Source organism: Protomyctophum bolini (genome assembly GCF_963924005.1).
Source record: "Protomyctophum bolini genome assembly, chromosome: 24".
NCBI classification, from domain to species: domain Eukaryota; kingdom Metazoa; phylum Chordata; class Actinopteri; order Myctophiformes; family Myctophidae; genus Protomyctophum; species Protomyctophum bolini.
The window spans coordinates 21,527,209-21,599,297 of record NC_137885.1 but is presented as its reverse complement, the minus strand read 5'-3'; the positions used below and the strand labels follow the sequence as shown (position 1 = coordinate 21,599,297).

Sequence of the window (72,089 nt, the reverse complement as noted above, 5' to 3'; positions counted from 1 at the left end):
TCGCTGAGGCAGTATTATAAGGGACAATATGATGTTTCACAAGGTGCATTCAGAGTTTTCAAGCCACATTATTCACAGATTAATATATTTATTTGTCTGACTCCCTCTGGATACTGTTGTTGCACTTCAGGGGGGTGGCACCAGTGTATCGATATCCTCACCGGACACTTTGGTGCATGTGGAGCGCACCCATCCCAACAAGGTGTTGGAGGGCCTCAACAGGGCCTTGTGTGATGTGGTTCTGTGCTGCGGGGGGCAGGAGTTCCCCTGCCATCGCTATGTGCTGGCCTCCTTCAGCCCTTATTTTGAGGTACACGATTCTGCCTTGGCTTTCACATGAATCGCTATATTATCCAGCCTGCTCACTGTAAATAAAAGCCTAACCCATGAACACCCCGAGCCAACCATTCACCTTTTCAAACCCGTACAGGCAATGTTTACGTCTGGCATGGTGGAGGCCACACAGGAAAAGGTGACCATCAGTGCTGTGGAACCTCCGCTGTTTGGAATGTTGGTGAACTACGCCTATACTTCAGAGGTGTCTATCTCCGCTGCAAATGTGCAGGTGAATTATTATTATCATTATAAATCTTATTCATAATGTCTACATGTTTGTCCTACTGCTGTACACAACATTGTTGATTCAAAAAGTGTATAAATGTTTACTTTTCTTTGGTCATCAAACCTGTTGGATGTCATGGCTATTGGAGAGACCTGCTGTGAATACTTGAAGCGTCACATGGATATACAGTAAGTAGCTGAGGCCCAATGCTGTGAAATGTTGGCAGAACACAGCATGGATTATATTCTGGAACACTTCAGTTACATACAGTATACCAGCAGGTCAGTGATTGAGGGATCATACATTATTTCAGTTACATATACCAGCAGGTCAGTGATTGAGGGATCATACATTATTTCCAAGTTGTTTGTTTGTATGTAGGCTTTTGTAAGTTTTATTTCTGTTACTCAACCTGTCTTCGCAAGATCATTGCTCAATGAATGGATTCATTTAATATATTAATAACTTAAGCTATAGTCATATTGTCCGTTTCAATAAACAAACCATCTACCAACAGTGAGACTTAAGTGGAGAAAAGGTTACTTCAGTAGTAAGTAAGGGAACAGGGTTTTATTTAATCCGTCAGCTTATCTACTGTATTTGTTTTGTTCTACCAACAGGAAGCGTTCCTGTCTCTCTCTGTGGAAGAACTGACAGAGATTCTTGCCAGTGACCATCTCAATGTGCCCAAAGGAGAAGAACTGACAGAGATTCTCTCCAGTGACCGTCTCAATGTGCCCAAGGAGGACATGGTGTTTGAAGAACTGACAGAGATTCTCTCCAGTGACCGTCTCAATGTGCCCAAGGAGGACATGGTGTTTGAAGCTGCCATGCTGTGGTTAGACAAATGTCCTACTCGCAGGCAGAACTTTGAGAAGGTCAGTCATTTTTTTGTTGTCACCTTGTTAGACACAACATTTGTTCATTCTGATGAGGGCCAGCGGTCCGAAACATCAATACATTGAAAGGAACTTCATATGGACTTTTTTGTTTTACTATGATAATGAACTTTATTTATATAGCACCTTTCAGAGCAAGGTTCCAAAGTGCTGTGCAGTACAAGGTTAAAAAACACAAATAACATATGGCAAATCATAATCAACGGCAGTTTAAAAACTAGAAACATAAAGAAAAGAAGACAACATAGCAGCAGTTAAAAAATGAGCAATCTCCTATATAAAGCAGAATATAAAACATTCTGTGTAAAGTTGTGTTTTCAAAAGTGACTTAAATACAGGCACAGCCGCACAGATGGTGCTAGTCTTACATGCACCGGTAGAGCATTCCATAGTCTGGGTGCCCGGGCGGAAAAGGCCCGACCACCTCTGGTGACTAGGTTCGTCCTAGGGATCTCTAGTAGGGCCTTATCTGAAGATCTGAGGGTGCGTTTTGATTTAGGTGGGGACAGCATTTCCAGGATGTAGGTAGGTAGTGAAGAGTAAAACTTTAAAGTCGCATCTGGCGCTCACTGGCTCAGCCAGTGCAGAGTCGCAAGTACGGGTGTAATATGGTCTCGTTTCTTTGTATTGGTGAGCAGAACGGGCAGCAGAATTTTGAATTAACTGTAGGCGGGATGTGGTTTTCTTGCTAAGGCCGGAGTAGAGGGAATTGCAGTAGTCGAGGCGTGATGAAATGAGGGCATGTATGACTATCTCCATGTCCGGGGGTGACAGGAAGGGCTTGATTTTAGCAATATTTCTTTCTTTTTTTTTTTCTTTTTTTTTAATACTGTTTTTATTAGGCAAAATGTGATAAACATGAAAAAACAAAAAACAGTTAAACAATGACAAGTGTGAACAGACAAACAAAATAGACAACAGGACAGACACTCTTGCTCTCAAACTTTTCCAACATGATGTTGTAAATTAAATGAATTACTTACAGACATTCTTTTTTAAATAAGAAAAAATAAAATTAAGAAAAAACACTCGGTTCCTTTTTTTCCTTTTCTTTCTTTCCAATTTTCTATTGTGCTATCTATTGTGTAGGAGGGGTTAGCGTGCACCTATTGAAATATTCAATGAAGGGTTGCCATGTCTGGTAGAATCTATCTTCACTCCCTCTCAATTCAAACTGAATCTTTTCCAATTGTAAGTAGTGCATAACATCTCTCATAAGTGAAGTGTGAGTCGGAACCTGTGCTTGTTTCCAATTCAACAGTATCAGTCTGCGAGCCAGTAGAGTCACATATTTTACCATGTTATATTGTAAAGTAGACAGTTTGACCCGCGGGCCCCCTGACTCCCAGAACCGCTGTCAGTGGATCCGGGTCAAAAGGTCTTCCAACAATGTCTGACAGTGATTTAAAAATACTTTGCCAATATGATCTTAGTTTAGTGCAATGCCAGAACATAATGAGCTAGAGTGGCCGGCGACTGGCCACATCTGTCGCAGGCTGGATTCACATTTAGATACATTCTGTTGAGTTTTTCCTTTGACAAATGTAACCTGTGTAATATTTTAAACTGTATAAGACCGTGCCTGGCACATACTGAAGAAGAGTGCACAAACTTTTGAGATGTAGACCATTGCTCGTCAGTGATAGATATTCCTAAGTCGTTTTCCCAAGCAGTTTTTAAATACTCCAAGGAGGCATTATTATCTAAACATGAGAGAGAATTATAAATAATAGAAACGCCTCCCTTGAGCAATGGGTCAGGTAGAAATATAGATTCCATTGATGAGTTGGGAGGTATGTTTGGAAATGAAGCAGTGTGTTGTGTTAAAACATGTATCTGTAGAAATCTAAAGAAATGTGACTGGGGTAAATTGAATTTGCGTCGTTTTTGTTCAAAGGTCGGAAATAACCCATCAATATAAAGATCTTTGAAGGAGTGAATACCATTTCTATGCCACACTTTAAATAATGAGTCAGAGAGGGACGGTAAAAAAGCATGGTTAGCGACCAGTGGTGCGCGCACAGAACCGAAATGCCTTCGTATTGAGAGCCAAATTTTGAGAGAATGCGAGACTATGGAATTCTTTGGCAACTTAGTATATCTTGAGGCCATTTTAGCAATATTTCTTAATTGGAAATGGCATGATTGCACAACTGTTGTTATCTGTTTATTGAAGGTCAGGTCAGAGTCAAAAATCACACCGAAATTACGGGCTGCAGGTGTGATATTTGAGGAAAGGGAACCAAGTTGTGAGTGTAATAAGAGAGTTGAAGTAGGGGGGGCCGAATAAAATTATCTCTGTTTTTGACTGGTTTAATTGAAGGAAATTCTGTGTCATCCAGACTTTGATGTCAGAGAGACGGGCCAACAGAGGTGACAAGTTGCCTGAGCCGGGTTTTTATGCATGCTTTATATATAATGTTGTATCCGTTCTGTGTTCTTTAAGGTGCTAGAGCAAATCCGTCTGCCTCTCATAAGCCCCTCCTACTACCGCCACACTGTGATTGAGTCTCTGGATGTGGTGAAAGAACACCGGGGCTGCCAGAGGTTCATCTCTGAGGCCAAAGACCAGCCCTTCTGTAACACGGCACGCCCACGCAGGACCACAGGTACCCGTCCTCACACATTGCAACTGGTGGAAAGAATACATCAGTGTTTTTCTAGTTTTTGACCAATTCCTCCAATACACACAAGTAAATTAGTAGATGTAAGAGTTCGTTCTGCTTAAAGATGGAGTGCCGTGATTTTTTTCCACCCTAAAACATGATCATCAGGTCTTATTGTTATAAAAGAAGGTGTAATCTTTTCAAAAAAGTGCACAGTATTTGTTAAAATGTTGTTTTTATGTGGACACGCCCACCAGTTCATTAGGTATGCCTGGTTGCCAGGATCATAGCATAATGGTCAACTGAAAATGTCTTAAATGGAACCCTGGCTAATGAGACAAATATGCCCTAATATATTATAATTGACCTCTATAACTAAAATCTAACATTTAAAACACCTTAAATATTTTATTTATTTCATAAATCGATAATGTTTCACTCAATAGGGGGAACTCCTGTCGCAATTTAATGATGTCATATGTCCTTGTGTGGTCTAGCCCAATGGAATGCACGTGTTAATAAAAACCACTTAATACGAGCATCAAAGCAGTATTTTAAATACTTTTTATTAGTACATGCATTCTATATAGTCCATAGGGCTAGACCACACATGGAAATCAGTATATCCATAAAGCTAGTCAACATACGGAAGTACACAGTGCTGTAAAATATCCTATTAGATGGTTCTGTGACAGTGATGATTTGAGGTTATTTTGATGTTATCTGCATGGTGTTGGTCCACAGAGCCAAAACTACTAATAATTGGTGTACTGACCACATGGTATTACTGTGCTTAACTGACCTGACCTGAACCCCACAGAGAATCTATCTTTTATTGTCACAAGGAAGGTGTGAGACACTAGATTCAACAATACAAATGGGTTTACAGCTGCTATCAAAGCAAATCTGGGCTTCCATAACACCAACAGTGGCACAGGCTGATCACCTCCATGCCACGCCCCATTGATGAAATGATGTGTTTAAAAGTAGCCCAGACCAGTATTGAGTGCATAAATTAACATACTTTTCAGATGGTTGACATTTCTGTATTGGATTTTTTTTTAATCTGTAGGTGGGATCGACGGCGATGACGTAAACTGGGGGTTAAACACGATGGAATGTTACGACCCTGAGACCAATCAATGGACCGTGTGCGCCCCCATGCAAGAGAGACGCTTCTCTGGGCACAGCGCGGTTGTGGTGGATGGAAAGATCTACGTACTAGGAGGGGTGAATGGGGAAAACGACGACGAAACGCTCGGCAGGTAAGACACTGCTGCTCCATGAATGCCTGGGAAAAGGTGGCTTCTTGTTCACAGCATACTGTATATTTAACCCATTCTGAACGGGAACCCATTTTGGTGTTAGCATCATGTTATGCTTTAGCTATTGAAAAATAGCAGATCTACAAGCTCATAGCGCGCCACCGAGTAAAAATAAGAAGATTGATGACATGTGTGTCATCAATCTGTTTGTCGTGCTGAGTGGGAACTGGTGGATTAGAAAATCCAACAATGTCTGTTTCTGTCTGTCTGTGTCCCATTTAAGGAGAGCTCTCTATCTTTATATCCATCTATGGAGATACTTGATGTCATCACTATGTCGTCATAGGAGGCTACTCATTTTATCAGCCTCTCCCCTGTCGTCCTATATAAACCTATTCCTATTGCACTTTGGACTTCTATTTTAGACAAATTAAAAGGGGGGAGGAGATGAGGGCGCGTGTCAGATTAAAATAAAAATCTAATATTCATACATTGAATAAAACACTGTCTGGCGTGCACACAAATGCGAGAATCGATGTCAAAAAGTGTTTTAATGTTAATTTGCCATAATTTTTATTGAGAGAACAAAATATTATTATGTAGAAGATTAGAACGGTTGCTATGACAAAACGAACATACATAGAAGTCCTAGTGATGTAACTGTTCCACACCGCATACTGTACATACAGTACATAGCTGGTGTCTCGGTGATGGTGCCCGTAACATTTTAAGGAGTTATTTGTTGAATGAAAGTGAAACCTTTGGACTTTGAAGAAAGAGTTGAACTGAACAGAGGAGGCAGCCCTGGCAACGTTCGAGGGGAAGACAAAGCACGTAATGGAAAGGATCAGGAAATGACCTTTCAGGGGAGTGTCTTTCAGACAGAAGAAGACGTCTACAGACAGACAGTCACGGATCAAATGAAATGATCATACAGTTCAAAGTATATACGTGTTCAAAGTTGTGCATAATGTACTTATTTACAATGTGTAATGTACATTTACGATGATTATTATGAGCCTAATTTATTATAAGACCAAAAGAAGCACAAAGCAAATGGTTTTGTCACTCACTCATAATATTAAAGGCTGCATTGCATGCCACACCACGTGTTAGCATGAGTGGCTTTGCTCCACAAACAGTCTAAAGAAAGAGAATAACATAGAACGCACATCCACTAACTATAAACGCCAGGTTCTGCAGCCCAGGTAAATAATAGAAGAGAGAATAAGGTCCGCTGGACACTGGACTTGAGCTCCAAACTCAATCATTTATTTTCTCCCCACAGTGGACGTGCACGTTTCTTCATCAGACAGACTGTAGCTGTCCCAGTTATGGGTATGCTGTAATATTTAATTTAGCTTATTTTTCTGAAAATGCATATTGTAAATTGTATTTTTTTTTGGGGGGCAACAAACTCCTATATTTCGGTATTTGTATGGTGTATGTATTGTATGGTGAGATAGTGCCATCTACTGTGCTCTGTATTTGTGCTCTGTCTGTTTCATGGGCAGGTTGAATTAGGCTCACCTACTGTAAGCAGCTAATCACCTCATTTCAATCACCTGTTGGGTTTGGGCACGTTTGGGCAGAACAAACAGAGCAGAGGTGAAGAGAGGAGCTCTTTCATGTTAGAGAGTCTCCACAAAAGATACGAAAGACAATAATATAAAAAAGAACAACAACTTAACTGAACTCCTAAAAGTCTGTGAAGGCAGAAGGCGCATACGGTATGTTCCCAGTTGTTTAGTTTTGTGTCTGTAAAAGTTATATTGTCATTCTATCTATTTGTTTGTGAGAATATGGACAATTCATGGACATTTAAAAAAAGACAGCATGGCTGACTGACGAGGGCATTCATCATAATTTCATGTGGTAATAATTCATTGTGGTTAAAACATATTATCTGATTTCTTTGCAGTTTTTCCACGTGGCTTGGTTCAAATAAAAAGCCCTCGTGATATCAGTTGGGACGTCGTCCTATTCCTGCACCAGATGAAGATGGTTTAGGAGCAGTTACACAGACGTCTGTCTGATGAAGAAACCTCATGTCCACTGAGGTGAGGAAATACATGATTGAGTCCAGTGGACCTTATTCTCTTTTCTTGCTCCAACATAGCTCATAATAGGTCGCTATGAAATGGTACATTTTTGTCCGTCAGGCAGTCGGTGTATCACTCAAATTCCCCATACCTGGGGAAAGCCCCATATATGGTGCCCTGCAGGACTCGTGACATCACATGACGTCACATCAGGGATGGAAATCCCTGATCTCTTAGTAAATGCATGACCTGCTGTCGCAATTAAGCCCATATATGGAGATCTCTGATGTCATCAATATTGGCCTTAGATCTCCATATATGGATATATGTGAGAACCTGTTCTGACATTCTACAACTCTAGACCAGGGGGGCAGTCAGACGGATATTTTGTGAAGCCACTAAGGAAATGAAAGTTCATATAATGGCCTGTTGTGGCGCTGTCACTGGACCCAGAAAAACCCATAGCCCCATAGAAGTCCATGTATTTGGGCCCAACTTCACCTAGACCAGGGATATTCAATTGGCGGCCCGCGGGCCACATGTGGCCCGCGGAGCGCCTCCTTGTGGCCCCTGGAAGAATTTTGAAAAAAAAAAAAAAAAACGTTCTTTTTTTTTTTTTTTTTTTGAGAATAATAATAGGGCTAATAAGAGTTACAGGTATGGTGTGTGCGATATTAAATGTGAGATTACCATAATGACAGTAATCATTAAAGGACCACTTTTCAACCTATCTTCATAATAGGTCCTCACTAATAATCATGATAAAATGACACGTTTTTTTCTACTCTGTCTGTGTCACATAGGAGGGCTGTGGGCAGTTCAGAAACCCACCCAACAGTGACATCAATGGAGAATCCAAGCTAATAGAAACTGCAGGCTTTCTAGTCCTGAAAAGTTGCGAAAATGGAAGCCATCATTCTCACAATAATAAACCCTGTTAGGGTCCATTTGGTTCCATTTGTACACTCTCAGAGTTACAGACCCATAAGGGTCCATTTGATTCCAAACCATTTCCCTGGGGACCCCCTGGAACTGCCTCAAGGACCCTGGGGGCCACTTTGGAATCACTGCTCTATGTAATGTTTGTGTGTGTGTGTGTGTGTGTGTGTGTGTGTGTGTGTGTGTGTGTGTGTGTGTGTGTGTGTGTGTGTGTGTCCAGCTGATGGTCGTTAATGTCAAAGCAATGTTAATGTTATGCACTGTCAAATAGGTCTAGGCCTACATCTATTCTAAGGTGGCATATACCTGTATAGACATATTACCCTGCTCATTACTGTGCGGAAATATACATAAATCTTCGTGTTTGAGCACAAAAAGCATTTTGAGAACCCACAAATTTCCGCGCTTCGCGCGCACACAGTGCGGCCCCCCACACACAATCATTCTACAGTTGTGGCCCCCGGCCTAATCTAATTGAATACCCCTGACCTAGACTGTATTACCTTAATAAACATGGTCATGAATACTTTTTGCTTCCAGTCACTAGTTTAAAGTCTCATTTCTAATGTCATAATATTCTTTTTGGAAAATTATGGTCCCATTTATTAAAAAAATGACCATAAAGTTGCGCATGTTCTGAGGGGCGTGACTACCGTTACAGTCTATGAACGGGATCCCCCACCCACTCGAGTCAAAATAAAAACCAACGAAGAAGAAGGGGGAAGTCCCGCCTCGTTGTCTGGGCCAGCCAATGGGCCAGCTGGCCTGAACTGGGCCAAAACGGATCTAGAAAGATGGCGACTTCCATTGCAAGGACTGACAGGCTTCATTTTACGTTCACGTTAGACCTGCGGAACGCTTTGTCCATATTTTTTTACAGTCTATGCTCTAGACGGGGCCTGTTGACTGATACCTGTCCATTTAAACTCTAGACGGGCCTGTTGACTGATACCTGTCCATTTAAACTCTAGACGGGCCTGTTGACTGATACCTGTCCATTTAAACTCTAGACGGGCCTGTTGACTGATACCTGTCCATTTAAACTCTAGACGGGCCTGTTGACTGATACCTGTCCATTTAAACTCTAGACGGGCCTGTTGACTGATACCTGTCCATTTAAACCAGGGATATTCAATTGGCGGCCCGCGGGCCACATGTGGCCCGCGGAGCGCCTCCTTGTGGCCCCTGGAAGAATTTTGAAAAAAAAAAAAAAAAAAACGTTCTTTTTTTTTTTTTTTTTTTGAGAATAATAATAGGGCTAATAAGAGTTACAGGTATGGTGTGTGCGATATTAAATGTGAGATTACCATAATGACAGTAATCATTAAAGGACCACTTTTCAACCTATCTTCATAATAGGTCCTCACTAATAATCATGATAAAATGACACGTTTTTTTCTACTCTGTCTGTGTCACATAGGAGGGCTGTGGGCAGTTCAGAAACCCACCCAACAGTGACATCAATGGAGAATCCAAGCTAATAGAAACTGCAGGCTTTCTAGTCCTGAAAAGTTGCGAAAATGGAAGCCATCATTCTCACAATAATAAACCCTGTTAGGGTCCATTTGGTTCCATTTGTACACTCTCAGAGTTACAGACCCATAAGGGTCCATTTGATTCCAAACCATTTCCCTGGGGACCCCCTGGAACTGCCTCAAGGACCCTGGGGGCCACTTTGGAATCACTGCTCTATGTAATGTTTGTGTGTGTGTGTGTGTGTGTGTGTGTGTGTGTGTGTGTGTGTGTGTGTGTGTGTGTGTGTGTGTGTCCAGCTGATGGTCGTTAATGTCAAAGCAATGTTAATGTTATGCACTGTCAAATAGGTCTAGGCCTACATCTATTCTAAGGTGGCATATACCTGTATAGACATATTACCCTGCTCATTACTGTGCGGAAATATACATAAATCTTCGTGTTTGAGCACAAAAAGCATTTTGAGAACCCACAAATTTCCGCGCTTCGCGCGCACACAGTGCGGCCCCCCACACACAATCATTCTACAGTTGTGGCCCCCGGCCTAATCTAATTGAATACCCCTGATTTAAACTCTAGACAGGCCTGCCGCAAACTAGAGTTCTCAACAGGCCTGAAAATGAATGCCCGGCCCTACCTGGGCCCTCATGAAACCCTGTACACTCAAAAGGCACTGCCCCCGCTGCCACCCTTAGATCTCCATATGTAACAGTATTATATAATTACACAAAATATGATACAAATTGTAATTGCCAGTGACAGTTGGTTCTGCAATAATTTCTTTAGTTTGAAGTCTGTTTATTCTTTATTTATTGTTTGTCTTATTTTGTTGTTTGTTTGGATACTTCCTGTAATTTGGCATACTTTTACTTTGACACCTCCTGTTACCTATCCATATATAGCTGAAGCCTGTTAGCTTCACTCACCTCAAACCAATACTCATTTCACACAGCCAGACTCCAGAGTGAGCAGAGGGAGAGAGCACCAGTGTGTGTGTGTTTGCACCAGACCACACGTGCCTGTCCTATATGTAAATGTGACCATCGGTGACTGTTGGTTCGGTGACTGTTGGTTCAAGTTGGTTATGCAGCCCTTTAGCACCCTCGATACGCGGAGTGAGTTTTCACGGTGTTGGAACAATAAACACACCCGTCGAGACCACCCAAACTTGTCATTCTTTCATCAATCGAGGGGCAGCTACACAAATAAATAAGTGCTTCGACCTGACTTAATTCTCCATGGTTCATGTGTATAGGAATACATAGTGCATTAGAGGTCACAGCCCCTTTAAGTCTCCCCCTTTTGCCCCCTGTATAAATGTCCTGCCACACCTCCACCTCTTCCTTCTGTACGAGGTGGGTGTCTTTGTTGACTTCTCTGTATAACATAATAAGAATTGTACTTGCAAATTGATTTATACAGTGTTTGTTTAACTCTGTTTAGAGAGGAGTCTATGCACTACTGAGAACTAACGTGGAGACGTGTCTGTCGTCGTTCTTTGTCAGGTATGTAACGTTTTATTATTTGTTGTGTTACTGTCGCGCTGGCTTCTGTACTTCCGTCTTGGAAGGAGAGAGGAGTCTATGCACTACTGAGAGCTAACGTGGAGACGTGTCTGTTGTTATTCTTTGTCAGAATAAAACGTGGTTTCCAAAGAGAGTTCTGGGTCCGTCTGTCCATTCAACACAACGCAGAGAGAGACAGATTACACCGGTTACACATATATGGAGCTGACCTGTTCTGACATTCCATATGTAGATCTGACCACATCAAACGCTGTACACTCAAGACACGCTCCATATATGGAGCCAGTACAGAATTCATTCCATAATGTTGATCTGACCCCATGCCAAAGCGCCAGCACTCGCCCAGCAGTCTAATTTGTCATTTGATGGGAGAGACACTGCATGCAAAATCACAGCCTTTCATACTTAGTGGCGGCGGTGGTGGTGTTTACTGACAATAACCGTTTGTAAGTCTTTAAAACCTGTACAGGTCCCTTTTGGTTGCATTCCCTCTTTAGCATGTCTGTCTGTCTGTCTGTCTGTCTGTCTGTCATGTTTGTCCTTCAGATTGTGAGCTTGTAGATCATTGTGAGCTTGTAGATCTATACTGTTTTCAAATTACTTTTTGTACATTTGAAAACTTGTGAAATGGGACGATGTGTATACTTTCTACTTTTGTCTCCTTTACTCGTAACGGAGTATTTCTGTATTACAGTATTGATACTTTTACTTAAGTGTGAGTACTTTTTCCACCACTGATCAGTATATTAAATCTGGTTCTTGGATCACACAACACAGACAGCCGACAGGCTTCTTTTGTTTAAAGTGGGATCATTTGGTATATAGTCTTATTTTTATTGGCCTAAAATATTGTCTATATACTGTACATACATTAATGAATCCACTTGCTGACCGGATGTCACTATTGGGACATTTTATAAGGGGTTTCCTGTGACCCCACCATTAACATCCTATGGCAGGCAAAGATGTCAAACTCTCCTAGTTTGTAGTAGCATGTGACATTTGGCACGAAAACCAGTCCTTGGGCTAACGGTCATAGACGTCAACACAAAATGACCTCAGCACATTCTGGGCACATTTGGGCACATTTGGGCAAGTGGCTATGGCTGTTTTTAGCCCAAGGAATGCTTTTTGTGCAAAACTAATCCCTGGAATGGATTCAGAATCATGAAAACCCCACATGCTACTTAAAGTTTGAAATGTTTGACATTATTTCCTGCCATAGGATGTTAATGTTATTGTTATATAGGGTCACAAGAAACCACTATAAAATAAAATTTCCCAATAGTGACAGCCGGTCAGCAAGTGGATTCATGAATGTATGTACAGTATGTATGCATATAGTAATGTATGCATATAGACAAATAGAACTTGTGTCTCCCACGTGGAAGTCCAACATGTTAACCCCTAGAAGACCAAAGGGACATTAGAATGAGGGCCTTTCTCGGCCCCGCCTCTCTCCCTGTGTTTTAGGATCCAAGATGGCCGCAGCACCAGGAGGGGGGTGGGGCATTACTGGGCTGCGTTCACAAATTCAAGACAAATGTCTTGCGTTTGTCTTGTGTCTGTGTTTAATGGCCACTCCATTAAATGCATTTTCAATGGAACCCCATATGGTTTGACCAAACATTTAGTTTGATGGGGGGAGGGAGGGGGGCAGAACACATCCATCAAAGCTGTGTCAGACACAAGTCAGGTGTCTTGAACGCAGCCCAGTAAAGGTCATATGTCGACCCCGCCCGCTCACCTCTGCCCCACCCCCTCCTGGTGCTGCGGCCATCTTGGATCCTAAAACACAGGCAGAGAGGTGGGCCGAGAAAGGCCCTCAGGCTGAGACTTTGAGCCACTCTGAGACACTCGCAAGGCCAGGTCTAGTGTGGAAATGTTCCATCAGGTTAGGTTACATGTTGATTTTGACAGCAAACGGTCTTTTGAGTACAATTCCATTTGGTTTTAGTCATATGTTAGTAATCTGAAATGTGGTTTTAGCCTATAGTTTTAGTTGACTTAATCTATTGTCTTATTATGACGTCATGAGACCTGGGCAGACCGGGTGCCCGACACACGGGAAATGCACCATTCCATAGTTGACTGCAACAAGAAACCAATTCCATTTCGCCTCTGGCAGCGGTTACATACGGGGGTGTGTGTGTGTGTGTGTGTGTGTGTGTGTGTGTGTGTGCATATAGACACATACAGAACACCTGGGGGTCTATTAGAGTAATGTTAACTCCATAGACACATACACAACACCTGGGGGTCTATTAGAGTAATGTCAACTCCATAGACTCATACAGAACACCTGTGGGTCTATTATAGTAATGTTAACTCCATAGACGCATACAGAACACCTGGGGGTCTATTAGAGTAATGTTAACTCCATAGACACATACAGAACACCTGGGGGTCTATTAGAGTAATGTTAACTCCATAGACACATACACAACACCTGGGGGTCTATTAGAGTAATGTCAACTCCATAGACTCATACAGAACACCTGTGGGTCTATTATAGTAATGTTAACTCCATAGACGCATACACAACACCTGGGGGTCTATTAGAGTAATGTTAACTCCATAGACACATACACAACACCTGGGTGTCTATTAGAGTAATGTTAACTCCATAGACATGCACATACACAACACCTGGGGGTCTATTAGAGTCATGTTAACTCCATAGACATACAAAACAAACTCCATCTTGCAAACTGATAGCCTAGCCGCTATAGCTTAGCAGGCTCTGCTGAGCTGGTAGCTGTCATGCTAATTTGAGCACAGCCAGAGAGCCTATTTCAACCAATCAGATTGTCTGGTCGGAACTATACCTGTTGTATGATTTGTTTAAATCATGTCAGATTATGTATTTATTGTGTATTTACAGACTTGTTGGATGTGGCCTCAGTGAGACACACTTTGGAGTTGTGGCTTCAGCTCTCAGCTCCAATCCTTCACATTTAAAACATCTGGACGTGAGTTACAACGACCTGAGCCAGGAATCTGGATCTGCTTCACTGGATCTGCTGTGTGCTGGACTGAAGAGCCCTCACTGTTGTCTGGAGATTCTCAGGTCAGATTAATTTACCAGAATGTAAATGTTATATGAATACAGTAGTGAGACCTTATTAGAAGAGTGTGAATATGATTGACAGCATGTTGAACTAGATAAAGTGCCCCTCCGGGCACAGGTCTCTACCAGGCCAGGTCAGGTTGTGGCCTCCTGGTGGCGCTATAATAGGCCAATGTGAAAAGGGTGACATTTCTTCTTATGCCTTTGATGGCAATTGGATGATTTGAGGCATTTTGTTCCAAAAATGTGTTTTGCTAAATTCCACCTGTTGGTGGTGCTATAACAGGCCAAGAGTGGGATATATTCCTCAGCCTATAGGAACGTATGTGAAAGATTTCACGTAAACTGCACTTTTCGTTGAAAACGGGCCAATCCTGCAATCTTTGAAAGTCAATGTTAGCCAATTAGGATGGAATATGAAATATCGGACAGATTCGTCTTGAACACATGACTATAGAGATAGTGTGTAACGATTTCCTGACATTTTGGGACAGAGGTTCATCGTTGGCATCCAGGGAGTGTGTGCGAAATGTGGCATCGACCGGGTTAACAGTGCCGGAGATTAGCTGTATACAGACGGACACGCACGCACCCACGCAATATTTGCATAATTTATGTTTCATACTTTCACCTAGAAACTTCAAATCTTTGTATTTTCCTTGTTTATTTAATGGTTTTTACTATGAAAGGGATAGGGTGCCCTGGCAGAACAGAAAACACTGCATTAATAGATGGCTATCTTCTCTATCCATAGGCATAATGTAATTATGATGCTTCTCTATCCAGGCATAATGATGCTTCTCTATCCAGGCATAATGTAATATATGATGCTTCTCTATCCAGGCATAATGTAATATCTGATGTTTGATTCTTTATCTAGACTGATGAACTGCTGGCTGTCGGAGAGATGCTGTGAAGTTCTGGCCTCAGCTCTACGTTCTCATCCATCCCTCCATCTCCAAGAACTGGACCTGCGTTTCAACAGCCTAAACGGTCCAGCACTGCAGCAGTTCTCTGGACTGAAGGCTCTCCAGTGAGTAGAATAGTTCTGTGTCCATGTTCACTGTTTCTATTGGAATGTTTCAATGGTTGGTAGGCAGGCTGGGGGTCAATATGAGTCAATGGTTGGTGTAAAGAGAGAGAGAGAGAGAGAGATTTTTATAGTTTCACAAGATATTATTACTCAAAATGTTAACACATCTGTTTACACCTTTATTTAATTCCTATTTATATTCAATATTTATTTCTACATACATTGTTTTGTCTTGAGTGTCTCGTTACACTTTTGCTTTGGCAATGTTTTCTCATGCCAGGCAATAAAGCTAATTTAAATTGAATTGTGAGAAAACCTTTAGCTGAGAGAGATGAAGCAGGAGCCAGGGACCCCATATAAAATGTAGTTGCAGATTAAACTTTTCACAACAGAAAAAAACCTGCAGATTCCGTTTGGCCTTAGTTATCACTACTGTTCATGTTAAATATTACAAGCAGTGTTGGGTAACGTTACAGGAGTACTACCATTTAGAAAGGTATTCTGTTAACCTTATATAAATATACCTTTGCGTTACTGAAGATTAAAACACATTTGTGAGGAATCACACAGCCTACGTAATCCCCTCATCAAGGTTTCTGCCTATCGGAGTGTTGTGGAGCAGTGCTGGGATTCACCAAACATATCGTCCTTCTCCAATAAATCCATATATGATGTGAATACTGAATATACTTCCACAACCTTACTAAAGGATGACCTCTCTGTCTTCTGTCGATCTCTGCCATGTTGCACAAGTGCAACAAAACCAAACCAGTGCCATCAAAAGCAGATTGCTGGATTTTGTTGGCATGCGGTCACCGATTTGTGTGTAACATCCGTACAGCTGCTGCTGTTGACGGAGACGAGCTCATTCATTTACCAGGAAACAGAGAAAATGTGTCGGATGGATTTATTTTCCTTTGTGGTAACAGAAGGAACAGGAAAATATAGGTCTGAATGTGATGTAACTAACAGCAGGAAAAGTAACTGAGCACTCTAATGCAAAACTAACCATCAATGCCATCAATCCAAAAAGTTATTTGATTACGTTGTTTCTTGTAACACGTTATTCTTAACACATTTTGGTGTTAGCACTATGTCATGCTTTAGCTATTGAAAAATAGCAAATCTACAAGCTCATAGCGCGCCACCGAGTGGCGCGTTACGAGCGTGTAGGTCTGCTATTTTTGAAGAATCGTGAAAAACAGCTTTTTCAAGAAAACAGTCAGGATTTAGAAGACATTTGCAGAATCGTTCCCAGGTCAAACTGGGTTAAACACTGATTATAAGTTCTATTAATATATTACTAAACAAAGTGATGTTCTCCTTCCTACAGAGTGATTCATGGAGGAGAACAATGGAATGATCCTCACCTCTGCACAAGATGTGAGTCTTTTGGCAAAATAATTTGCCAAAATAATTTGCCTGCCAAAATAATTTGCCTCCCAAAATAATTTGCCTCCCAAAATAATTTGCCTCCCAAAATAATTTGCCTCCCAAAATAATTTGCCAAAATAATTTGCCTCCCAAAATGATTTGCCAAAATAATTTGCCTCCCAAAATAATTTGCCAAAATAATTTGCCTCCCAAAATAATTTGCCAAAATAATTTGCCTCCCAAAATAATTTGCCTCCAAAATAATTTGCCTCCCAAAATAATTTGCCTCCCAAAATAATTTGCCTCCCCAAATAATTTGCCTCCCAAAATAATTTGCCAAAATAATTTGCCTCCCAAAATAATTTGCCTCCCAAAATAATTTGCCTCCCAAAATAATTTGCCAAAATAATTTGCCTCCCAAAATAATTTGCCTCCCAAAATGATTTGCCAAAATAATTTGCCTCCCAAAATAATTTGCCAAAATAATTTGCCTCCCAAAATAATTTGCCAAAATAATTTGCCTCGTATGCCGTACGATATGGGCTATAGCCCATGGTCCAAAATGATGAGAAACGAGGCTAACTTTTTTTTTCAAAATTTCAAAAAACATGGGCTATAACCCATCGTTTTTGTCATTTCGTCATTTTTTTCAAATCCTCAAAAATGATGAAAAACGGCACGCTATAGTATGCCGTACGATATGGGCTATAGCCCATGGTCCAAAATGATGAGAAACGAGCATAACTTTTTTTTTAAAAATTTCAAAAAACATGGGCTATAACCCATCGTTTTTGTCATTTCGTCATTTTTTTCAAATCCTCAAAAATGATGAAAAACGGCGCGCTATAGTATGCCGTACGATATGGGCTATAGCCCATGGTCCAAAATGATGAGAAATGAGGCTAACTTTTTTTTTCCAAAATTTCAAAAAACATGGGCTATAACCTATCGTTTTTGTCATTTCGTCATTTTTTTCAAATCCTCAAAAATGATGAAAAACGGCGCGCTATAGTATGCCGTACGATATGGGCTATAGCCCATGGTCCAAAATGATGAGAAACGAGGCTAACTTTTTTTTCCAAAATTTCAAAAAACATGGGCTATAACCCATCGTTTTTGTCATTTCGTCATTTTTTTCAAATCCTCAAAAATGATGAAAAACGGCGCGCTATAGTATGCCGTACGATATGGGCTATAGCCCATGGTCCAAAATTAGTCCTTGGGCCGGACGAGATATCGGTACCGAAAAGGCGGCAAAGTTTAGTTGTGATTTTTTTATTCCTATACATCCCTAGATTAGGTTTTGATATGATAGACCTTGCTGACTGGCAGCTTTTTAGTGGTTATCACCTCAAACCCCCCTTTTTGGTATATGGCTCTGGCGAAATTGTGTAAAGGCATACATTAATTCACTAAAATTACAAAAATCGACTTGGTAGTCTAAAATTTGTCATGTAGTATCTTGACACATAGGGGTAAGTATCAGAATAGGATTTTGGGGCTATCTACCATTGTATTCTTAAATATGACCTACATCATCCTCAGAAACACAAAAATATACACTGTCCGTTTAACAAATAACAACAAAGATGGTTATTTTCCAGCACATTAGGGTGAATATAACTGCCTCACTTGTATATAGAAAACTTCCCATGTCCTTAAGCTTCAATTTAAGCCCAAGATGACCTCTCTATCTTGAAGATTACTCTTTCTGTGGCCAAAATGCTGCACTATACCTCAAATCGGAGACATTTTCATTATCAGTCCTAGAATGTAACAATAGGTTCACATGTTCTGCAACTACTGCTGTCTGAAGTTAGAAACTTCATGAATACTACAGCAGGAACACAAATGCCTTTTATTATATTTATATTTATTTATTATATTATATGCACATAATAGCTTGTTTCAGTACATAGCCTATCAATAGTCACCCAAATCAATGTGCACCCAAATGTTAATAGAAAATAGAAAAATAAAATAGAAATGTTGAATGGGAGAAGAGGTAGAAACATGATTGTGTCCACCTTGATGCATTAATATAATTCAACCATCATCACTCCATGTCACCCTCAATAAATATATGTGAAACCACAAGCCGACTATGGTCCTGCATGGTTCTCTAATAGGCACACTGGTGTAAGGGTGATATAGCCTACAACCAGCAAACCCCTTCGTACAGTATACAATTCTTTCATGGTCCTTCGAGCACGGATCACCCTGCCATCAGAGATGGACCGGAGTCCCCCTCCCCAGCTCCACCATCGGCGCAGCAGCGACCATGGGCCCCAGCCCCCCAGCAGCCATGGCTGTACTGTACATTATGTGTTGCATATCGTTATAGGTGAGCCGTACTGTACTGTACATTATGTGTCGCATGACGTTATAGGTGAGCCGTACTGTACATTATGTGTCGCATGTCGTTATAGGTGAGCCGTACTGTACTGTACATTATGTGTCGCATGTCGTTATAGGTGAGCCGTACTGTACTGTCATTATGTGTCGCATGTCGTTATAGGTGAGCCGTACTGTACTGTACATTATGTGTCGCATGTCTTTAAGGTGAGCCGTACTGTACTGTACATTATGTGTCGCATGTCGTTATGTTGTCCAGCATTCACAGCATGTCAGGGCCCTCAGCTCCACAGCAGCAGCCATGCCCCCACTCCCCCAGCTCCCCAGCAGCAGCCATGGCCCCCACTCCCCAGCAGCCATGGCCCCCACTCCCCCAGCTCCCAGCAGCAGCCATGGCCCCCAGCTCCCCAGCAGCCATGGCCCCCACTCCCCCAGCAGTCATGGCCCCCACTCCCCCAGCTCCCAGCAGCAGCCATGGCCCCCAGCTCCCCAGCAGCCATGGCCCCCACTCCCCCAGCAGCCATGGACCCCACTCCCCCAGCTCCCAGCAGCAGCCATGGCCCCCACTCCCCCAGCTCCCAGCAGCAGCCATGGCCCTCAGCTCCCCAGCAGCCATGGCCCCCACTCCCCCAGCTCCCAGCAGCAGCCATGGCCCCCAGCTCCCCAGCAGCCATGGCCCCCACTCCCCCAGCTCCCAGCAGCAGCCATGGCCCCCAGCTCCCCAGCAGCAGCCATAGCCCCCAGTTCCCCAGCAGCCATGGCCCCCACTCCCCCAGCTCCCCAGCAGCAGCCATGGCCCCCAGCTCCCCAGCAGCCATTTCAGGGCTCTATAGGGTCCAGCATTCACAGCATGTCAGAGCTCTATAGGGCCCAGCATTCAATGCATTTCAGGGCTCTATGGGGTCCAGCATTCACAGCATGTCAGGGCTCTATAGGGTCCAGCAGTCACAGCATTTCAGGGTTTCTATAGGGTCCAGCATTCACTGCATGTCAGGGCTCTATAGGGCTCTGAAATAGGATTCAATTAAATAGGTATCAATTCAATCCTTACATTAGGAGCATGTCTGGGCTTTCTAGGGTCCAGCATTCACAGCATGTCAGGGCCCTCAGCTCCCCAACAGCAGCCATGGCCCCCAGCTCCCTAGCAGTCATGGCCCCCACTCCCCCAGCTCCCAGCAGCAGCCATGGTCCCCAGCTCCCCAGCAGCCATGGCCCCAGCTCCCCAGCAGCAGCCATGGCCCCCAGCTCCCCAGCAGCCATTTCAGGGCTCTATAGGGTCCAGCATTCACAGCATGTCAGAGCTCTATAGGGTCCAGCATTCAATGCATTTCAGGCCTCTATAGGGTCCAGCATTCACAGCATGTCAGGGCTCTATAGGGTCCAGCATTCACAGCATGTCAGGGCTCTATAGGGTCCAGCATTCACAGCATGTCAGGGCTCTATAGGGTCCAGCATTCACAGCATGTCAGGGCTCTATAGGGTCCAGCATTCACAGCATGTCAGGGCTCTATAGGGTCCAGCATTCACAGCATGTCAGGGCTCTATAGGGTCCAGCATTCACAGCATGTCAGGGCTCTATAGGGTCCAGCAGTCACAGCATTTCAGGGTTTCTATAGGGTCCAGCATTCACTGCATGTCAGGGCTCTATAGGGTCCAGCACTTTCGTCATGTAGGGCTCTGAAATAGCATTCAGGGCTCTATAGGATTCAATTAAATAGGTATCAATTAAATCCTTACATTAGGAGCATGTCTGGGCTCTATAGGGTCCAGCATTCACAGCATGTCAGGGTCCTCAGCTCCCCAACAGCAGCCATGGCCCCCAGCTCCCCATCAGCCATGGCCCCCACTCCCCCAGCTCCCAGCAGCAGCCAGCCCCCCCTAGCAGCCATGGCCCCCACTGGCAGGGTGATCCGTGCTCGAAGGACCATGAAAGAATTGTATACTGTACGAAGGGGTTTGCTGGTTGTAGGCTATATCACCCTTACACCAGCTGTGCCTATTAGAGAACCATGCAGGACCATAGTCGGCTTGTGGTTTCACATATATTTATTGAGGGTGACATGGAGTGATGATGGTTGAATTATATTAATGCATCAAGGTGGACACAATCATGTTTCTACCTCTTCTCCCATTCAACATTTCTATTTTATTTTTTTCTATTTTCTATTAACATTTGGGTGCACATTGATTTGGGTGACTATGTTGATAGGCTATGTACTGAAACAAGCTATTATGTGCATATAATATAATAAATAAATATAAATATAATAAAAGGCATTTGTGTTCCTGCTGTAGTATTCATGTTTCTAACTTCAGACAGCAGTAGTTGCAGAACATGTGAACCTATTGTTACATTCTAGGACTCTGGAAGGCTATAGTGACTGATAATGAAAATGTCTCTGATTTGAGGTATAGTGCAGCATTTTGGCCACAGAAAGAGTAATCTTCAAGATAGAGAGGTCATCTTGGGCTTAAATTGAAGCTTAAGGATATGGGAAGTTTTCTATATACAAGTGAGGCAGTTATATTCACCCTAATGTGCTGGAAAATAACCATCTTTGTTGTTATTTGTTAAACGGACAGTGTATATTTTTGTGTTTCTGAGGATGATGTAGGTCATATTTAAGAATACAATGGTAGATAGCCCCAAAATCCTATTCTGATACTTACCCTATATGTGTCAGGATACTCCATGCCAAATTTCACACTTCCATGTGTATTTATGTAATTTTAGTGAATTTTTATTTGCCTTTACACAATTTCGCCAGAGCCATATACCAAAAAGGGGGGTTTGAGGTGATAACCACTAAAAAGCTGCCAGTCAGCAAGGTCTATCATATCAAAACCTAATCTAGGGATGTATAGGAATAAAAAAATCACAACTAAACTTTGCCGCCTCACCGGTACCGACATGTCATATCTGGGCACTTGGCCCAAGGACTAAATGATGAGAAACGAGGCTAACTTTTTTTCCCAAAATTTCAAAAAACATGGGCTATAACCCATCGTTTTTGTCATTTCGTAATTTTTTTCAAATCCTCAAAAATGATGAAAAACGGCGTGCTATAGTATGCCGTACGGTAGGGGCTATAGCCCATGTTCAAAAATGATGAAAAATTAGGATAACATTTTTTTTTTAATTAAAAAAACTATGGGCTATAACCCATGTTTTTTAAAATTTTGAATTTTCTTCCAATCCTCAAAAATGATGAAAAACGGCGTGCTATAGTATGCCGTACGGTAGGGGCTATAGCCCATGTTCAAAAATAATGAAAAATGAGGATAACATTTCTTTCAAAAATTCAAAAAACGATGGGCTATAACCCATGTTTTTTGAAATTTTGAATTTCCTTCAAATCCTCAAAAATGATGATAAACGGCGTGCTATAGTATGCCGTACGGTATGGGCTATAGCCCATGTTCAAAAATGATGAAAAATGAGGATAACATTTTTTTCAAAAATTCAAAAAACGATGGGCTATAACCCATGTTTTTTAAATTTTTGAATTTTCGTCAAATCCTCAAAAATGATGAAAAACGGCGTGCTATAGTATGCCGTACGGTAGGGGCTATAGCCCATGTTCAAAAATGATGAAAAATGAGGATAACATTTTTTTCAAAAATTCAAAAAACGATGGGCTATAACCCATGTTTTTTGAAATTTTGAATTTTCTTCAAATCCTCAAAAATGAAGAAAAACGGCGTGCTATAGTATGCCGTACGGTAGGGGCTATAGCCCATGTTCAAAAATGATGAAAAATGAGGATAACGTTTTTTTCAAAAATTCAAAAAACGATGGGCTATAACCCATGTTTTTTTTTAATTTTGAATTTTCGTCAAATCCTCAAAAATGATGAAAAACGGCGTGCTATAGTATGCCGTACGGTAGGGGCTATAGCCCATGTTCAAAAATGATGAAAAATGAGGATAACATTTTTTTCAAAAATTCAAAAAACGATGGGCTATAACCCATGTTTTTTGAAATTTTGAATTTTCGTCAAATCCTCAAAAATGATGAAAAACGGCGTGCTATAGTATGCCGTACGGTAGGGGCTTTAGCCCATGTTCAAAAATGATGAAAAATGAGGATAACATTTTTTTCAAAAATTAAAAAAACGATGGGCTATAACCCATGTTTTTTGAAAATTTGAATTTTCTTCAGATCCTCAAAAATGATGAAAAACGGCGTGCTATAGTATGCCGTACGGTAGGGGCTATAGCCCATGTTCAAAAATGATGAAAAATGAGGACAACATTTTTTTCAAAAATTCAAAAAACGATGGGCTATAACCCATGTTTTTTGAAATTTTGAATTTTCTTCAAATCCTCAAAAATGAAGAAAAACGGCGTGCTATAGTATGCCGTACGGTAGGGGCTATAGCCCATGTTCAAAAATGATGAAAAATGAGGATAACATTTTTTTCAAAAATTCAAAAAACGATGGGCTATAACCCATGTTTTTTTTTATTTTGAATTTTCGTCAAATCCTCAAAAATGAAGAAAAATGGCGTGCTATAGTATGCCGTACGGTAGGGGCTATAGCCCATGTTCAAAAATGATGAAAAATGAGGATAACATTTTTTTGGACTGGTTGCGATTAGTACAAGCCAAGTGGACAGTGCTAAACAAGCAAGCTCGTTGAAGAAATTAGCACAAGGGTTCACTGCCTTTTAAGTTTCTATCGCACCAAAGTTGAGTCTGTGTATCTCCTTAAAGCAACAGTGCAGACATTTTCTTCTTGGCAATTTAAGCAGTGTTACTGCTGCCATGTCATGGTGGTTTTATTTCTGTATTTTGTCCTCTTGGGGGCGCTCTAAGTGTGTTCAATATGTTGTGGGTTTCCCATTATGTGTCTTGGTTGCATCTGTGTTTGGGTAATTAAGCTTGTTGGTTACACCCGTTTGTGAGTGAGAGCGGGCAGAAGTCTCATTACATCGAAGGAGAGTGCACTGTATAGCCCATATCGTACGGCATACTATAGCGCGCCAAATTTTTCATCATTTTTTAGGATTTGAAAAAATGACGAAATGACAAAAACGATGGGTTATAGCCCATGTTTTTGAAATTTTGAAAAAGAAAGTTAGCCTCGTTTCTCATCATTTTGGACCATGGGCTGTAGCCCATATCGTACGGCATACTATAGCGCGCCGTTTTTCATCATTTTTGAGGATTTGAAAAAAATGACAAAATGACAAAAACGATGGGTTATAGCCCATGTTTTTTGAAATTTTGAAAAAAAAAGTTAGCCTCGTTTCTCATCATTTTGGACCATGGGCTATAGCCCATATCGTACGGCATACTATAGCGCGCCGTTTTTCATCATTTTTGAGGATTTGAAAAAAATGACAAAATGACAAAAACGATGGGTTATAGCCCATGTTTTTTGAAATTTTGAAAAAAAAAGTTAGCCTCGTTTCTCATCATTTTGGACCATGGGCTATAGCCCGTATCGTACGGCATACTATAGCGCGCCGTTTTTCATCATTTTTGATGATTTGACAATATTGAAAAAATGAAAAACTTATACTTAAGTATAAGTATATATATATATATGCTTAACTTATACTATAAGACTTATAGTTATGTTATTTATAATAGTGTGTCGATTTGAAAATAGGTGTGATGATATTGTAATGTAGACATATGGTACTGTAACTTACTTAACTAGTTTAATATTATGTTGACATTAGAAAATGGGTGTGATATAATTGTAGACATATTGTTGTAACTCATGTCTCTCTTGTCTTGTCTTGTCTAGATGGTGACCCAGAGCCAGAGCCTCCCAAGAAGAAGTCAGCCTTGGACCTGATTCTTGGCGGTTTCCTCAGTCCGAGCGCACCAGAGAAGACCCTGTGGGAGCAGGCTAAGGAGGAAATTGCTAAATACAGGGGGAGGGAGGGGTCCGGTCTGAATGAGGATGTGCTGCAGTGGTGGAAAAAGCAAGTAGATCTTCCACTGCTGTCAAAATTAGCCAGGAGCTATTTATCCATCCCTGCTACAAGTGTCCCCTCTGAACGAGTGTTCAGCATAGCAGGGGACATTGTAACTGCAGAGCGCAGTCTGCTTCTCCCTGAACATGTGGACCAACTCATCTTCCTGAAAAAAAGCCTGAAAAAAAGCCATATGAAATAATTCACAAAGATGCACAGATCTTTCTGTAAATGCCACTCTCAGTACTGAGAGTGGCATTTACAGAAAGATCTGTGCATTTCTTTCTTTTTTCTTAAGACACAGAGTTGTCTGTTTTGTTTACACTGTGATCACTGATCTCACATTGCACTATTGAAAGTGTCACTTTAAGTTAGGTGTTGTGTTACTGTTTACAGCAGTAATTGTTTACATTTTATTTGACCCTTTTATTGTTTGTTAAATTCTTCTCATTCAGTTAGACTGAACTCTAGCACATCAGTCTGGCAGACAGTTAATCCTGGGCAGTGAATTATTTACTATAGTGTGTACTGTAATATTACACAAACTGTCAGACAGAGAAAACTACCGGTACTAGTAGCCTACTAGTAGTGTTCTCTCAGACAGAACACCTCAGACAGAGAACACTACTAGTGTTCTCTCTGTCTGACAGTTTGTGTAATATATGCTCTGTAGGCCCTACAGAGCACTTGTGAGTTGCAGGTCGGTGTACTCTGTGTAACTCTGAACAAATGGAACCCAATGGACACTTACGGGTTCATTTGGTTCCATTTGTACACTCTTTAAGATTACGATGAAATGTAAATGTTAGAGAACCACTGGTATTGTAATTGCATAGCAGATGTGAAATCCACATACAAAGTGTGAGGGAAGCTGGGAACAGTCCTGTTCCTCATTCCTGTTGAGTTCCTGTTCCTGTTGAATAGTAATATCTTGAAAACAAAAGGCCTGTTTTGGAAAAGTGCTGTTTAAGAGGCCAAAAAGAAGTTGCATAAAGTGATGCATACAGTAGTAAAAAAAAAAGACAAAGCACTTTTGTTACATTTACTGCCTAAACCAAATGCTTTCTGTAGTACCATACTGAATTGCATCTTATTTTTTATTGAAATGTTTTCTTTGCTTTTTCGCATCATGTTGAATCGCATCGCATTGATTTGAACTAAATGGTTATCGCATCGCATCCGGAAGAGGGAGAATCGTATCGCCAGGGGATTCCATGTATCTCTAATGTATCGTATCGCTGGCAGTGTATCGAGATGCGTATCGAATCGTGAGATGAGACGAGATTCACATGCCTAGCGCACATGCGTATGCACACCTGGACCTGTAAATTAACAACACAAAAACTAAGGCACTGGTGTCGGACTTCTGGTTTACCGGAACGGGGTTCAACTCCCTGCAGTGCCCTGCTCAATGTGTTGTATTTACATGGTTCATTGGTCCATGGTCTCAGGTCATTGAGCGGCGCGCTATATAGACAACGCTATATACTGTTATTTTTCATATTGGTGTTCTCTATATCTTTTCGTCCTGGGCATGACGTTAAACTGTTCCGTTCGAGAGGACCGGCGACCCTCGAATGTAAACAGCCACGAAAGGAATTGTTATTTAGGGCTGTGTCGACCAATTTGGTGTGACGTGATCGGCTCCAGCTTGAGCAGGCATACTCTGCTGTAGAGAAAGACAGGGCCATGGCAGTTGCACTGATTGTTTGTGGGTCTGCGTCCCACTTGGAGTTCACTAGTTTTCACAGGATGTTATTGTGGGTGTTGACTGTGGCTTTTGTGTTCTCCAGGTGTTTTTTTTTGGAGAGTTTGTGATGCTCAGTTATTTTTTTGCGTCTCGGTTCCTCAGGTGGAAGCTGCATAGTTGGGTTTTTGATGGGTTGGGTTTCAGGTGGTTGTATTGTAGTAGCTTGACATTTCTTGGAGGGCACTTTCAAGGACAGACTCAATCGTCTGCTTGTTGGGTCGTAATGATGAAACGCTGGCATTAGGCATTGGGTAGTGGCTGGTCGTTTGTGTAGATATTGAAAAGGAGGGGGGCGAGCACGCTACCTTGTGGGAGGCCATTCTTTTGGGCTTTCGATTTACTATGTCCTGTCCAGTGTAACTCCATGGTTTGGTTTGTGACCATCCCAAGTGACGCTCAGTTCTTTTTTCGCGTCTCGGTTCCTCAGGTGGAAGCTGCATAGTTGGGTTTGTGTGTGTATTTCTTTTTCTGTCGTTCTTTCTTAGGACGGAGATCAAGGTAGACGCCTTTGGAAGGCTCAACACAAGCCGATGCCCCTAGAGATCCATCCCAAAGCTTCCCTCAGGGAGCCCAGCAAGCCAGCTAGCCAGCAAGCCTGCCCAGTCAGCCAACGCAGCCAGTCAGCTCCGCCAGTCAGCCAGTGTAGAAAGTCAGGCTGCCAAGCCAGAGCATATCAGCCCTTGCAGTCAGCCATTGCAGCCATACCAGCCTTGCTCAGTCAGCTCAGCCAGGCCTCTTTCGGTCTGCCCTGCCATGCCTTGCAGCAACAGAACCAGCCTATCTGGCGAGCCAGCCAGCTCAGAATGCGAGCTTAGCAAGCCAGTGCAGCAACAAGCCCAGACTAGGTTACTGCAGCCTTACTGTGCAGCCACAGCCACTCAGCCCAGACCAGCAGGAGCAAGCCAGGCTCCAACCCTTGCAGCGCAGCCTTAGGCCGGATAGTGCCCCTGCCTGCACTTTGTTGCTTTCCTGTGTGATGAATTTTGTAGTGGTCTGCTATCTTGCACAGTTTCTTTTTGGTTTTTTTTGTGGGGGAAAAAAAATGAGTTCTGTAGTGGAGGAATTTATTCAGGCTCCATCTATTGGGGTGCTGGACAAATGCACAAAAGAGCAGCTGTTTAAGATAGCAGACCACTACAAAATTGAGATCCCTGCCAAACGGTCAAAGGATAGGGTAAAAATCTTTCTGATGGACGACTTGGTGGCAAAGCAAGTGTTACCGGAGGAGGAGGAGGTCCCATCGGAGGAGGACATCGAAACTGAAACAAATGCACAAGATGGTAAAACATTTTCATTTTCTTCTAGGCATTTAAGCTTTGAACAACAAAAGGAGTTGTTGGAAATTAAACTCAAACATGAGAAAGAGATGGAATTTATGAAACAAAAAACTGAACTGTTAAGGTTGGAATTGGAGCAAGAGAAATTTAATTTGAGTGTTAAAGATAAACAACAATTCAATGTTGGGGCTAACTTGCAGTTACTACCCAAGTTTTCAGAGAAAGATCCAGATTTATTTTTTTCCCTGTTTGAGCGTGTGGCAGACGCTGCTCCAATGTGTCCTCACAGGTAAGGCCCAGGAGGCCTATGCTGCTTTAACAGTTTCAGAATGTGGAAAATATGACGTTGTTAAAAGGGCAGTATTGCGCGCATTTGAATTGGTAGGAGAAGCATATCGACAACGTTTTAGGAAATTGAGTAAAAATGAAGATCAACCGTATGTTGAATTTGTGAGAGAGATGTTGGTCCAGTTTAACCGATGGTGTTTGGCATCAGAGGTTAAGACCTTTAAAGAGCTGTCTGACTTGATGACTCTGGAACAGTTTAAATACTGTGTTCCAGCTACTATTACTACCTACATAAATGAGAGAAAAGTTAAAACACCTCAGGAAGCAGCCGTGTTGGCTGATGAGTATTGTTTAACTCACAAATAATTTGGTGAGGACTGGGGTATGCACCAGACCAGTGGTCCAGGATGTAGGCTAACTGAAAAACCTGTTGTGGCTCAGAGAGTTTCAGATTGTGCTCAGGTTGAGCCTGGTTCATGGAAACAGGATGACCTTGACACTTGTCATTATTGCCACAGTAAAGGGCAGTGGAAAAAGCATTGCCCTGCTATTAAAACTAAAGAGAAGTGGTCAGGTGGTGCACAAATAAAACCTGTCGCTTTGGCTGCCCCTGTCATTCCTTCAAATGAGGCTGTTTATTCAGCATTTATTTCAGATGGTTATGTGTCTCTGCCTGGTGGAAAGGCAGTTGCGGTGAAGATCTTGAGAGATACAGGTGCACTACAAACATACATCCGTCAAGCCGTAATTCCATTCTCCTCAGTTTCAGACACGGGTGATTTCATGTTAATGCGAGGTATGGGGATGAAAATCAGCCCCGTCCCCTTACATAGACTGAGGTTAGTCTGTGGTTTTGTTTCTGGGGAGGTGGTGGTAGGAGTGCGTCATGAGTTGCCTGTGGAGGGGGTTGATATAATCCTTGGCAATGACCTTGCAGGTGATAAAGTGTGGGCTGAGGCTCAATCACCTGTGGGCACTAGGGCTGACCTTCGATTCCGTATTTGATGATCGATTCAAAATCGATTCCCGCGTTTCGAACGTCGACGCTTCGAAACGTCAACGGGGGGGGGGGGGGGGGTGCGCGCGCGAGCAGTGACTCTTTGGCTTAAACAACGATATAGCGGAGAGAAAGGCATGCTTGTATTGGTCTCATTTATTTTAAACAATAAGCAACAACTGTAGCAGGCTTGCAGCCTTCATGAAAGCAGTGACGCACAAATAATTTGGCTTAATAAAACATCCGACCGTAACAAGTCAACTGCCTGAAACAGGCATTACCTCTCCATCAAATAAAAAAATATATAATCCAAACTCCTCTGTCAATTGTAAACGAACGGTAACATGAATGAACTTTTCAAGCCTGACACTTGTCAGAAATAAAATCAACCACGGTTGATTTGATTGATCATAAAGTTAATGTGACTGTGAGTGTGCGTATGGGAAAAAATATATAAACTTCACAGATTATAGATCACTTGGAATTATAACAATCTGAGTATTGCCTGAATAATGCCACTAGTGAAATCCCATTTTTTTATCGACATGCGATGCCGATGGAGAAATCCCACATAGTTAAATTTACCTCATAGTCATGCTGCATGCGCTGTTGGTCGATGAAGAATTATAATCCAAGGTTTGTCAATCATATTATGGTTTATGGTTGAAAGTAAACCATAATATTAAAGTAAACTCTAAGAAGAGATCTGCAGACTGCAGTGCAGAATGCATGCAGCTCCACTTGCTAATTGAGTTGACATTTGCGCAACTGCATTACAGTAATTAGTTATTTGCCAGCACCTGCTCCAATATAGGCCTAAATCAAACTTTATTTATATAGCACATTTAAAACAATAAAAGCTGACCAAAGTGCTGTAGGCCTGCAGGCTGAAACAAGTGGAGCATCGCATCACCATCGGCGCAAAAAAAAAAAGCATAATTAAAAGACAAAACACAGGCAAATAGTATATGCTACATTATTACAATAATACGATCAGGTGCAATTAAATGCCAAAGAGAAAAGGTGTTTTGGTCTGGGTCTGTAGGAGCAAAAAATATCAATTCTTCGGTGCACTGAGCGCACTCACCATGTGAATCCAAGCAGCGTAATGGCTCATCGATAAAAGTTGAGATTTTATAGTGGCATTATTCAGGCAATACTCAACAGATTGTTATAATTCCAAGTGATCTATAATCTGTGAAGTTTATATTTTCATTTTCGTGTAAGTAATGTTTTTATATGACTTATCAAACAAGGTAGCCTATATTTAATGTCCACTGAGCTGTGGTGCATGCGCTTGCCTTCCTTGTTAACACGGGGAAAGAGGAGGCGTTGCGAGGTGCTGCGAGGCGCAAGCATGGCTCGCGGACCAAATGGGGCCGTCTCGCGGACCAAAAGCGGACGCTTTTTTTTAAATGACTATTCGATTCAAAATTTAAAAATCGATTCCCGTGCGTATCGATTGAACGTCGATTAATCGATTTTTTTGGGTCAGCCCTAGTGGGCACACAGAGGCCTGACTTTACGTTCAGAAAGGTTGAAAATAGGGGTGTCTGAGCCTTTAAAGTGCATGATGAGTCCTAGGAAAGCGTGTGGTCAACAGGAAAAAGCTGATGCCAAAACCTTTTCAATACCTGTGCCTCTTAAGTCCATTTCCAGGACTGACTTAATTCAAGAACAAAGGTCGGATCCCTCTTTGAAACCTCTGTTTGAATCGGTGTCTCCTGCGGAAGACATGGAAATTGCTACAAAGGGCTATTTTGTGAAAAATGAAGTTCTTGTCCGTAAGTGGGGTGTACAGGGCGAGAATGGGCTGGAGAAACCCATTTTGCAGATTGTGGTGCCAGCTAAGTTCAGGGACATGGTGTTGAAGGCCTCATATGATGAGGTAGCTGGGCATATGGGATGTAGGAACGTGTACAAGCACATCCGGCAAAATTACTTTTGGCCCCGGTTGAAAAGGGATGTTTGGTTTGTTTTCATTAAAACATGCAACGCTCGTTCAGTACAAATTGGTAAACCATCTCTGAGAGTTGGGCAACAAGAAAAAGGCCCTAGAAATGTAGTGGCTGAGGCCCTATTACATGGATTCTAGTCTGTCTGAAGTACCCTATGTTTGTGCCTGCATCAGTCTCACCTTGCTGTCTCTCACTCTCCCCTTAAATGTGCTCCTATACTACAGGTACCAAGGTTGCAGGGGGGGTGAGGTGGTGTTTGGTGGGATGGTTCAGGTATTGGTCATATGTAACTAACGCTAAGTTAATATTACGGAGTACCTGTTTGGTCTCCTCTCTTATGGGGGGGGGGGGGGGTGTGATGACCCATCCTGTGGGGTTGGTTTGGTTGGTTACTAATTGTTCTTCTCTGTCCCTGTGTAGGAGGAGAGTGCCAGCCTGCTGAGGTGTGTCTTGGGGATTGACACACCTGGTCCCAATTATCCCCTTGGGTATAACAGCAGGCTGGCTGAGGCCATTCTCTCTCTCTCTCCCCTGCACAGGTCACACTGCTTGTTTAGTTATGTTGGTTTGAAGTAGTTTCAGTTCAGTTGCTTTCTGCACTTGCACATACAGTCCATATTCACACAGCCATACACACTTTACACTACTGATGTCACTGACCACTCACACCTCATACATTTTGCACCGTTCAACCCTTATTTTAGTTATAAATAAAATAATGTTAAGTTTAATCCTGTGTGTCGTCTCCCTTTTTGTCATGATGTGAGCCAGTTCATGACACCTGGTCTGTCTGCCTGCCTAGGCGCCTCGGTCTGTCTGCCTTGGCCTGCCGGTCTGAAACTGGTTTAGACTAACTGTGTGCTTGCCAGCTGTGCTGGCTTGCCAGCAAGGCTGGTTCTATTGCTGCAAGGCAGGGCGGGGCAGACCGGGCCAGGCAGACAGAAAGGCCTCGAGAGAGAGAGAGAGAGCCTACACACGCACAGGCGTATGCACACCTGGACCTGTAAATGAACAACACAAAAACTAAGGCACTGGTGTCGGACTTCTGGTTTACCGGAACGGGGTTCAACTCCCTGCAGTGCCCTGCTCAATGTGTTGTATTTACCGGAAAGGATGGGAAACATTAGCAATTTGTGGAGTGTTAGAAAAAAAAGGATGGGTTATAGCCCATGTTTTTTCATAGCTATCTGCCTGCCTGTCCAATTCTCCATGAGTAGCTGTCTGTCTGCCTGTCTATGAGTAGCTGTCTGACTGCCTGCCTGTCCAATTCTCCATGAGTAGCTGTCTGTCTGTCTGTCTGCCTGTCTATGAGTAGCTGTCTGCCTGCCTGCCAGCCAGCAAGTTGGTTAACAGAAAATAAATTGTTATGGCTGAGTAAAATAAAGTACAATAAACACAATTTGCCTGAAAATAGATTACCCAGCTATGACCTTTTTCATGAAAAAAAATGAGTAGTGATATGGCTGACTGAGTAAAATAAAACAATCTACCTGAAAATAGATAGCTATAAGTGAAGAGCAATTTCCGCAATTTCCGCAATTACCAATTTTTGAAATTTTGAAAAAAAAAGTTATCCGGAAATTGCGGAAATTGCGGAAAATGAAAAAAAACATGGGCTATAAGCCATCCTTTTTTTTCTAACACTCCGCAATTTGCTAATGTTTCCCATCCTTTCCGGTAAATACAACACATTGAGCAGGGCACTGCAGGGAGTTGAACCCCGTTCCGGTAAACCAGAAGTCCGACACCAGTGCCTTAGTTTTTGTGTTGTTCATTTACAGGTCCAGGTGTGCATATACATGTGCGCCTGTGCGTGTGTAGGTGCACGCTTCAATATAACCCATCGTTTTTTTCATTTTTTCAATATTGTCCAATTCTCCATGAGTAGCTGTCTGTCTGTCTGCCTGTCTATGAGTAGCTGTCTGCCTGCCTGCCAGCCAGCAAGTTGGTTAACAGAAAATAAATTGTTATGGCTGAGTAAAATAAAATACAATATCCATTTCCACCATTTCCACCCATTTCCGTAATTACCATTTCCACAATTTCCGCAATTTCCGCAATTTCCGGATAACTTTTTTTTTCAAAATTTCAAAAATTGCGGAAATTGCGGAAATTGCGGAATTTTGAATTTTGAAAAAAAAAGTTATCCGGAAATTGCGGAAATTGCGGAAAATGAAAAAAACATGGGCTATAACCCATCCTTTTTTTTCTAACACTCCGCAATTTGCTAATGTTTCCCATCCTTTCCGGTAAATACAACACATTGAGCAGGGCACTGCAGGGAGTTGAACCCCGTTCCGGTAAACCAGAAGTCCGACACCAGTGCCTTAGTTTTTGTGTTGTTCATTTACAGGTCCAGGTGTGCATATACATGTGCGCCTGTGCGTGTGTAGGTGCACGCTTCAATATAACCCATCGTTTTTTTCATTTTTTCAATATTGTCCAATTCTCCATGAGTAGCTGTCTGTCTGTCTGCCTGTCTATGAGTAGCTGTCTGCCTGCCTGCCAGCCAGCAAGTTGGTTAACAGAAAATAAATTGTTATGGCTGAGTAAAATAAAATACAATATCCATTTCCACCATTTCCACCATTTCCGCAATTACCATTTCCACAATTTCCGCAATTTCCGGATAACTTTTTTTTTCAAAATTTCAAAAATTGCGGAAATTGCGGAATTTTGAATTTTGAAAAAAAAAGTTATCCGGAAATTGCGGAAATTGCGGAAAATGAAAAAAACATGGGCTATAACCCATCCTTTTTTTTCTAACACTCCGCAATTTGCTAATGTTTCCCATCCTTTCCGGTAAATACAACACATTGAGCAGGGCACTGCAGGGAGTTGAACCCCGTTCCGGTAAACCAGAAGTCCGACACCAGTGCCTTAGTTTTTGTGTTGTTCATTTACAGGTCCAGGTGTGCATATACATGTGCGCCTGTGCGTGTGTAGGTGCACGCTTCAATATAACCCATCGTTTTTTTCATTTTTTCAATATTGTCCAATTCTCCATGAGTAGCTGTCTGTCTGTCTGCCTGTCTATGAGTAGCTGTCTGCCTGCCTGCCAGCCAGCAAGTTGGTTAACAGAAAATAAATTGTTATGGCTGAGTAAAATAAAATACAATATCCATTTCCACCATTTCCACCATTTCCGCAATTACCATTTCCACAATTTCCGCAATTTCCGCAATTTCCGGATAACTTTTTTTTTCAAAATTTCAAAAATTGCGGAAATTGCGGAAATTGCGGAATTTTGAATTTTGAAAAAAAAAGTTATCCGGAAATTGCGGAAATTGCGGAAAATGAAAAAAACATGGGCTATAACCCATCCTTTTTTTTCTAACACTCCGCAATTTGCTAATGTTTCCCATCCTTTCCGGTAAATACAACACATTGAGCAGGGCACTGCAGGGAGTTGAACCCCGTTCCGGTAAACCAGAAGTCCGACACCAGTGCCTTAGTTTTTGTGTTGTTCATTTACAGGTCCAGGTGTGCATATACATGTGCGCCTGTGCGTGTGTAGGTGCACGCTTCAATATAACCCATCGTTTTTTTCATTTTTTCAATATTGTCCAATTCTCCATGAGTAGCTGTCTGTCTGTCTGCCTGTCTATGAGTAGCTGTCTGCCTGCCTGCCAGCCAGCAAGTTGGTTAACAGAAAATAAATTGTTATGGCTGAGTAAAATAAAATACAATATCCATTTCCACCATTTCCACCATTTCCGCAATTACCATTTCCACAATTTCCGCAATTTCCGCAATTTCCGGATAACTTTTTTTTTCAAAATTTCAAAAATTGCGGAAATTGCGGAAATTGCGGAATTTTGAATTTTGAAAAAAAAAGTTATCCGGAAATTGCGGAAATTGCGGAAAATGAAAAAAACATGGGCTATAACCCATCCTTTTTTTTCTAACACTCCGCAATTTGCTAATGTTTCCCATCCTTTCCGGTAAATACAACACATTGAGCAGGGCACTGCAGGGAGTTGAACCCCGTTCCGGTAAACCAGAAGTCCGACACCAGTGCCTTAGTTTTTGTGTTGTTCATTTACAGGTCCAGGTGTGCATATACATGTGCGCCTGTGCGTGTGTAGGTGCACGCTTCAATATAACCCATCGTTTTTTTCATTTTTTTATTTTTGTCAAATCATCAAAAATGATGAAAAACGGCGCGCTATAGTATGCCGTACGATATACGCTATAGCCCATGGTCCAAAATGATGAGAAACGAGGATAACTTTTTTTTCAAAATTTTGAAAAACATGGGCTATAACCCATCGTTTTATTTTATTTTTGTCAAATCATTAGTCATTAGTCTGGTGACGCGAGGTTAGCCTGCCCCCAAATGCCCGAACCAAAACAGGAAAAACACACGCCACTGGTCGGCTGCAGACAGACCAGACAGACAGCTTGCTCGCTTTGTCTCTGCCTGGCTGGCTGGCTGGCTGCTCTTTAATCAATGCCGTTGTGCATTTCATCCATTTGCCATTTCACAGGACTATTATTTATTATTTATTTGGACAATCCAGACTTGTCTAGTTAGAGTAGAGACAGTATAGACACAGCGAGACGAGAATAACACGGACAAAACAATGTGCAGCGTGCGATCAGCTGTTATTGATTATTATTGACAGATTATTGTGCATTATTATTGTTATTATTATGGCGTTGTTACATTGTAAAGTTATGTGTTTTTCTTCCCTTCGACCAGCTGGCAAAATAGCTGTAGTGGAGTGGGATGTATCGCGAGAGTTGAGGTGTGAGATGGGGAAGCAGGAAGTAGAGAGAGGAGGACCGGTAGAAAGCCGGGAGCTGTAAGATGGACTGAAACCAACCTGTTGATTTAATAAATCCAGGCAATGGATAAAACACCTTGTTAAAAAACCTTTAAAAAGTAATTGGAAGACGAAGGAATTCAGACCACACCGAATTATAAAGTTTAGGGGAATTTATATAAATTGATTCTCAGTGAAATGATGTTACAGATCCAGACTTGACATAGTGTTATTCCATGACTGAATCACATTATTCCACAGTTTTACAACTTAATATAGTAGGGACAGAGACCAGGGGGTTAATCTGGCAACATAAATATCGTAAGTGATAGGCCCAGGATGGGGACAACACAAAAGTGGACTCAGATAAAGAAGCCCTTCTTTATCTGAGTCCACTTTTGTGGCAGTTGAAGCAGAGAGAGGTACTCACCCATCTCTTCCAAAACAAGTCCACGAGATACTGCACTTTTTCTCCCTTCAGCAAAGTCTTTACAAGTCTTTTGTGAACAGTTCAAGTGGCATGACTGAGGTACTGATGCATTTCCATTGCTGACACACGGCAAAGGCCAGGTCTGGGTTGCTACCAGTGGGAGTGAGTGAATTCACATCATATATCTTCTGCAGATCAGCTTCCACCAATATGGAAGGAGGTGGTGTTAGGTGGTGTTAGGATGTGTTAGAAGGAGGTGGTGTTAGAAGTTGGTGGAAGCTGATCTGCTGATCTACTTGCACCTGCCATATATACAGGGGACTTCAATTCCCAACACAAGGTTTGGGGTTACAGTCAAACATCAAATGAAGATACACAGAGCTAATGGGCCTCTAACACACTACTGTTTGACCAAAAAGAGCCCCCAAGCTTCTTTCTCGTGGGTCAGCAATGGAAATATAATTATCAGCACCTCAGTCATGCCACTTGAGCTTGTTGACTTGTTTTGGAAGAGATGGGCGAGTACCTGCCTCTGCTTCAAGAGCCACAAAAATGCACTCGGATTAAGAAGAACCTGGCAATGGCAGACGTTATGATTATAGACGATTCAGTGCCAGAGAGCTTGTGGGTGTGTTCGGGAAGAGTCAAGCAGATGATACCTGATGCAAAGGGAAGAGTCGCATACCTAAGCCACTACAAGCAATAACATTCACCCACTTGTTCCCACATACATAATGCCTGCTACAAGCGACTGTCCTTTTATTTCGCCCTTTTTGACATGATTTCTGACATCATTGTTGCCACAATGATGTCAGATCATATGAAGTATTACTTTTAAGATAAAATGCAGCGTTGTGATGTACTATGATATGGTAGCAGTCCATGGTCGTGCTCTGTGAGGAGGCCGGGTCCACAGTCACACTCTTCATAGGCTGAGTGAAGGCTCTGTGAAGAAGCCTGGTCCACAGTCACACTCTTGATAGGCAGCTGGGGGTCCATATTACAAGTCCATGGAACTGCAGTGTGAGACAAAAATAAACACCAGGGAGTGGCTCCCCGGATGATGAGTTAGTGGCAGGCCTTACTGGACAGTGAGTCAGTCTGTACAATGTTTATTTATTTATTTGACAGGGAAAATGCTCATTAATCAACATGTCAGTTTTCACATCCATGTAAATGGGCCAGAGTTAGCCAAAAGCTTGTTTACATCTGTAGTCCCTGAGTAGGCTCTTAAAAACGATGATAAAACTATCCATACAAAAACACATACAATAAGTGTTAAACAAACAAGTGTTAACTGATTGGAAATGATCCCACACAACCAAGGGGTTAGGAGAGGAGAAAAGTTAGGGGGAACAATACTTTTTTTTACATGTACTGTATATAGAGCAAAGGTCCGACAGAGATACTACCCAGAGCAAGCAATTTTACAGGCAAATACATTACAATATAATGATATAATTGTGAATACAATTATATATTATCTGACCACATTGATATACCATAACAAGAGGTTGTCATGGTAAAGTTTATTTGAAACAATAAAAATGAAAATAAATGGTACAGGGAATGGGTTAACGATGAACGTGTCTGCTTTACTACATATTTTCTAAATTTCACATGACTTCTGCAGATCAGCTTCCACCACATAATTCAAGGAGGTGGTGTTAGGTGGTGTTAGAAGGAGGTGGTGTTAGGAGTTGGTATTAGAAGGAAATAGTAGAGGAGGTGGTGGAAGCTGATCTTCAGAAGACAAGAAAATGTGAATTCACTCACTACCGCTTTTACCTGCACGTGCTATCTATACAACACTCAAATATCATTCCCAACACAAGGATTAGCCGTTACAGCTAAACATCAAATGGAGAGACACTTGTCCACCCTTGTCCACAGGTCTTTCCAGTGTGCTTGTCTTGGCCTGCACACAAATGACCAGCTCCTTTCCTACTGTATAGTATCGATGCATAGTTTATTATATAGAAATTTTAACGGTTAGGTTCTTCACTTACATATGATACTTGATGGTCCACGGTCACACTCTTGAGGCAGCTGGGGGTCCATAGTAGAAGTCCATCGACCTGCAGAGTGGGAGACGAAAAACTCCGGGGAGTGTCTCCCCGGACGATGAGTTAGTGGCACGCCTTACTGGACCGTGAGTCTGTACAGTGTTAATAACAGCCACACTGATGGGAAACACAGGGGGGGGAGGAAAGGGAGGAGGGGCAGGGAATATAAAATGCCGCCCCCAGGCTAAAAAAAACTTGAATAACCTCCCTATTCTGCATCATACCGACACTTTACATGTAGAGCAAAGGACCGACAGAGATACTAGCCAGAGCAAGCAATTTTACAGGAAAATACATTACAATATAATATTATATCATTATTATATTCACAATAATATCATCTGACATTGATATACCATAACAAAAGGTTTTCATGATAAAGTTTATTTGACACTTATATGGTTAACATTGAAGGTGTCTGTTTTTCTCCATGTTTTTAGTGATGGGAGATTAATCGGCAAACACATCGGTATCGGCCAATTTGAGTTGTTTTTAGATCAATCGGCATCGGTTCGATGAATCAATTAGACCGAATAATTAATCGGTCCGATTAATCGGTCTGTCTTCACAGATAAACAAGCCCAAAATAACAGCTTGAACAGATCTACAAGCTCACAATATTAAATATAAAGGTATTTAAGTTAAATCTGACTTGCCTAAGCCTGTAGTGCAGTTACCCTGTTACATGTATTTTTCAGAATGGACAAAATCATTAAAAAAATCAATACAGAATGACATATCAACATCGGTAATATCGGTTATCGGCCATAACAGCAATTATTTATATCGGATATCGATATCGGCCAAAATGTCTCATCGGCACATCCCTAATTACTTTTACATATATTTTCTAAATTTCACATGTCTTCTGCAGATCAGCTTCCACCACATTATGGAAGGAGGTGGTGTTAGGAGGTAGTGTTAGAAGGAGGTGGTGTAAGGAGGTGGTGTTAGGTGGTATTAGGAGGTGGTGTTAGAAGGAAATTGTAGAGGAGGTGGTGGCAGCTGATCTGCAGAAGACACGGAAATGTGAATTCACTCACTACCGCTTTTACCTGCACGTTCTATCTATACAAGGGACTATCATTCCGGGTTACAGCTAACATCATTAAAAGGAGAGATACTGCTCCAAAAAAAAGATTTATCATGAAAACAATAAACTTAAGTGTCAGTCTGTGTCAGATGAGGCATAACTTGTCCACAGGTATTTCCAGTGTGCTTGTCTTGGCCTGCACACAAATGACCAGCCCCTTTCCTCAGGTATCATCTGTGTGACTCTATGCATAGATACTGCTACTGTATGTCAAGTTTCATTACATAGACATTTCAACAATTAGGTTCTTAGCTTACATATGATACTTGACTATTTCCAGGCAGGCAGGCACTCTGTTGCTGGCTCCATGAAGAGGCCTGGTCCACAGTCACACTCTTGAGGCAGCTGGGGGTCCATAATAGAAGTCCATGGACCTGCAGAGGGGGAGACATAAACTCCGGGGAGTGTCTCCCCGGACGATGAGTTAGTGGCAGGCCTTACTGGACCGTGAGTCTGTACAGTGTTAACAGCCACACTGATGGGAAACACAACCAGCATCATACCGATCAGTCCCCAAGACACTTTACATGTAGCTAAAAGGACCGACAGATACTAGCCAGAGCAAGCAATTTTACAGGCAAATACATTACAATATAATGATATAATTGTGAATACAAATATTATCTGACATAATTTATATACCATGACAAAAAAAATGCTACAATATTAAATACAAAAGTATTTAAGTTAAATCTGACTTGCCTAAGCCTGCAGTGCAGTTACCCCGTTACATGTATTTTTCAGAATGGACAAAATTATTATAATTTTTCAATACAGAATGAGATCATATCGACATCGGTAATATCGGTTATCGGCCATAAGAGCAATTAATTATATCGGATCTCGATATCGGCCAAAATGTCTCATCGGCACATCCCTATATTTTCTAAATTTCACATGTCTTCTGCAGATCAGCTTCCACCACATCATGGAAGGAGGTGGTGTTAGGAGGTGATGTTAGAAGGAGGTGGTGTAAGGAGGTGGTATTAGGAGGTGGTGGTAGAAGGAAATGGTAGAGGAGGTGGTGGAAGCTGATCCGCAGAAGACGGAAATGTGAATTGACTCAGTCACTACCGCTTTTACCTGCTATCTATACAAGGGACTATCATTCCCAACAGAAGGATTAGGGTTACAGCTAAACATCAAATGGAGACATTGAGCCAATAAATAAAATGTATCATGAAAACAATAAATGTGTCAGGTCAGGTCTCACAGATGAGGCATAGCTTGTCCACAGGTGTTTCCATTGTGTGCCCACGTGCCTACTGTGGCCTCTAAACTAACCGTACACAGCAGATTAAACATCAAAATAAGATAAATACACCATACCAAAAGCAAATAAAGTACATATAGCAGCAACATCTAAACCACATCAATCAATATTAATAATGGCCCAGTATGGACCCATGTCCTCAGCCCAATCATTGCACATTAGGCCATGGGACAACGGCTTCTAAAAGCTTTAGATTTTGAGATAGTTTGCCCCCAGCCAGCACACAGCAAATAAACAAATCAAAATAATATAAATATGCCAAACCAAATTCACATAGTAAAGTAAATATATTGTAAATATATATTTTATAAATAAAACATTAGGGCAATAATCAGTGAGGCAAGATACTAAGATAATAAAGTGACAAGTTTATAATTAGCTCTCCTAGGGAACATTTGATTATTAAGGTCAAACAAGACAACATGGAAACAGACTAAAGTGCACAAATGAACAATATGGCCAACAGTGGCATGTGCTCAACCAAACAAAAGCCATTAGCAACATTGGCTGCAACAAACAAGGCCTACCATGTGCTTTCTCCTTCACCCTGCATTTCCTGCAGCAGAGGCAAAATGGCTCTCAACTAGGAGGAACAAGACTTTTGTGCTTCCTGCTGGTCATGTGACTAGGTCAGGTGCAGTAGGTGCACCCATTCACCTGGATTCCCACATACATTTTGACCATATTTGAAAATAGCCGATCTACAAGCTCGCAATGCGGCGCATTGTTTGAGCTTGTAGCTGCTATTTTCGAAAAGGTTTTTATACATTTGAAAACTTGAAATGGGACATTCGGCACAATGAACATAGGCGGATCTAGAGATAAAGGGCCCCTGGGCCACCGACCCCCGAATGTTTTTTTGATTGTTTTTTACACCGAGCACATGACATAGAAGTAGGCTATACAGCAAGCAATTGCAAAAAATAAATAAAATATAATTGGTCCTCACTAATTAATTTTCCTGATAAAATACAATAGCATTCTAAATCATACGGCATACTATAGCACGCAGTTTTTCATCATTTTTGAGGATTTGAAAGAAATGAAAAAATGACGATGGGTTATAGCCCATGTTTTTTTTAATTTTGAAAAAAAAAGTTATCCTCGTTTCTCATCATTTTGGACCATGGGCTATAGCCCATATCGTACGGCATACGATAGCATGCCGTTTTTCATCATTTTTGAGGATATGAAAAAATGAAAAAACGATGGGTTATAGCCCATGTTTTTTGAAACTTTGAAAAAAAAGGTTATCCTCGTTTCTCATCATTTTGGACCATGGGCTATAGCCCATATCGTACGGCATACTATAGCACGCCGTTTTTCATCATTTTTGAGGATTTGAAAAAAATGAAAAAAACGATGGGTTATAGCCCATGTTTTTTGAAATTTTGAAAAAAAATGTTATCCTCATTTCTCATTTTGGACCATGGGCTATAGCCCATATCGTACGGCATACTATAGCACACAGTTTTTCTACATATTTGAGGATTTGAAAAAAATGAAAAAAAACGATGGGTTATAGCCCATGTTTTTTTGAAATTTTGAAAAAAAAAGTTATCCTCGTTTCTCATCATTGTGGACCATGGGCTATAGCCCATATCGTACGGCATACTATAGCACGCCGTTTTTCATCATTTTTGAGGATTTGAAAAAAATGAAAAAAACGATGGGTTATAGCCCATGTTTTTTTTTTTTTTTGAAAAAAAAAGTTATCCTCGTTTCTCATCATTGTGGACCATGGGCTATAGCCCATATCGTACGGCATACTATAGCACACCGTTTTTCATCATTTTTGAGGATTTGAGAAAAAATGAAAAAAACGATGGGTTATAGCCCATGTTTTTTTAATTTGGTGGTCAATGCATGTTTTGTAATAATAATCTAAATGTACAAAGTAACTAAACTTTTCCAAAAAAACCCCCTGCAATGTAATGTCATCACATCTCACTCACACACACACGCATACAGAGCACAGCACAGTCCATCTCATTGTTGGATGTACGTATAGGATTGCTTAAACCCAACTTATACCTCATCACAGATTTTCTCGTGAATGATGTGATGCGACGTGAGAGTATAAACTGGGCTTCAGTTCACAGAGGCAGACAGAAGTACACACACTGATAACATTGGAGAAGTGCCGTATGGAGCATTGTGCTCCTGTAATATCCAGCGACAGCATGAATCAAGCTTAACCCATTCTGACCTGAGTTCTGACCAGATTCATACGAGGTTTCCACTGGACACACACTGGTCTGATTAACCCATTCTGACCTGAGATCAGATTCTAAACATGTCAGTCGTTCTTTGATTTTTCAAAAATAGCAGACCTACAAGCTCGAGCTATGAGCTTGTAGATCTGCTATTTTTCAATAGCTAAAGCATAACATAATGCTAACACCAAAATGGGTTCCCGTTCAGAATGGGTTAAGATATGGAAATCAAATTACCGTTTCAACTAAATTGTTATCACTTTCACCTGCATAGGCACACAGACATGACATGACGCACTCATACCCCCCCCCACCCACCCACACACACGCACGCACACACACACAAACGTACGTACGTACTCTCACCACAAACCCATCAGGCCCCCACCCTCCCCCTCCCTCCCTCCCTCCCTCCTTGTCCTAATGTTCCCACGAGCATGTCAAAAGTCTAATTAAAGATATCCCCTAAACAAAACCCCACAAATTCCATTGGAATTGAAGTGGATCTCGTTGGTACGCCCCTCACCTCCCAGTGACCCGCTGCTGCGTTAAAGAGACCCATGCCTGCCCTTGTTGCCGCTTTACACAACCTTTACTTTGTGTACTCTAGCATGTAAGCCCAGCCCAGCCCAGCCCAGCCCAGCCCAAACCCCAACCACCTCCCAGAACCATCCCTAGCCGCCGCCCCCCCCCCCACCACCACCGAGCTCTCCCCTCTCCCTCCCCCTCCCACAGAGTTGAGCTTGGTAACTGTACAGTATATCGGGGAGGCGGGGCTGCGCAGTCCTTGTGCTGAACTGAAGAGGGGGAGGGTCGAAGGAAGTAGAGGAGGGGAGGGATGGAGGGAAGGGAGGGAGTGAGGGAGGAGGAAGGCAGGGGACGCTGCGTCTCAGTCGTCTTCTAGACCCTGGTTGAGTAGAAAGTTGGCCGCCAGGTTCTCGTTCTTCTCGCAGGCGAAGTAGGCCTGGATCACCAGAGCCTCTGGGAAACCCAACGCTTTTAACTGACGGATAGTTAAGAGAGACGAGACAGAAAGAAGATGGGGGAGGGGGACGACATGGTAAAACATCTTGGAATAGAAACGACTGGCTATTTATGGTGTTTAGTTTGGTTCATGTTCGTCTTGTTTCTGTCTTTCTCAACTCTCAACTCATTGGTTTACGAATGATCATTAGGGATGAGGGATAGTCAACGGTTAGCCAAATCAGAATACGCAAATCAGATTATTAGTTCATTTTCATAATTATTATGCATTTCTACACCGGGTTCAGACAGAGAGTGAGCAAGACCTACTAAGTGTAGCTCAGTTTGGGACCGTTTCACAAAGTTATGATACAGGCACCTGTGTTGTCCAAGCGATCCATTATGCACAGATGGGGACTCAGAAGAACGCTGTGCAACTGATCCTGATTCTATCATTTTAATTCACTCGATGCCATCTGGTGCCATCTAGTGGCTGCATCTGTACTCGAGAATTGCCATAATGTATGTCAACAGAGAAGCTCTTAGTTTGAATGCCGTTCACTCGGAAATGGAAGACGGGAAGTGAAAAACAGTGCATGCAACGTGCCCCGCGAATTATATTTATTATTAATAATTAATATATTATATTAGTTGATAAACGCTTTCGTTGTGAGCCACAAATCAAGCTCTTTTTTTAACACAGCCTGGAAAAAAAGAATCAGAGATAAATGTATTCTAAAACATCCGTTCCCATAGACATCATAAGCGAGCTGACTATTTACTTCCGTCAGCACGGTTCAGCGTTATGAAACATAATCAATAAAAGAGGTCGAAAGAGGATCTCGGCGCCGAGGGCCGAAGGATCAAAATACTTCAAAAGAGGATCTAGGCAGCGAGAGGGAACCATGAAGTCTTGTGACGGGGTCTAGACCAACTCACCCTCTCAATGGCTTCCTTCTCCTGTGGCGTGACCTGGATGTAGTTGACGGGCGCCCCCTCCTCCCCGGCAGCGCCCAGCTCGCCCACCTCTGGGACGTCTCCCCCCTCCCCCGCCGGCTCGTTCAGCATCTGGATGAACAGCTCCTGGTGCTGGCTAATTTGCTGGGGGGAGAGCGGGGGAAAGAGACATCAAAGCAATGTGATGGGAATTCTAATTCAGTACAATGTTTTCGATCTCGCATACTTTATGCACATTGTTGTTTTATTAAAAAGTGTAATTGCGAACGCAGTGATTGCGAACGCAATGAGCACTAACTATGAGACCTAGCAGAACATGTCTGTCTGTCTGTGTGTGTGTGTGTCTGTGTCACGCTGTAACACCACCCGCCCGCCACCATCACACACAAAAAAACTTAACTTAAAAAATAACTTAAAAAGAAAAAACGTAAAAAAAATAACAAATGATGTGCGCTTCCAACAAGCCTCAGTCACGCTGCAGTGAAATAAACCACGTGGCAAGCGCAGTGCACCTTCGTGCTTGTGCGACCGTGCTGTTAATCATAAATGTTTAGTTATAGTAGCCTGGAACTCACCTATGCTTTTTATGGCATAGGCAGCTCCTGGGAGAAACTATGCGCAGCTGCGCGACATGAGACTAATTACTTAGAGCAGAGAGAGGAGTGTGTGTACTGTATGTGTCAATTTAACAAAGGTGCAGACGATCAGAAATCAGCAGAGAATGAGCAATGTTTGCGCTACTCTATGCCGAATTGAAGTGGACTCGGACCCAGACTTTCTTTTTTCCTCCCTGGAAATAAAAACGTCTGGGTTTCCGAGGCTAAGTTATAGTAACCGAATGTGTTCCTTATACAAGACACAGGATCAATTTCACCTAAAAACGCATCCGGAGAGGTCAAACACGTGTATGTTTGTGCGCGCGCGTTACCTGTAGAAGTTGAGGGTTTTCCCGGCCCAGCTGCTGTAGGAGAGCGGGCAGCAGTGAAGGGTTCTGCTGGATGGCCAGTCTCATGTTCAGGAACTGGGGCTGAGTCCGTAGGAACTCCAGCGGGTTCTCCCCTGATGGGGTGAAAAAACAAAACAAAAGGGCATGAGTATATCAAAAGAAAAGGTTGTTTTGAATTATTTTGTAGCATTCCTACCTCAGACTTTAGATTAGAGATGCACGATATGAAAATCGGCCATAAAAATGCCATATCGGTATCGTACCGTTCTCAATATAACCCTCAATTTCACCAAGACTTATGACGCAATAATAATGTGACCGTCAATGGCTTTGTACTCGCAGAGCAGCCAGTCTGCCTCCCTGTCTCTTAAAGAGCGTCATCTGTTAGTGGGGAGGGGGGCTTACCATCTACTTTCACCAGCAATGAGTTCAATATAATATAATGCAATACTGTATGGGAATCGGTATCGGCCGATATGACCCTGGAAATAATCGGTGATCGGATATCGGTCATAATGTCAATACCATGTGTCACTTGCACAAAGTTACAGAAGTACCTATAAATAATAATAATAATGTGTATTAAAGCCTTGTAATAATAAGACTGCACCATATTTGAAATCTATCCTACAATTCAGGAATAATGTATTTCATGGAGTACCATTTGTTTTATTTTTTTCCTCAGTCAAATCTCAACCATGAAAATCATATTGGAGAAAGCAAATACCCTACAATTAAAACTAAACCTCTAAAAATGGGTATTATTTAAGTAGCAATTTGCATGTTAAAATGGTGTAAAATAAGGGAGTTCCAAGCCATACCCTCAACTAGGGACGGGGCCTCTGTAGTCCGGCCAGAAGCGGGAGGCTGTACAGGGGGATTCGTCTCCTGGACTGGACTGCTAGGGATACCCTGCAAACACAACACCACACAATGAACAATACTGTAGAGCAGGGCTCTTCAATGGAAGAACCCCTTAGCTGAGAGACGGATGAATCAGGGACTCTGGTGTTGTCACGATACTGGATTTCAAACGTTGATATTTTGAAAAGTATTGATATTCGATGACCTCTTCGATAGCACGCAACCACAGAGATGTCTGCGGTTTTAACATTGTAAGTACAAATGAAAAGCTGTGCAATCGTATGCATTTTCATAGTAACAGTATGGATCATAAACCAGTAAAGTAAAGTTGTGAAGCGCAACATCATTTAATTTCTATCTGACCATAGTCAACCCCATCATCATCCGGTCTAAGGCCAGCCTACTCAAACTATATCCGGTAACCCCCTCCCCTCCACAAAAAGGAGATGCATACAAGGACACAAATATTATAGTAGTGCAGTAAGGTTACGTTTACAAAATCAGAAGGGAACAGCACTAAACAAGCCTTTAGCTTACATAAATAGAAATACGAGTGACGATAAGCATTATGCAGCGGGGAGGAGGATAGGAGAAACAACATCGGTATGTGAGCAACATACCTGTCAATGACACTCAATGTATATATTCAGGGTATTACATCTTGAATGCCAAGTGAAAATTATTGTGTTGTACTGTACAACAGGTGTTCCCAAACTTTTTTGGACCAGGTACCCCTTTTGGGGTAGATATTTTTCCAGGTACGCCCTCATCGTCTAAATGTAGACGTCTAAATGTATACAGACGTCTAAATGTAGACGTCTAAATGTATACAGACGTCTAAATGTAGACGTCTAAATGTGTACGTCTTCTCTTATGGGGGTCCCTGGTGTACGTCTAAATGTAGACGTCTAAATGTAGACGTCTAAATGTGTACGTCTTCTCTTATGGGGGTCCCTGGTGTACGTCTAAATGTAGACGTCTAAATGTAGACGTCTAAATGTGTACGTCTTCTCTTATGGGGGTCCCTGGCATATCTTTTCAAATGGGGGTCCACGGGCTAAGTAGTGTCAATTTGGGGGTCCTTGACATGAAAAAGTTTGGGAACCACTGCTTTAACACATTCTGGGCGGGAACCCCTATTGGTATCTTACCCCCTCAGGCCGGGCACCCATATTTGGGTTCTGTACAGTATGTACAGTATTCAAAAATGTAAATTTTTTGATGCTGCTATATAAATATTTTTTTGTTTTTCAGAAACCTTAGGTCAGGATTTAGAAGCGTTTTTAGAATCGGCCTTAGGCCTAAATGGGTTAAACACTTAAGCACTTTATGAACATGAACAAAATAGATGGGTCCCCCCTGGAACTCCCTCAGGTACCCCTGGGGGTCCCCGGACCCCACTTTGGGAACCACTGCTGTACAAGACCACCTTGCGGAGACACAGTAAAGGAATCACTCTCCACCTGGTTTAAGCCATTACTACCTACCTGGAATGCATCTGCGTCATGGTTAGCTTTCAACCACTTTTAACCATTATTTTATACTGTAGCCGTTGAAAAATAGTAGATCTACAAGCTCACAGCATGGCACCGAGTGCTGCACTATGAGCTTGAGCTCTTTTCTATCGTGAAAATGTGTGCAAATCTCTGAATATATATCCTTTCAAAGCAAATATTTGCAATATTTGCTTCTGAGGGCGGTCCCTGGAACAACATATTTTCAGAAATACACATCATTCTGGGGCTCCTTGACAACGAAAACATTTGAGCCACCACCAATATACGTTTTTCAGAAGACATTTTGTAGAATCTGGTTCTCGGGTCTCAATGGTATAATGTTCTGGTGCTTTAAGTCGACTTCATTTGACTGTAGTCCAAACTCAGTGTGTGTGTGTGTGTGTGTGTGTGTGTGTGTGTGTGTGTGTGTACTCACAGTGAGGAGGTACTCCACAGCCCTGTGAGGGTTGTTGAAGCTGGCCCGTAGAGCAGCCACCACCCCTTCCCTCTCGTATCCCATAGACATGATCTCCGTCAGCATGGCCTCGTACTCTGCTCCCGTCACTGCATGGGCACGACACAAACACAAACATTTAGTACAGAACACCATGGGCTCTATGGACACAGACAACACAATATAACCCTTCCCCATTCCCGGGCCGCTTCCCTACTTCCCGATGAGTAACTTAGGCTCGGTTTCCGTTTAGTGTACAATGGTTTTTATTTCAAGGACCCCCCACAACCCGTAATGGTCCATTTGTACACTTTCAGAGTCACAGACCCGTACGGGGCCACTTGGAACCCACTCAAGGACACTTGTCAAAAAAAGCTGCAGTCGAAATCCAGCTTTTGTCTAGAATGGAACAGAGCCTTCATTAGTGTCATCGATAACACCAGTGAAGGAAGTAGGGAAGGGGCTAAGCCAAGTTCCATTTACATCAGGGGTCTTGCATTTACATTTCATTACAACCAACCAGGGGTTCGCAAGCTACCAGTAGCTCGCACAAGCAATTCAAGTAGACCCCGGAGTGAGCGGGTGTCAGACTGACAGGCAGCCAGTACATCACTACCAATACACAGAACGTGCATTTAGAATAGCTCGCAGTGATGACCCCAGACATGTGTCGGGCCATCAACTGCAGTGTTCGTTTGTTTGACTATTATGCACAACTTGTGCATAATAGTCATGCATATCAGAACAGAACAGTATAAAAACCCACAGAGCTAAACAGCCTCTCACTCACTACAATACCTACACACAGGCAAGCATGCAGTGACTACTCTACTCTTGACTATGGAAGATCTGGCGAAATAAATCATTAATCATCAAAAATCATTTCCACCAGGAATTGGGAGCATGCATCCTTCCAACTTGGCCATGTTTTGGCTCAGCGCAAGGAACCATTTACGGACAGGGACATGATTGAATGTCAAGCTTGTTTTCTAACCATAAAAAATGACTTTTTTTGTTCACTTGTGAGCAGAGAGAAGTATCCCCTGATTGTGTCTTGTGCACTCAAATGCCTACTTTGGCTCCACTTACTTATGTGAAATGGCCTTTTTACAAATGAAAATAATAAAATTAAAGTTTAGAACTCGTATGACTGACTCGCATCTTAATGACAGCCTCAGACTGGCAATCGCTAACTATGAACCAGATTTCAAAACGCTTGCAGACAATGTGCAGTCACAGCAGTCTCATTAAAGGTGGGCCGACACTGAGAGTATTGTATCAGTCACCATAACTGTTCAAGTGCTGGTGATTTCAGGCTATACCACTATGACGTGTGTCCGCTTTTGGCTTCCATCTTGGTACCTAACCCTGGTACCAGTGGGAGTGAGTGAATTCACATCATCATATCTTCTGCAGATCAGCTTTCACCAACATGGAAGGAGGTGGTGTTAGGACGTTGTCACGGGGCAGCCCGTGCCCTATACACACACACACTGATTAAGGACATTGCACGCACGCACACACCACACAGACTGTGGGTAGTGGGGCAGACAGGTCCATATAATCATATCATATAATGTCAATACTGTTGATGTATGCATTTACAGGATGTACAAATGAAATGATACACAAAGGGAAAACATTCCGTTTATTAACCTGTGTTTATTGCAACCTCAGTGTTTGTATGGCCTTTCCAGTGCTGGCACTTTAAGAAGGGGGGAAGGTGCCAAGTACTGTTGAGGAGTAGGGGTGTTCCACAATGTCAAGTGTAAAGTATGTCTATTATCGGGGGAAATGAATGTAACCCCATATGATGTATAATCTAAAATAGAACATCTAGGTGTTCAGCTGATAGCTGTGAGCTTGTAGATCTACTGTTTATATTTAATTGCTTCGCTGTGGGTGGTAGGATCCTCTCCTATAAAGAGGAGACTGCAGGCAGAGCTAGTCAGTTATGCTGGGGCAGGCATCATGCTGACAGCCCTGTGAGAGAGCTGCTGGGGCCCATGTCATGGGCATAGCCTAGTGTAGTTTGTTATTTTTCCGTTTTCCTACGTTGTACATTAAGTATTTTTGAGTTCTTTGTTTTGTTTTGTTTTGGCCAGTATTATTTTTGCTGTTTGATTTTTCTTTTGTGAATATCTACACTGGAGCTGGAGGTTTGGAGCAATAAAAACCACCAAAAAGCATCGCTGACTGTTTTTGGAGCCTTGGCCCTCGGGCAACTTCACATGCCACTTCACAGACGTGTTAGGAGGAGGTGTTAGAAGGACGTGGTGTTAGAAGGACGTGTTTAGAAGAAGGTGGTATTAGAAGTTGTTATTAGAAGAAGTTGGTGGAAGCTGATCCGCAGATCATGTTTGGGTAACAGCCAAACATCATCAAATGGAGAGACACTGTTTTGGCGTGTGCTCACGACGGCTGAAATCAATCTGGCGTGCACGCCCTATGAAATCAAGCGTCACACTCATTTGAGACATGAACAACTGCAATATGATCAAGTAACGTATGGAAACCAGTTACATGATGGACAGCCAAAGAAAAAAGTTTTCCCCGCATGCCTCACCCCAAAAGTACAAAAGTATTGGCACCACAATATACAGTAAAAGTAAAAGTACTGATTAGGCAGAAGGTCCTGTTTAAGAAGTTTTCAAATGTATAAAACAAATGCATATTTTTAAAATCCTTTGAAGATAACAGATCTACAAACTTGTAGATTTGTGAGCTTGTAGATCGGCTATTTTCAAATAGTCAAAGTATATAGGGCTGAAGTGGTTAATGGACGTATGTTTTGTAATACAAATAATCAAAATCTACAAACAGCATCTTCAAGCTCCTAAATGGTCTGTTCACGGAGGCGAAGATTGAAGGAAGGTGAAATGAGGAAGGAATCAAAATAAACAATCTGACAACAAATACTGGATTGTTATAAAGCTGCAAAGGTATGGTGAAGGTGCAGCAACAGTAGTTAACGTGGCATCACAATCATTTTAACCACTTTATCCATTGATATGTTGGCTCTTCAAAAGTAGCAGATGTACAAGCTCACAGCGCAGGAGTTTGTTCCACACTTGCGTGCAATTGCAATTCTTTTCTGGATTTGTATTTTTTTTGTTGCTGTAATAAATCTTCTCTTCTGGGTGTCACTGTGGCACAATTTTTTTTCAGATGGGGGTCCGTGGCCAAATAAATACACATCAGTTGGAGAATCAGTCAATTAAATTACACCATGAAGTAATCTCGTCATCTCACCTGCAGCCGCGGCGCTCTCAGACTGCGTCTCCCATTCCACGCCGACGGCCAAGTCCAGAACCGTTGCTACGGGAAGCGGTCAGGAAGACCACGCCCCCTTCCGCGGCCACCACCTCTGTGTTAGTTCTGAACAGCAAATACACAAGTAGAGATATTAAACCTACAGTGTGTGTGTGTGTGTGTGTGTGTGCGTGCGTGCGTGTCTAAATAGATATATATTTTTGTGGCTGCGGTGTGTGGTGTGATGTTCAGCACTGACCTGTTCAGTGTGGGTCCGATGCGGAACAGGCCAGACAGAGCCAGGTTCTCTAGGACGGTGGGTGATGCAGGTGTGCAGCCGCTCACCCCAGACAGGCTCCTCTGCTGGGGCTGGATGGTGGAGCCGCTCCCCCAGACAGGCTCCTCCACTGGGGCTGGATGGTGGAGCCGCTCCCCCAGACAGGCTCCTCCACTGGGGCTGGATGGTGGAGCCGCTCCCCCAGACAGGCTCCTCCACTGGGGCTGGATGGTGGAGCCGCTCCCCCAGACAGGCTCCTCCACTGGGGCTGGATGGTGGAGCCGCTCCCCCAGACAGGCTCCTCCACTGGGGCTGGATGGTGGAGCCGCTCCCCCAGACAGGCTCCTCCGCTGGGGCTGGATGGTGGAGCCGCTCCCCCAGACAGGCTCCTCCACTGGGGCTGGATGGTGGAGCCGCTCCCCCAGACAGGCTCCTCCACTGGGGCTGGATGGTGGAGCCGCTCCCCCAGACAGGCTCCTCCACTGGGGCTGGATGGTGGAGCCGCTCCCCCAGACAGGCTCCTCCACTGGGGCTGGATGGTGGAGCCGCTCCCCCAGACAGGCTCCTCCACTGGGGCTGGATGGTGGAGCCGCTCCCCCAGACAGGCTCCTCCACTGGGGGTGGACCTTGGAGCCGCTCCCACAGACGGGCTCCGGCGCTGGGGCTGGATAGCAGCACCGTGAAGGTCTTGTTGGCTTCGGGCTCCGCGTCCAACACCGCCAAGATCTCCAAGGTCTGCCAAGGAAAAACAAACACTGACACTCCTTCAGCAGGAAGCAATCGCTGCTGTTGAAGGAGATGACCCCATGTCATCCGACTGTTAGCAGTTCATGGTCGTGCTCTGGGAGGAGGCCGGGTCCACCGTCACACTCTTGATAGGCAGCTGGGGGTCCATAATACAAGTCCATGGAACTGTAGAGTGGGAGACAAAAAGAGACTCCGGGGAGAGGCTCCCCGGATGGTGAGTTAGTGGCAGACCTTACTGGACCATGGGAAACGAACCCACATAACCAAGGGGGGGAGGAGAAGAGGAGAGGGGAGGAGAAAAGGGAGGAGGGGATGGGGAGGGGAAGGGGGAGACCTAGCCCTAGAACGGCTCTTGTTGTTACATACAGTATGTACAGTATTTCACATACAGAGCCATAGTACACCCTCGTATTTTGTGGTAGAACTCTAACATATGCGGCATAAATGTGATAAATGCTCCGTTTGTACTCACCCATTAAATAATTCCAAAGACGTGGTGCAATTGGCAGGTGCTTTGCGATAGGTGCTGGGTAATTAATCACACCACCTGCCAATTGTGTGACTGCAAACTTTTGTGTTTCCCTGGTCAATTGGTGATGACGTCTGCGGTAAACAGGACGTATTTGTAAACTCAGTTTATCGATCTTTCCGCCCCCCCTCGCCCGGAGAGAAAGATGTCCGTGTGCATCTCTTGAAAAAGTGGAGATAATTCACTAAATACACGTTTTGTGCCAGAACTTTCACATGGATATAAAACTAGAGGACCATATTTCACTCCACGTCTTTGGAATTATTTAATGGGTGAGTACAAACGGAGCATTTATCCCATTTATGCCGCCCATTTTGAACCCGAACCAGGACCTGATGCAAGCTATCTATGCCTGAGATACATGAAAATGTACGAAGTATAATTAAATGATCACAGGCATTCTAGGTCTAGGGGAGACCTAGAGTTCTCATTCATTTTTATTCATTTTCAGGCCCGGCCCGACCCTACCCTACCCTACATTGCTCTAACTGGGTCGGCCTAAGGCTCGGCCCGACCCTAACAATTTCCATAATGTTAGGCCACTAGATAGTTCAATATACATCCATGTGGATTTTTATTAAAATTATACGCATTTTGAAAAAAGTCAGATTTTCGCCAATAACTCCCCGTAGGACAAAAGTAAACACTTCAAACTTCCTGGGCACGTAGAGTACGTTGCTGTACACATACTGACGCGATGGCGTCATGGTGGCGTTGACCAATCAAGAGATAACGTACATGTTACAACCGTGAAGCGTTACAACCTTGGCGGCTCTCCCCTACATTTGTTACTAACATTAGGTTGTGGCGAAGTAGAAACGTGGCGAGCAGATAGTGTGTTTTGGACAAACAGGCTAGGTATTGGTGTTGATTTGGGTCAACTGGACAAACAGCGTGGTGTTGTTTTGTGTCTGTGTTTGTGTTGGAGCGCCTCAGTGTGGCCGTACAGGTCATGTGCAACCTCTTCCACAGAGAGATGGGAGACACTAAATCTCAGCTGGACAAACATGTTTGCATGCATGCATCGCTGCCTTGCATGCTGTGTGCTACTGTTGAGTCTGTCACTTACTTTGACTGATTTATGGCATTGTCTTTCTGTTAAAATCCAACTATGTTAATTTAAGAACTCTGGGCATATAGGTAATTGTTTATTCACTGTGCACACGTGTAGCCTATTGTATGTCAGACTGTATGTCTGTCCCACAGTCACAATCCTTTAGTAATTATAGGCTGTGGAAATATTCAGGACAAAACAATGGTACATTTCCAATAACCCATCCGTTACTACATGTGGAGTCAACTCCCGCCATTTATTTCTTCCCATAGTGCGTGGCGAAGTAGCTCTGGGATGAGTGCGCGCACGAAATTCTAGTAGCCTACAACTGCTCAGTGATGGCTCTGGGGGAATACTGGAGAACTCGGCGCGCCGACTCTTCTTCATCTTTGGCGAGATTTCTTCCCCTTTCGGCGACTCTTCGTCATTTTCGGATCCGAGTTCTGTCTGAGAACTCGATCCGAAAGTGACGAAGAGTCGCCGAAAGGGGAAGAAATCTCGCCACTGGAGCGTGCATAGCTACTGCATGATGATCATGCACGCTGACAGACAGCACATCAATAAAAGCATGCAAAAGCATTCAGCTTTCACAAGTGTGCCCATATAGAGAAGGAAAATAATTAAGAACTTTCACATTGCAAAAGAGCAATTTTTGCCCTTATAGATAAAAAATGATTTTTGTATAGTTTTGGATATTAACAAATTATAAAGCACAGGGCCTCGCATTTCTCAATGAATAGCTAGCCTACTACAACAGTACAGAATAGGCTAACTAACGAGATGCACACTTCACACTCTTACAATATGTGGCAACCCTGGTTTGTTTTGGTTTTGTTGCTTTAGCATTGTTGCAGCTGCTGAAAGTGCACATAATGTGCCTGATTTATTCTTAATGTGTTCGTGAGCGCACGTTGTGAGCTTGTAGATCAGATTGAGAACATTCATAAACTTACAGCTGCAGCTGCTGAAAGTGCCCCGAAACGTGTAGAAAACTCGCCAGAATCTGAAGAGTCGTCGCGCGGCGATTCTTCTTAAGAGTCTGCCGAGTTTTCTACACGTTTTAGGGGTAAATGTTCCGAGTATTCTTGTTACCCTCTGGGGGCTGGGGCTCATATCACCAACATCGATTCGTTACACTTCTAAAAGTTTACAGCTTAATTTCTCCTGCCATTTGTTTTCACCCTAGCATAACATGCTAACGCATGCTAACGTAAGAAGGGCTACTGTAGTTGTAAAACTTACCCGAGACAGACCAAGTTTGTTCACTGCAGTAGATGATCTCCCCGTGGTCGTGCAAGTTTGGCCACTGCCAGGTGACTGGATTGAATGCACAGCACCCTTTATCAACCTCACACGTTCCAGAGATCTAAATCCCATTTTGTGAGCCATTAGATCACCTGGAATATAATCCTCGTCCTTGAAGTGAGCACCACAAATGACGGAGTTATTTTCCTGTACCGAGGATGCAGTGAAGTCATGTCTTTTCACCTGCACGAATCTCACCCAAGACCTGAACGCGGGGGTGGCTTTCTTTGGGAAAAGATGGACTCTATGCCCTGTAAGGCAGGAGTTTGTACACCCAGCACAAACACAACATTTGACCATGATGAGTCGACGAAATGTTCTAAACTACAAAGAGTCAGAAAGAAGACACACACTCAGTGACGCGTGCTGCAGTGCAGATAAACAAAACAAAACACGTGAAGAGGACTTCCTAATTCCTATCCACAGAGCCAACCTGCGAACTCTTCTTCTTCTTCTTCTTCTTCATGGGGTTTTATGGCGGTTGGCATCCAAAAAGTTGCATTACCGCCCCCTTCTGTTACTCTTGCTTACTTATAGTCTATCCCATAACCCAGTTTCTTTAATAAACCTGGTCACCGTGCCTCTCCCCGTATTATCCTCTGCTGCACCAATTATCTTATTAAAAGTGATTTCTTCAACTCCCCACCTTCTCAGCTCTTCCACCATTCAAGGCTCCAGACCTCCCAAAACAAACTGGTCAGGCTCCTACTTGGCCTCACCCCCCGAACCCACCTCACCCCTGCCCACTTTGACAGGCTGGGATGGCTTAGGGTCGACGACAGAGTACAGCATCTTGCAATGGGTCTGGTCCACAAGATTAGATACACCACCAAGATACCCATGTACCTGTCTAAATACTTCCTTAATGTAAACGAAGTCCACACCCACAACACCAGAGGGAGTGCAACAAACCATGTACAACCCAGATTCGGCACAAACAAGGGACTAAATTCTTTTCGCTCCTATGCGACCAAAATGTGGAACGCCCTACCAACAGTCATTAAGACATGTGAATCCCTTGGCTCCTTCAAAACTGCTCTCAAAGGGCACCTACGGATGGCTGCAATTCGAAACTGGCCTCTGTAAAAGCTGAATTTGTATCTGGATTGTACTATGTTTTTGTATGGACGTGGTGTTGGGTGCCTGCACATATGCACACATGGCATCAACGCATGGTGTTGTGTGCAGGCGCCCTACACTCTGTCTTTGTACTATGGATTGTACTATGTTTTTGTATGGACGTGGTGTTGGGTGCCTGCACATATGCACACATGGCATCAACGCATGGTGTTGTGTGCAGGCGCCCTACACTCTGTCTTTCGTTTTCTTTTCTTTTATCCCCCTGTTCCCCTCACTGTATATATACTTTTTTTCCCTTTTCGCTTCCTATATGATGAATTCCTGTTCTGTTCTTTAACTACATAGAAGTGTCTATTTGTTTGTCTCTAAATGTTTTGATGAATTGAACAATGTGGACCCTGTTGTAAACAAGTGTAAGGCTTAATTGGGTCGTCCACTCACAGTTAACAGTCTTTGTATTGAGTTTGTGCTTGAAATGTACTGTAATTCTGCAAACTGTTAATAAAGATTTCAATCAATCAATCAATCAATCAAACTCTCTCTTTCTCTCTGATACTGTCTACAGTCCATAATGGCATGCTCCACCGACTCCTCCTCCTGACAATGTTCACATAGGCCTGTAGGATGTTTGCCCATCACCTTCAGTGTTTTGTTTAACGCACTATGTCCCAACTTTAGCCGTGTTAATACTACCTCCTTTCTCCTGCAACCATTACTGTACTTTCTGCTTCCACCCACTTTATTTTGAATTCTGTAGTAATGCCTTCCTTTTCCTTCTCCATCCCATCTTTGCTGCCATTCTTCCATCACCTTCTTCCATACCACTGACTTAGCCTCTGCTTTACTTATCTGAATTTCCTCCTCTACTTCCTCACTTAGCAGTGCTTCCTTGGCCAGCATATCTGCGGTCTCATTCCCCTCAATCCCCACATGCGCTGGTACCCACATGAACTGTATCTCTACTCCGTTTTGTATCAGGTTATGGTGCATGTGAAGCACTCGATACAATAGATCTTCTCTGCACTTTGACCTGAATGACATCATGCTTTTAAGCACTGAGCTCGAGTCTGAGCACACCACCACCTTTTCCGGTCTTGCCTCCTCCACCCACTGTAATGCCATTATTATTGCATACATCTCCACTGTATATACCCCCAGCTTATCTGGCGCCCGTCTGTATCTTGCACAGTTTACCCTAGGGACTGCAAAGGCTGTCCCTGTTCTACCCGTCTCTGGGTCTACTGATCCATCTGTGAAGACCTGTATATGTTCCCCATACTCTTTCCACATAGCTGCTAAACACACCAACCAGATCTGCTTCACCCCTTCCCCTCCTTTTTGCTTCCAATATATAAAAGCTCACTTTTGGTGTCACATATACCCATGGTGCTATTTCAGGGATCATTACTGTTGGGCTGTATTTGTCTACATTCACACCCATTGTTTGAGCTAGCTCATTCGCCACCCACCCAAAACTGCTATTCTGGGCCCTTCCATACTCCCAGCATGGCTGGAGCAACCTGCGAACTCTGCTCCACCCATCCTACGTCATCACATGAGCGCGCATGAAATGTGCATTTCCATGAGGCTCGTTCATGGCGGGCCGATTCGGTCCGAGAAAAAGTGCGATAAATTCGCTAATACTGGCTCAATTTTAATATTTTTTTTTTGTAATCTTCACTATTGCCATATTGCCAAGGCCCACATTGTTTATTGTTTACAAAATACAACCTGAATGCTGTCCTTTAAGCATGAACATATAACACCCATCCTATTTTCATTGCACTGATGGCTACAAGGTCTATATTGCACCCCTTTAAATGTCTACCCCACTTCATCTGAGAGGCAAATATTGTACTTCACTGGAATGATTTAACATCTTTAGTTGCAGTTACCTTGCAGATGTGTGGGGAACCGGGCCTTCTGCTTGGCTGTGGAAGAGTTTTCCAAGCACTTGAAGGTCATCACAGACCCTGGACTCTTTTAAGATAGGCCTAAACACTTTATTTTATTTAGGATGACCTTTTCATGCTCATGCTGATTTAGTAGAACTCTGACATTCCTTGTGAAATATTATTATTTATAAATCTCTGACCATGTTTTACAAGTTCATTTTTTATAATTGAACATGCTCAAATTGTTTCATGTGAAACATATATTTTATTTGCAGTACGTGCATTGTTGCACATACGGACGCATGCACAGCTCAATGTGAAACTTTATTCATGAACCAAGGGACCATAATATAATAATGTATAAATACTCTATATATAATCTACTTCCTTCTGTGGTGACATTAAACAAATACAAAAATTATACATTTTTTTCCTTAAAAAAGCCACATGATTATATTTAACAGGCTGTACATAAATAAATAATGTTTGAATATTCTGTACAAAATAAAAAAGACAAGAAATAAATGCACCTTCACAGAAGGTAGGAGAAACTTCCTTATGAAGCATTAGATTGAAACGCACATGCATGAATGCACGCACACACTTGTGAACACACACACACACACACACACACACACACACACACACACACACACACACACACACACACACACACACACACACACACACACACACACACACACACACACACACACACACACACACACACACACACACACACACACACACACACACACACACACACACACACACACACACACACACACACACACACACACACACACACACACACACACACACACACACACCTCTTTGGACTATGGTCAGAACATGCGTGTGATCGGTGGCAATAATTAATTTGTTCTCCTTGATCTATTCTTTGGTTGCACGTCAGTGTCACGCACCAACAACAGTAGAGCTCACTAGGCATTTGTAGCACGATGTGTTGTGAATTTGTAGATCTACAATTTTTGGTCCGTGGCACTTGTACGCTAACCTGACGCTGCCAGATCCAAAAAGCTTGCTACACAAATTTGTTTCACAGCTTATTTGGATCTGGGATCTCGGGAGCCAATTCGATGACGGGGCTGTTCCTTTTTTTCAAGATACTTGGTAGATGATTGGATGGGACCGTCTGTCTATCACCGTGTGGGCGTGCAAACACAACCAATCATATTGACGTGTCTGTATGGCTTCACATCCGGTTTCGCACACATCCCGCCCTTAGCTCACGCTGATTGGTTCGGTACGAAGCAGATTGGACTCTCAGCTCAACTCCGTCAGAGATCCCAGATGAGTGTTGTGTTGGGGAATATGTTTCCCCAATACCGCCCTCATCTGGCAGCGTCAGGTTACTTGTACGCAACCAAGCAAAAATAACACTCTCCTCTAAACATGTATATAGGCACTATGCTGATCATGTCTGTCCAGCCCAGCTTGGACAAACCACACGCACACGCACACACACACACACACACACACACACACACACACACACGAGCACGACATTGGCACTGGAAGCAGCATTGTCCGTGTCACCGCAGTCTGGCTGCAGTTCTACATCTTCACAGCCAGGTGGCGCCAGGCCACGCAATGTGACTTTCACACTTGACCCCCGAAAAATAATGTCTGTGGCAAGAATAATGGATGTTTCCGGGGAGGGGGGGGGGGGGGTGTTCTTAGTAAGTGCCCTGATTGCATCCGGATTCAAGGGGATCCCCAGCAAAGTGAGTTCATACGCTGCAGCATCAAAATCTGTTTCTGTATGGCTTTTCCATAATAGGCGATCTACAAGCCCACAATGCATTGCTTCGCATCGTGAGCTTGAAGAAGGGCTATTTCTGGGAAAACAATTGGACGGGCGTCTGCGGCCAAATACATGTTCAATTTGGACGGTGTTTGACGTGAAAATGTTTGCGAGGCACTGCAGTTCTTAGCAAGCGCCCTGAGTGCACAAGTCCAGCAATGGCCGGGGCCGGTCTTTGGGGTCGCAGCTGTCGTGCGCCATCGTGTGTCCGTCGTGGCCCACGCAGCGCAGTGGCCGCTTGCGGAAGCCCCGTCCGCACGTCTTGGAACAGGCCGACCACTCCCCCAGCAGCCAAGAGGGGCACGGTTGCGAGGCGCACTCCCGCGACACCAGCGGCCGCAGCTCCTCGGGGCAGTCGGCGGACGGGCGCCCCTGGGCGTCGGAGCACGCCACCTCACGCTGCTGCGTGCCTCCGCCGCAGCTCTGCGAGCACGGGCCCCACTCTTGCAGCGTCCACTCGGCCCCTCCCACCTCGCGGATGGCGTTGATGGACGGACGGCGCCCGCCGCTGTTGGAGTTGGAATTGGCGCCGTTGTTGCTGCCGGGTCTGGGAGCAAAGTAGCTGAACTTGACGCGAGGCCTTGGGGAGTCGCCCACTGACAGCACCTGGAGCGAGGGGTGGAGAGTGAGTAAGTACATTTATTCGAGTCGAGTACGATACTTCAGTACAATTTTGAGGCAGGCTACAATTACTTTACTAGGGGACGTCAACTTTTTAGGATTATAATTACAATTTAGGCATTTAGCAGACGCTCTTTATCCCAAGCGACGTACATGAAGCAAGGTAAATACCATTTTTCATATAGTTTGGCCAAACAGCGTTGGCCATGCCTACTTCACTACATCTCAGAGGCAAATATTGTACTTTTTACACTCCACCACTTCACACTATTTTAACTCTTTTAGTTCCACTTAGTTATTAGATTTAGATTATTACAAAACATACATTAACCACGATTTTATAGTTCGCGACATAGCTCAGATATTTTAGAGTCTGCTCCCAGTTCTCACTGGGTCAAGAGAGTAATTCTACTTAAGGCATATCCGAGTACTTCCTCCAACACCACTGACCTGTATGGTGATGGCCTCGGGGAGCGGAAAGAAGCTGCGCAGACGCTCCAGCACGGCCGATGACCCGCTGTAGCGCAGCAGAGCCCCCTTCAGGGCGATGTCGGTCTCCAGGGTCATCAGCTTGTAGTCGCCGTTCAGCAGGTAGCCGCCGTCCTGCCGACGCACCGCTAGGTAGCTGTTGTCATGGCGACCGTTGCCGGGGGCGCGCTGCTTGACGTCGAGGTGGGTGGCGCCCGCCGGGATGGTGACCACGTCCTGGTAACCTGGCCTGGAAAGGACATCAAAATATGATTTTCAAATAATATTTAATGTTTTTTGAGGGGCTAAAGTGTGTAAACATTGAAAACAAAAGTGAAGAGGCAAATTGTGATTGGCCAGAATGGGTGTGATTATATTTATATTGCATAGCCATTACATTGTTTTATTGTATTCATAGTCATTCAATTGAATTAGACGAAAGGTTGATTATGAAATGTTTAACATCGCAGAGGCAAATATTTTACTTTTTACTCGGCTATAATTATTTGACAACTCTAGCTATGAAGTTCCTTTGCAGATGTACATAAATGTTTTAGGATGGATATGCTAAACGTGTAAATAATCAGATACGTTGCCATGTAAAATCTATGACATAGGATTTTTACTTGGAATTCTGATTAAATGCAATCCATTGTAGCCTTCTATAATGAGCACATGAAGATGTTTGTGTTCAGTATTCTTACCGCGCGCGCTCCAGTGATCCAGACACTTTCTTGCAGGTGGATCCATCTCCTCCACACACGCCACACTTATCAAAGCGCCGTGTGGATCCGATGACCCGGTCACACCCTGCCTTGACACACTGGCCCTGAACGCACACTGAGGTGGAGTCTGGACTGCAGGGTGTCCCATCCGCCACCTGGGGGCAGCAAAGACCCACGAGAAGAAACAGTCATATAAAGAGCTCTGTCTGCTGAAGCAGTTGTATAACAGCAGGAGTGGAAAAGTACATTTGAAGTGAGTAAAAGCAGCCAATACCACAATGAAGAAATGTTCTGTTACAAGTAAGTCTTGTATTCACAATTGCACTTTGAGTAAAAGTACCACTTCTAACTGTGTATTTGATGATGATGATGATACTGATGATGATTATTATTATTATTGCATGTGTATATTTGTATGTCTTTAAATGTTTTGATGAATTGAAAATGGAGGACCCTGATGTAAACAAGTCTTAGTGGGTTTTTTCAAAATAATATAATATACTTACAGAACCAAGATATGTACTACGATTTCTTTCTAGAAGCTCAGAAGCTTACAAATCAGCTATTTTCAAATAAATAATCTAGTATCCAGATCTTACTTCATTACAGCACTGGGGGAAATGTACTGTTGCATTCCACCACTGCTGAAGTAGTTACATAAGAGTGAAAGCAGACACTCTTCTGCAAGAAGAACGTGCTTAAGGCTGCGTGTCAAGGTGATAAGACAATGTTTAGGGGATATTACCAGTGGTGGACAAAGTACTCAACCTAAAGTATACATACTCCTGGTCAAATTGGACTCAACTACAAGTGAAAGATATCTAACCTAAGTATTCAAAAGTAAAAATCGTCTATTTTCACTAGGTTTAGAAATAGGGCTGGTAAATAGGCCTGGAAATATTCATCAATGGTTCATCAATATTGTATTCATTCTGTAAGTTCCTTCCTAGTAATGTAGTGGTGTCAAAAGCAATATTATCTTTGAAGTGTAATGGAGTGAAATGCATAAGCCTACTCAACTATGTTACTATGTGGCTTCCGTATGCGCCGTGCGGTTAGGGACAAGGTTAGTAATGCAGGCGAGTCAGAATAGCGTTGGAATAGCGGCGAGTCGGAATTGCGACCTTCGGAATAGCGGGCTTCGGAATGCCGGCGTGCAACCATTTTATGTTTGCCCAGTGAGTAAATTGACTTAGTTACTTTCCACGACGGCCCTCACCTTAGACTTGAGTACAAAGAAGTATCCGGTGCCCTTGGCCCGGCAGACCAGCTTGCAGCGGTCTTTGGGGGACACGCCGGCGTACTTGGGCACCCACTCCACCCCATCCCCTGAGCCGAAGGACATCTGGGAGGACATTTCATTATGGGCCAAACACTGTTCCTCCCGAAAGGACAGACCTGCGGACGGACGGAAAAAAGACAGAGAGAGATGGGAGTTAGATTCCCTGCTAGTTCACCCTAAACCTTAAAGACAAATGCCATATAAAGTGCTTCTCTTACCATTGGTGTCGGGACAGAGTTCCGTGTGGCAGGAGCGGTATTGGATCCTCTTGCCTTCGCAGTACTTGCCGCCATTCCGGGGCAGGGGGCTGTCACAGTCTCTGAAGGAGTACTGCACCCCCCCACCACAGGTCCGAGAGCAGTCCCCCCACGGACCCCACACCCCCCAGCCACCATTCACTGGAGTCTGAAAGGACAGCAACAACAAATCACGTTAGAATGACCACATTATACCTTACCAGCCTGGGATGAACACTTTAAAGCATGTTGATCTCAACACATAAGTGTTTAATAATCAAATTCTGGAATTCATCGACATAACAATATTGATCCCAATTCCAGCAGCCATAATGGAACGAAATCGGGTATCTTCCTTACTTCTTTCACAGATGTTACCAATGATACTGATGAAGGCTCTGCTCCATTCTGGTCAGAGTCAGGGTGCTTATATTGTGCATGTTGGCTCACTGAAAATGGCCCCTTATGGGTAGGGTGAGTGTACGGGTCCATTTATAGTTATAGTGGTCCTCCGTCAGTTATAGGGGTCCTTGAAATAAAAAATGTGCTGTGCTACACTAAATAGAACAGAGCCTTCATTAGTATTACTGGCAACAACTAATAAGCGGCTATCAGGTTTCAAATCGCGTGCCTCTGCGAACGTGGCCTGGCTTTCGGTTTTGACGGTTGCATGTTGTGACATCCCAAAACCCCCCCATCTTACCTGGTGCTTAGCAGCCTGGCTCTTGGTCAGGCACTGTCCAGCCAGGCAGTAGTTGTCGTGTCCACACGGCGTTCCATCTGCCCAGGGGAAGTTCTTGGTCTGGCAGACCAGCAGGCCGTTGGTGGTGGTCACCGTGCACCAGAGCGCCGCACACGTGCTGCTCAGGTCCGGACAGTGCTGCGACTCGTCGCCGAATGTCAGGCGACACTGGCGGTCCGCGTCGTACGAGACGCCCGGGAGAGCCTTAAATAAAGGGTCAGAGCGAGAGACGGACTGAGTTATTATTGTGAATAAAATCCAAATTGGATTGGAAAGAAATATTATATATATATATATATTTTTTTTATGTATAAAACAACTACTACTAACTGAATTGTGTGTTAACTAGAACTGACTAAGATCATACAGAAAATGTCCATAGTTTAAGTATTTCTTGCCCAATATTTCATACATGAGCCTAATATTTTGAGTGGATACGACATTGTATCTATACTATTTTAGCTGTGCAGTTTTACGCCCCCCCCAAAGAGGTTTGTTAAGTCTTTACTAACCTGGGGCAGAGGTTGGGGCTTGGCGGGTTTGTCCAGCAGGCAGCGCCCGTGTCCGTTGTCCAGGAAGGTGGTGACCATGAGGGCGGAGCACGGGGACCAAGGCTGTGATTGGTCCAGGTTGGACAGGGTGGACGCCATCATGTGAGACCCCCAGTGGTCTCCGTTCACACCGGAACACAGCTGAGCGTCATCGTGGGGCATGTTGAACACATGGCCTGCAAGGGAAAGGTCTGATGCTCAGCGCAATGTGTATTAACTCAAAATCTGAACTAACGTTTTATTGCTGACTGCAAAAGTTAGCTTCCCAAGTTAATCATTAATTTTACAATCTAAGAATCCCATCGGCAAATAAAGGAATAACAGTGCCCCCTGTTTTTATAATGCCGAGTTGCTTTTTGACAGCAGCAACTAATAACCATAACTAGTAACTCATTTTAAGTAACAGCACTGGCGATGTGTCGCTAAATCAGTGTTGTCACCAGCCCTGTTCCATTTAGAACGGTGCACTCACCCAGTTCATGAGACACAGTGAAAGCAGCCTGTAGGCCGTCGTCCTCAATAATGGAACAGCTTCGGTCAGGGTCACACACTGTGCCCACGTCTGCCATGCCCAGGGTGTCACATGAGTGGGCACCACACAGGTCCTGTACACAGAGAGAGAGACAGAGAGAGAGAGAGAGAGAGAGAGAGATTACATTGTGAATTATTCTATTGTCCCTGACTCAACCACGCTCATCCGGACTGTGAAGCTAGAGTCAAGTGGGCACCAAAGCCAACTGGGCACTAGGGATATGTGGGCACTTGGACAACTGGGCACTAGAGACAACTAGGCACCAAAACTATCTGGGCACGTGGATAAGTGGGCACGTGGTGAGTGATATTTAACATCAAGCCCTTAACCCGGATTCTATTGAAAGCGCCGGCCCTACCGTGCGTGTGAACAGAACGGCTGTGTCGTAGTGCTCGGGGTGGCGGCCCTACCGTGCGTGTGAACAGAACGGCTGTGTCGTAGTGCTCGGGGTGGCGGCCCTACCGTGCGTGTGAACAGAACGGCTGTGTCGTAGTGCTCGGGGTGGCGGTCTCCGGGCGGGTTGTGCTGTTTCTGCCACTGGCAGAAGTTCCTTAGGGTCAGCGCGGCGTTGGACGACACCTGCGGTCCTCTCTCCTCCTCGTAGACCACCAAGAGCTTCACCACCGCCAGGCTGATGGAGTTATGGATGCTAGAGAGCCAAGAAACGCCATACAACAACAACAAAGGAAAGATACACATATTTAGAGATTGGTGGAATTCATAGATACATTTTTCTTTGATATTTATTATACCTTTTTGTTTTGATGAACATATAGGCATTTTTTTCACGTGTCTATCAGAGGCAGAGTAATACATTGGCAGATTTCTAAGGAATGTCTGACATTTTGTGCAAATGAAAATACTTTAAACCAGCGCCTACCTGGGGTGGCGGTACAGGCGCGATGCCACGGCCATGACAGTGAGGAGGTACGTCTTGAGCCCGGCGCCGTGGAACTCGGCCATGGACTGGTCAGCCACGATCATGATCTCCAGGTACCGTGGAGTGGACACAAAACGCCTGGCCCTTTGGTGGGTGGCTGAGGAATGGGAGAGAAAGGGATATATATATTTACTCGAGTACTGGACTTGAGTAGAACGTTGAGGAATTTTCTTCTTTCAAGGACCCAACTGACGGTGTGCAAATGGATTTGGAACGGTAACTGGATCACTGTTCTACTACACTACATTTCAGAGGCAAATGTAAAGTTACTTTGGCGATTTAGGTCTGCATTACATATATTAATTGTATTCTATTTTCTCAGGCATTGTGGTGTGTGAGCTTGTCGATCTGCTATATTTAAAAATAAAAATAAAGGATCATTTTGATCATGGTGTAATGTGGGGGTTCTCAAAGTGGGGTCCGGGGGTCCTTGAGAGGGTTCCAGGGGGTCGCCAGCAAAAGTGTGTTATATCAAAATCAGTTTAACCACTTCAAAAAACATTTAAACTTTTGAACACCTTAAATCTTGTACGGGGTACCTGGCACAAAACATATTTTCAGATGGGGGTCTGCAGCCAAATTACACATAAGGGCTCATTCACATGAAACAGCGTGAGAACCACTGCTTTAGGTCAAATAAATCATAGCACTTCTTCTACCATGACTCAGCAGCGTCACTCCGCCGGTAGCCCCCCACCCCCCCCCCCCCCCCCCCCTCCATTCCCCCTCCCTACATTCCTAAAAATGACCCTTCTTTGGAGAGAGAGACAGAGAGAGGGGGGGGGGGGGGGCTGGGGGACAACCTCTTGGGAATAAATTATGACTGACAGTGGTGCTAGCAGATGGGGAAAAGTAACTGAATAAGTTTATTAAATTGCTGACTGTAGGCTACTTGAGTAAAAGACAAGGTACATTAACATTATTTTAGTGTTTCTATTCCTTGATCCAAATAGGCTACTTCTACAATAGATCTCTCAGAGGCAAACAAATGTAGACCTGCACATTTTACTCCACTACAATTATTCTATTCCATTATATTATATCAGAATTATATAGGCGTATGACTTAAGTAATTATATAGTTCACTGAACACATGATTTTGGAATAGACCGTCTGCAGACGTATCCGCATAATGAGCAGAGCACACTACTTTTACTTTAAATAGGAGTAGAGAGAGAGAGAGAGAGAGAGAGAGGGGCTGTGAGAAAATCCTTCTTGGGGGTGAAAGTGTGAGTGCCGGCGGTGCTAGTCTCTCTAGTCTGCAGCATTTATAACTCACCGCCTAGTACCAGGCGGTGAGTTTACACGTCGGCTCTGACTGGCTCCGCTACCCCGCACCTCGCACCTCCCTCCCCGCGACCTCCCCCCACTCTTTCCCCTGGAGGCTAGTGGAGCCGTCTCCTCCTCCTCCTCTTCCTCAGGTAGCCCCGCCTCCGAATGTACATTAACTCTTAGCGTGCACCCAAGTTGTATTACTTAAAAAAGCTCTCTCTCTCTCTCCAATTTCCCCAAAAAGTTAATTTAATAAAAAAGGCAAAAAAAATGCTTTTGAAGAATAATTCAGATTCCTGATTTAGTGTGCGAGTGTACTCAGTGTAGGCTACCATTCTGCTGTGCTGCGGCGGTTACGCGCTTGGCCGCCTGCTCCAGGTCCTCTGGCACCCGCGCCTCATCCTCGTTGACCCCGCACTTGGAGCCCCCCTCCTCGGCGAGAGACGCCCGGCCTCTCCGCCGAATAACGTGGACCTCCCCCTCCGTTGCGTCCGCCTCTGCCTCCACCTCTCCCAAACCGCTGTCGTTCCGCGGCTGGATGAAATACTCTTCCCCGTGGAGGTAGAATCCTCCCTTCAGGCCGTGGCACAGGTTGATGGCTGCGGCGGAGCGCTCCTCTCCGTTCACCGTCCCCGAGTAGAAGCAGCCGGGCTCGGCTCCGCTGTCCGGCGGTGCCGGCCCCGAGGAACCGGAGCTCATCCCCACGACGTGGAACACAAAACCCGGCGCGAGGAAGGTCTGATCGGGCTCCAGCTGCAAGAGCAGCTCCTGGCCGAACACGTCCAGTCGGTAGACCCGCATCTGGGCCTCTTTCTCCCGTTCCTCCGCGGACAGAACGCGGTCCCGGTGCGGTTCCGACGACCGACCCGCCGGGTCCAGTCTGACCGGCACGACGATGCTCTCTTCCCAGGCGCCGGTGCCCGCAGTGCGCACCGCGGTGCACAGAGCCGCGATCAAAGCCAACGACGCGCGCAAGGAAGCAGACATAATCGTGTCAAATCCGTCCAAGTTGGAAAGAAAGGGAAAACTGGCTGCAAAACGTCTCAGATGAAGCGAAGTAAAATCCGTAATGAAAAGGGCTTCCAACTAACTTTTCATTTCCATTAAAACTGGGAATGCTTTTAAATTATGCATACACGTCTTAAAAAAACAAAAATAATAATAATCCAGTGCTCATTAGTTCTTATACCAAAAAATATTACAAAACAGCTTCAATTAAACAAGGTTTCATTGATTCTTCAAGTGAAAACGAACACAAATCTTAAAAGAACAAAAATATATATATGTAGTAAATTAATTCCAACAGTTGAGAGCGTTTGTTGGGCAACTATTCCATAACTCCACAGCAGCTGGTTTATAATAATGCGTGATGATGATCGCGTTGCGGGGACAGCTTTTCGTTAAAGTCTCTTGCTGTCCAGTTATGTGTGTGTCCAGCAGCTCTGTGTTTCTCAGTCACACATCCAGCCGGTTCAGGGGTCTTTATATCCCCCCATCCCCGGCGCGGGACCAGCCCCTTTCCTGAAAAACCCCTTTGATCTGTGCGAAGGGGCCCAAAGTAACTCCTCCGTGCGTAAACGATAACGCACGCGCAACGCAACGCCCTGGAGCGTTGCCATAATAAATCAGTCAAGCACGAGAGCTATGCTCCGTCGTACGACGGTGCGTTTGAGCCCAATTCTTTTAGAGAGTGAGAGTTCTTCTCCTCGCTCTACTTGTTCCATACTTTGTGAGACCACACATCAATTTGGAATAATTATGACTTTATTCCACGTCCAGTGTCATAATAAGCACTGTCAAATAATACTGTATGTCGTTCCGTGTCGAGACTAGGCCAGGAATAAAGGACCCAAGCGGAGCTGTGCGAGTGTGCGGAACCGTGGCCTGGTCTCCTCGCTCTGTCTACGGGCAGAGGGGCCAGTGAGGAAGGTTCAACCTCTTAAGGTGGAACGGAACGGCCCGGTCTAGGCTATAGTCAACCCCCACCCACCCATGCACACCACCCCAGAACCAGTGATGGAAGGAGTAGTAGGCTACTAGTACATTGTAGAAATAAAAGTCTGGTATAATCAAAAAGAGTCAAACTGCAAAGGTAGGCTATATTGGCATCAATATAGCCTACTGTTGAGAGTAGCAGCTACTAATTATTGATTGAATAGCCTAGTTTATTAGACATAAATGTAAAAACAGCAACAGAGTATAGTCAAACACTTATTCCAAAAGGGACAGGACCTTGTTTCTATTTAGGCCCTATATGCAATCAATTCATAGACATGACATGATGAATAAAATGACAACAAAATTCAATATCATAAAAAAAAAAAGAGACTCCGGTAGTCTGGTAGGCCTAATCAAACAGTTGAGTCAAACTGCAAAGGTATAGGCTATATTGGCTTCAATATAGCCTACTGTTGAGTAGTAGCTGTGTGTGTGTGTGTGTGTGTGTGTGTGTGTGTGTGTGTGTGTGTGTGTGTGAATCCTACCCACTTAAGTGGTAGGCTACTTTGAGTCCACTACTGCTGATAATAATAAAATAATAATCTGATCTACAAGCTCACACCATGTTTTGATGCAAAGCAAAGCAAAGTTACCATGTTTACCCAGGGTAACTGGACTAAGCTCAAGAACTTGTATGCAGCCAAGCCTGCTCATAGAACATTTCATGGTAGGGGTTCAATACCTTGCTCAAGGGCACTTCAACAGTGGTAATTTTAACGTGCCAGTCCGGGGATACGAACTAGCGACCTTCTGATATCAAGACCGCTCCGCAAACCGTTCGGCCACCGCTGCCCCTGCAACACATTGTAAGCTTGTATAAACTAGTCTATTTCTGAAAAATCCAAGTCTAAGATAGGGCTTAATTTGCAGACTAGGCTATATAATCAATAATATAGTCTGATATTGAAATGTGCATTTGGAAAATTACTACTTCACAAATGCAATACAATACAATACAGTGCAGAAGACGTCAATAATAAAACAGACAGAATAATCTAAAAGGAAATGTGCAAGATTATGTCGGTGATGCAAAGACTTGTGAATATATAAAATCAAAAAAGTTGTGATTTAAAAGACTCAACGGAGGGCGCAGACCTAACCTAGTAATGGCTCAAATGAAGGCATACTACCTTAAAAGCAACATCTCATAGAAAAGGAACAGCTGCAATGACGTTATGTTCCACTAGACGGAGCCACCGACACATGCATTTATAACCATAGACATAATGTGTACAACTGTCCGAGTTCAGGCTCCTGAGCGGCCATTTATAAATTCGCCAATAGATGGCACTGCAGGATCACAGGAAAAACAAATGTATGCAGGAATTGTATTCAGTGGTGGACATTAGGCCTAACCATTCCATCAAGTATACTGTACTTGCATAGGGTGTACTGAAGGACGTTTATGTTGTTGAGAATGTACTGTATGTTTGATTGAATACTTTATTTAAATGTTGCAAAAAGTACCAGGTACAGTTGACAAAATGAGTCCTTGTTTCCATTGTGGCCCAGTGTATTCAGTGCATCGAGACATACAATACTTGCAAGAAATCATGAATACTAGGAACAGCAACAAACCTTTTAAACAAAAAGACATTGTGAATGTCATGTCATTATGAATGATCCACTTATGTCCTACTTCAAATGTTCCTACAGTGAAAATATAGCAGATCTACAAGTTCATGATGCGTCGCATCTCAGCACATTGTGTGATCTTGTAGAGCTATTGTTTACTATTATTGATAAAAAAAGATATATACATGCATGGAAAATGAGAAAAAAGTGAATTTTCATACAATACATTGATACTTTTACTCCACTACAATATTTGACAGCTTTAGTTATTACTTTGCAGATTTAGTTTATTACAAAACATACATTAAC

At 43.4% G+C, this 72,089-nt stretch overlaps 1 protein-coding gene across 1 annotated transcript; it reads right to left on the bottom strand.

Annotated features, from left to right (window-relative positions):
• Positions 1-59,998: 59,998 nt before the first annotated feature.
• On the bottom strand, positions 59,999-69,650 carry adamts1 (ADAM metallopeptidase with thrombospondin type 1 motif, 1). Its single transcript, XM_080758873.1, has 11 exons — positions 68,540-69,650; positions 66,876-67,032; positions 66,458-66,644; positions 65,936-66,068; positions 65,425-65,639; positions 64,874-65,116; positions 64,153-64,339; positions 63,872-64,050; positions 62,632-62,807; positions 61,910-62,177; positions 59,999-61,444 (listed from the first exon to the last, which is right to left on the bottom strand). The coding sequence occupies exons 1-11, from the start codon at positions 69,192-69,194 to the stop codon at positions 60,965-60,967; spliced, it is 2,880 nt and encodes a 959-aa protein (XP_080614999.1). The 5' UTR covers positions 69,195-69,650; the 3' UTR covers positions 59,999-60,964.
• Positions 69,651-72,089: the final 2,439 nt, after the last annotated feature.

Coding starts and splice junctions, on each gene's coding strand:
- adamts1 (XM_080758873.1), bottom strand. CDS start 69,194: ATGTCTGCTTCCTTGCGCGCGTCGTTGGCTTTGATCGCGGCTCTGTGC. Junction 67,033..68,539: donor CGCCGCAGCACAGCAGAATG/GTAGCCTACACT, acceptor CCCATTCCTCAG/CCACCCACCAAAGGGCCAGG. Junction 62,808..63,871: donor TCTTTGTACTCAAGTCTAAG/GTGAGGGCCGTC, acceptor TGCTGCCCCCAG/GTGGCGGATGGGACACCCTG.